The sequence below is a fragment of the Amborella trichopoda genome, chromosome 1, assembly GCF_054954075.1.
Source record: "Amborella trichopoda isolate Santa Cruz 75 chromosome 1, AtrichopodaSantaCruz75HAP2 v2.0, whole genome shotgun sequence".
NCBI classification, from domain to species: domain Eukaryota; kingdom Viridiplantae; phylum Streptophyta; class Magnoliopsida; order Amborellales; family Amborellaceae; genus Amborella; species Amborella trichopoda.
Window position 1 is genome coordinate 5375911 of NC_142336.1, and position 72089 is coordinate 5447999.

Below are 72089 nucleotides of genomic sequence, written 5' to 3' on the forward strand. Positions count from 1 at the left end.
GATCTTGGCCTTTGACCTGGCAATCCATCAATCCAGGGAATCAACCCACCGGCACCCACTTTTTTTAAAATTTTGAATTTGAATTCTAACGGCGGTTCCTTCGGTGTTGATTAGCCCTAAGCTGACTTTTCCAAACATCAAAAAGACCATAACCATTGTACTTTTGATCAGCCAAGGGGATTCAGTCTCACAAGAAGAGTTAGAAGATCCTCTTCAACAGTGACACCAATGATAAGATTTTATCATCAACATCCAATTGTACCTTATTGGGAATAACAACACTTGAGAGCTTCCAAAGTTTAATTCTAACAAACCTGTAATCTTCGCCAATCAATGTCACAATAATCCCACATTCATTAGCCAACCTCTCAAACACTAAAAGGAATACCCTAGAACCTCACCCACACACAACTTTAAAAACAAAATAAGCATGAACAGAGGGGTTTCAGAGATCAAGAGAAAGGAAGCAAACTTTAGAAACAAAATAAGCATGAACAGAGGGGCTTCAGAGATCAAGAGAAAGGAGCTTACCTCTAATACAATAAAACCTATTTCGAATAGCATAAGCAAATTGAAGAAAAAACCCCACCTTATTACTACCAAAAGGTTTTGACATTAGGAGAATACGACAAACCCCAAGTCCTACCCCCCAGTCACTCAAACCAAAAATGTCTCTTAGAAAGAGGAGAAAAGGATCCAACAATAATGAATTTGGTTTTAGCCACCAAATAAGCCTCAGCGCATGTATCAATCACTACTCTTGACAACGAACCCCAATCCTCAACACCCTCCATCTCTACATTCCCTTCTCTTCTCTCTCTAAAATCTCACCCTCTTCACTCCCCCCTTGGAGCTTTCTAGGTGCCCTTTATGACACATTTTCAGTGTAAGCTTGCAATCTTAAACAATCAAAGTTAGGTGCACTTCTAAACTTTGTCTTGAGATGCAATTTTGGTGCCGAAAATTCTTTTGAAGGTGCAAGAACTTATTTTTATCTCTAATTATAAAATTTTAAATTATAAAAATATTAAAATCATGCGGACTTATAAACATGTGAAATCTTAAAATGAACGGTTCAAATAATATATTACATGATGTACCCTTTTTAGGACTCAAAATCTCTTTTGTTGTGTACATATCGATGTCCAAATAATCTATTAGATGTTTTTCTAACATCAAAACAATTATTGTAAATGGATTTTAGAAGCTGCATCTTAATTCTACATTTTAAAGTGTCAACCTTATTATACAAAATTTTTTCCCTATTTTTAGGCATATACATAGTACAATTTAAAAAACTGTTAGTTGTTAGGTTGAAGAGGCTACATCACGAAAATTTGAGATCTCAAAAAACGCACCTAGATTAGGCCCAAGGGAGTAAGGAAACACCATGCTCATCACAAGCCCAAAATTACTGACTATACTCGAGCTCGTTAGGGGTGGCAATGGGTCGGGTCCAGGTCCACCCAAACCCAAACCTAGACCTGAAAAATATTATGGACCGGTTGCCGGACCCGGACCTGAAGTCATCATACCCAAATTTGACCTGACGCAAAATAAATAAATAAATAAATAAAATAAAATAAAAATACTAATAATATATATATTATTTTACTATTATAACTAAATATATATAATTATATTTATTTAAATATTACTTAAATAACAGGAGTAAACCTTATAATAGCTTGACAACTATCATGAATAGTAATATGGGTGGAATGAGAGCCGTTAGATCTTCATCATATGGTTCAGAATGCATATCACTATATAAATTTTAATAATTTTTTTAGAAATCAAATCATAATAAAATTTTATATGTGTGTATTAAAAAATAGGGCATACAATTAAAAAATATATAAAAAAATATTTCTTAAAATATAAAATGATCAAAATACCCTTGAAAATGGTGAGGGTAATTTGGTTATTTTAAATTATTGAAAATATTTTTTTTGTATTTTTATATAGTGTGAAATAGTGTTTTGTATATACACCCAAATTTTTATCTTAATTAAATTTATAAAAAAAATTAAAATTAAAATATTGATTTACATTTTGGACCACATGATGAAAATCTGACGGCTGATATTGCACTTATATTACTATTTATTATAGCTGTCCAGCTATTGTTAGCTTTTTTTTTTCATAATTAAATATTATTAAAATATTATTAAACTAATAAACATATTTCAGGTCCTGCTTCCACATGGATCCAGACCCAACCCGCCGGATCCAATTTTTGGACCCATACCAAGACACAGGTCGGGTCCATTTGTTGGGTCCTAGGTACATTACCACCCCTAGAGCTCTAGTTGGGGTTAACCAAACCCGAACACCAAATCGGCCTATTTACAACTCCATCCCTTATGCAAGGCAGTTATTAGCTTAAAAACGTTGCAAAAGCAACAATTCGAAATGGCATTTTTAGATGAAGAGTAGTATGTATGTCACGGAATCACTCCCACAATAGTATCTCCTTATGCATGAAAACGGTTCATTATGGTCAACATCGTCATAGTCTTTTTTCAATTATTTGGGACCGGCTACATTAATTTTGGTCCACTATTTTGCTTTATTATAGATCATACTTTTCAATGAAACTATAGATCCCCATATTTTTTTTTATTACTTCCAACCATGTATTTTAAGGCTTATCTCTTACCAATTTGTTAGCACACATGAAAATAGCTGCCCCACAAAAATTTAAAATCGATGATATCAAAATGATGATAATTTTTTATTTTAAAAAATATTTTTTCAAGTTCATACTTATCGTGTTGAGATTCTCATTTCTTAAAATTTTGAATACAAAATCCTTCTTTAAAATAGATTTGGACACAATTTCTATGAGTCCGTGTAGAAATGAGTCACCTCTTAAAAATCTATTTTTGAGATGGATTTTTGGACTTAATTTTTAAAGACATGCAATCTATAACATGGAGATCATGAATATGAAAAAATACATAAATTTTTAAAATTAAAAATAATATGTTTATTAAGAAAACATCTAGACTGTTAGCTTCAATTATTTTAGATGGACTACCTATTTGCATCCATCTTTAAGATGGATGCTTTATATCTTGGAACTGCATATTGTAGAAATGTGGGCCACCCCGCATGAAACAATTTTCCAATAAATTTTGATAAGAGGGCTCATTTAAATATGTGAGTTGGCGGACTCATAGAAACCGTGTCTATATTTAAACGATCCACATCATCCCTTTTTTGCATTTCTTTCACATGTTTAGAAAAGTTGATTGGATGAACTCATTTATTTTGTAAAATAGCACCCTTTAATGATTAATTATGAGCACGCGTACTACACTCCTGCGGGATAATACTATCCATCTACTCCCTCAAGCAGAAACCTACCTCATAGGGTTTTTTATATTTTGTTATTTTTAATTTAACGTAAAATCCTAGGAACTATTTAGGACCACTATATGATTACTTTTATACTACAAAAATTTAAGTTTTGATTTTTGGAACACTTGATCTTGCATCAAAAAATTGGATGGTCTCGATTCAATCTTGAGACATTTTCTTTCAATTGCATAAAGAGTGTCATTTGGAAATATTGGTTTTGAGGTTGATTCATGACGCCAAAATTTGAGATCCTACAATTAATACTAGATTACTTTCCAACAAGAGAGAAAATAAACAGTATATGCCCATGTAGGATCACAAAATCTTTTTGGTTTAATACATTGTTAAAGTTTTATTGGTCTGTATATAGCCAAGGTTCTAAACAATTAAAGTAAAGTAAAGTACCCTTTCAAATAGTGTTGAGAAATATGATTTTAATATTGAAAATTTTTGTATTAGTCTTAAAATATATTTTTATATTTAATTATAAACTTTCAAACGTAAAAAATAGTGTAGGTCAAACAAATATATCAAAACACGAAAAAACGTGACAAATTGTCCGTTCAAAACGCATTACAACATGCATTATATTCTAAAACTTGAAATCTATTTTTTCTCATGTCCATATATATTGATATAAAGATGAACCATTTTTTTTCATGCCCATATATATCGATATTGAGATGATAAATTTGAAGATATTTAGACATTAAAACAAAAAAAACGTTTTGCATTCCTATTATTATCCGATAAATTCCCGAATGAAAAGGCGTGAACGATAATAAACGGAAAACAATAAGTTCCTGTGGGCCCCACTTTCTCTTTGCCTGCTTTCAATTCCCCGCAATCTTCTGATGCAAAAATTTGGAATCATCAAAGCGCACGTATTCCTATTTCACCCCCCCTCACTTTCTCTCTCTACCCCTGCTTCGCTCCGTCATGTAATCTCTCTCTAACTCTCTCTCTCTTAATCTGTGTCTATCTCTCTCTAAAGTTCTCTGTATATCTCTCTCTAGATTTCCCTATTTCTGTACTTTCTCTCTCCTCTCTCTCTCTGTCTCTCTAACATGCTATGATCGTTTTGTATGTGATTGGTGCTTTTGTGAGCAGGTGGGAGAAAGCAGAATTGCATCTTGGGTTTTTCTTCGAGGATCATAATTACCCCCAAGGCTATGATTGAACCATAATTTAGAGGTGGGGTTTTTTCTTTCTCCCCCCTTTTTTTGCGGTGATTTCTTTGATTGAGATCGCATGTTGCAGTATTTGGTTTGGTGTCTTTTCATGGTTAACTTATGGATAAAACTGGTTAGTTTTTTGTATCATGCAACTGGTTGGTTTGATCTGATCCAATGGGTATGGATAATCTGATGGCTATGGATTTGAATTTGGTGTAGTGGGTTTTTAATCATGGTTGATTTATTAATTTTTATGTTTAGCCCTTTTCTAGTCTCTGGGGGATCTGCATTATTCGCCATTACTAGAGCCTGATTCAATGAAAAGAAACATGAAGAAGATCTGAACTTGTTGACAAATTTCCTCTCTCTCTCTCTCTCTCTCTAAAAGTTTGGGTTTTCAGTTTGTTTTGTTTTTTTACATTGGGGGTAATTCAGAATGCTTGATTTATTGATCAATGTTACTACTTATTTATTATTATTATTTTTTAAAGAGGGTCTTGTTTGAAACACATAGGGAGCACTTGTGACTGTTCCCCAAGATTGATTTTTTTCCATTGGAGGCTAATCTAGTATACATTAAGTAGTTTTGTGGTCTTTAAGAATGCCTTTTGCGGAATAACCGCAAACGAATTGTTACATGGAACTTCATGGGTCTATTCTGTTTGGCAAAGGGAATGGCATATGAAGTTACCATTCTTTTCTCTCTGCACGGTGTAATTTTCGTGGAAATTCATCTACAATAAGTTTGCATATCTCTATGCTAATGTTTAAAAGTTATATAAGGATTAAAATATTTGTGTAGTTGTTGTAGTGGGGTGTAGTATCTTGCCCCAGTACTGAAGTATGAGTTGGCAATTACAATCAATTTTGTGAAACATAAATAAATCAGTTTTGATGGCAACTTTGGGATGGTTGGATTCGTTGTAGGTAAACATGGTACGACTCTCAAGACTTTGAAGGACTATTGGTAGTTGTACTGCTCTAAAGCGTGGGCCCTTAAAAAAAACTTGAAGGTTTTCCCCCTTTTTTCCCCAGGCCCTCAATAGTGGAAGCTATTGACTTGACATCATAAGATGAGTCTGTAGAGTGTTGACTACTCTTGGAAATTAGCTGATATCATGGATTTTTTTATCTTTTTTCCATCTTTGAATGCTTATATCATTGAGGTTTTCAAGAGAAGGGAAAGGGAGACGATTTCATATTCTCATGTGCAAGAAGCTAAGTTTGTGGGAGGACCTCCTCTTGTTCAAGTTTTCTTCTCCCCCATTCCCCCAAGTCATGATTTGTCTTTATCCTTTTCTTATATAGGGATATATGCCCTCAATCAAATTTCCATAAAATTTGTGGTAATTCTATGATCTATAAAGTCAAGATAGCATAAATTATCTATGGCAGATACTTTTGAAAAATATCATGCTCTTTTCAGAATATAAGATTTTGGCAGTCAACTGTGTTGCCCCTAGGAGGGTAATTTTGAAGACATCCCACAAGGAAATAGATGCCTGATGCAATGCTGCTGGCAATTTGAAAATAGCATGTGAGGCGCTTAATCTTTAGTACCAAGTAAAACCAACTGCCAAGACTATGGTCAAAAAGGTCTGGAGGATTTTTAGTGATGGGGTGATCAATTGATACCATTTGTTTCCATGCATCTGAGACCCTTAAGAAACAAGTATAGGACATAATTACAAAGGAAGTCTCCTAGAGATTAATGGGTTATGAATGTAAGGTGTTCTTATTTGGGTTCACATCAGAACTGTAAATACTTTGAAGGGAGATCATATTAGGTACGGTACATGAAGTTAGGGATTTGAGAGTGAATCTATAAACAAAGGAACGCATCCAGACGGTTGAAAGCAATCAACAAGCAACTTTAGGATAATGTCTTATGGACACACCAAAACTAAAGTCCACACCCCCTCAGAGTCCAGCCTTAGGAGTATCCCCAAAATATTCCTCAAAATGCCCAACAACCATTTTTAGGAAAATCAAAACTGAAAATAAAGAGAACGCTGAAAATAATCTAGTCAAAGATCTGATCTTGAAATAGCAGAGAAGCTGCCAAACTGCTTCTTTGGCCATGTAGCAAATTTTGGTGGCCAATAGGTTTTGTGACGCATATTGCACCATGCAGTGCACCAAGCCCAACGCATCTCATGCTGTGTGATTTGGACAGCCTAACTTTGATTCGGGGCTCCAACCTTCTGATTTGGGGCAATGCCCTACACGTGTCGCACTGCACACTATGGCTAAACCTAGGATGTGGAAGTTGAACCTAAGAACCATTGTGCCAAACCAAAGAAGATATCTAGAAGTCACTTGTACCAGATAAATAAAATTTCACAAGAGATCACAAAAGGTCAACAAGAGGGTAAATTTATTCATTCATTAAAACTCCACTTCAGTGGAGATTATTACATATTAAAAAACAAAAAAGGGAGAAGAAATCCGCTAACTCCACATTGAAAAAGGGAAGAAGGAAACCATTTCAGTGGAGTATACTACATCTAAGCCTTATTCCTCCGCACAAGAACTTCTGGGCAGAACAGGACTGATAAAAAGCAATAAAACAAAACCCTATGCAAAACCTAAGGCTGGTGAGCATTCAAAATTTCTTGGCGCTTAAGTGGTCAGCATGGAGATCTTTTCGAAGTTTGAAAATTTCTTCGTCTTTATTGTGCAACTGCACATTCTTCAGTGTGTCCGTAAAGTCTAAGTTGCACACTTGTTCTCCAAGGTCCTCAACCCTGACCTAACTCATGAAGAGATCCTTAATCTTGGTAAGGCCAATAGTTTGAGCAATGGTGAAATCCATTGTGCTTCAATTAGAATCATTACACCCCCAGTCACCTGAAGAATGGTTTTAAGTGGTCAAAGTCCTCATCAGAGATGTCATTGGGATTCTCTGCCATCTCTTCAACATTAAAGTGGTGGACCTCCTGAGATTCCAGTTTAACAGTCACAAGGTCAGAAAGTTCCTGACCATGACCCTCAAATAGAGCTGAATTGCTCTTCAGAAAGCCATGGAAAGAAAAGAGGGAAGGAAAATTTTGGGAGACAAGAACCAAGTTCATCCCTCCTAGAATATAAGTTTTCTGCTGGTTAGCCTTGCACGAACATTTACTGACCATGGACCAGCTCCAGAGAAGAGGGATTCAGCTCCGGAACCGATGCAACCTTGTTTGGAGGAGAAGGAAACCAACTCTCACCTTCTCCTCCATTGTGATTTCTCCCTTGCAGTTTGGAGGTCTACCTTGAATCTGTTTGATTGGGTTTGGGTTACCCCCTCCAATATCCCTTACCTATTGAGTACTTCCCCCTCTATCCCTTGGCCCAAGTCAGGTAGGCTTCTGTGGAAAGCCACGCTCTCGGCCACCATCTGGGGTTTGTGGATCAAGAGAAATAATAAGATCTTTCGGGGAGCGAGGCCTTCAGCCAACCAGCTGGCATAGAAAACCAGGAATTTGGTTTCTTTCTGAGCATCTAATCACTCTCTTTTCAAGTTCTCGCCCTCCTCCGACTTCCATAGCAACTGGTCCAACCTTTTACTCTTATCTAGCCTCTAAACCTCGCGGGCCTCGTGGTGGAAACCACCTGAAGCGGGAACAATGAAGCTTAACTTTGATGTGTGTTCTTTGAGTAACCCAGGGCCCCTCAGGTATTGAGGGACTACTCCGTTCGATGACAGCACCCTGCTGTCCTACTCTCTTCCCGTTGGGGTTGCGCACTCCATTCTAGCAGAGGCGCTGGTTCTCCTAGAAGGTCTTCGAAAGCTTGATCCCTCCTAGAACCACAATATAGTGGTGGAAGGGGATGCCAAAAACATTATTCGTTGGGCTTCCAGCCACTCATCAGGTCTTGGCGCCTAGATAACATTTTCGATGAGGCCATGGCTTTATCAAGTAACTTTAGGATCTCGTGGCAGCATGCATTTCAGGAAGCTAATTCCGCGGCAGATAGCCTGGCCAAAGAAGGGGCTCTCCTCAATGCCCCGTCTTAGGCCTATCTTCCTTACTCTTGCACTTTTCTTTTCTCAGCAGAAGGTTTATCTTCTGTTCGCCCTTTGCGGGCTGTCTTTGTGTGACGACTTTGGTCACATCATCTTGTAACCCTATGCTTATGAATATAATATAGTGAATTTCTCTCAGAAAAAAAGAACCAAAATCAGGGATACTAGGGTGAGGATTGAGGAAGACTGGCCTTGAGGCCCTTTTTGTAGGGGATCATGGGAGGTTCCAGTTATAAAGATGATAAACAACATCCGGTGAAGTGACTTATCAAAACTAGAAGACATTTAAAGTGCACAATGCATGTCAAGTTGAGTAATGTTTATCCGCAATGCATAACACGCTGCGCATCCCGGGATTGTGTGAAACATAAAACTTTTGAAACTTGGACAGAGCTAAAGGATAAATCGCAAGCCACCAAATTAAAGTCCACCAAATTAAAGTCCTCAGAATTGTTTGAAATATTGAGAAATTTTGATATCCTGGAACCTTCCACATTGTTGAAATCGTAAAAGGATATTTGTAGAAGACATCACTTGAAAAATTTTCGAAATAAATAAACTATTTCAAAAATTCTCCAGAAGTGCTCCATAGTCGAATGAGCATAAATTGTGGACCAAAATTTTTTATTTTTCTGTCAAATTTTTTATTGCAAAATTTTCTGAAAAGAGCTTCAAGATGTTTTTTCTGAAATTTTATTTTCAAAATTCTCAAAGTAAGCCCCACAATGGGCGCAAACTGTTTACACGCAAAATCTGGGATGAAACAGACCAACCAAAGTTAGTCTGTCCTGATTTGTGCAAAAACTTGTTATCTTGAAAAGTCAATAGGGATGGCTCCCATCAAGTTTCAATCAATGGGAAATTGGCTTCGATAGAGACCATCTCAGATTTGTTTAAAACCAAAGAGAAGTTTTGGGAATTAGTAAGAATGCGCGAAAAGAGGTTTTGATAGGCCTTTGAAGTCGGAAAACAGAATAAAGAGGAAATAGAGAAATAAAGCAAAGAGAGTGAGTACAAATACTTGGGAAGCCAGGCCCTCAGGCCCAACATGCAGATTAGACAGAAGGGACGAGTCTCTGCTCCTTTCTCCTTCAAGGTTGCCGATCAGGAAATTTTCTCATACTCCGGGTAGAGATTCCTAGGAATCCTTTGCAAGGGCTTTTGCAGTGGGAGGAATGTTCATCTCCTACATTTTCCTGGGTTTTGCAGGGGGTTTGGGGGCTTCATTGGACTGAAACTGGAGGCTTGGTTAGTGTTTGGTCTGGCCAAAGGTCCCTGAAATCAATGAGAAGTGGCCTAGACGAAAATTCCCCAAATCAGGAGGTTGGGGTCTCTAATTAAATCTGGGTTGTCCGAGTTGTGCGGCATGATACTCGTTGGGCTTGGTGCCCTGCACAGCACGATATGCATCAAGGGACCTACCGGCCCCCCCAAAATTCGATGTGGCGAGGGATGCTGTTTGGCAGCTTTCTGATGTGATTTTGAGATCTTTGACCATATTATTTTCGCCTTTTTCCTTATTTTTGGTTTTGATTTTCCTTAAAATGGTTGGGAATATTTGAGGAATATTTTGGGGGATATTCCTGTTGCTGATATGGGGTATGGACTTGGTGTGTCCTATGGTTCAACATGCTAGTGTGGGCCCTAAGGTCCAGGGTTTATGAGAATTCCCTTAGCCAAAATTTCCTATGACTGTATATTAATTATTGTCGTTATTGTATAGCTGAGTTTTTTACATCATTTTGGAGGATGCCCTAAGAAACTATGCAGCTTGAATTAGTTGGAGACTTCTCTACCAAGCAACAACCCATTGCCAGGATTATGTTGTCTTTTCTTGGATCTAGGGCCCGATTGTCTTTTGGGTAGTTTAGCTAAATTTGTGTGTGGGAGGTTTAAACCTTGGATCTCTCTTTCTTTAAAACCAAGTATCTCATCGTTAGGCCTCAAGCATTGTTAGCTGATGTCTAATTTGACTGGATTGAATGATCAGTCAATCTTTAGTGTAGCCAAAAGCTCTTGCTTCCACTCTACGGGCAGAGTGCAGAGGCCAGTGTCCAAGGGGGAATGTTCTCCTGAAATAGAGGTTACATCTTGGACTGGCAATGTATTGACCACATTTGGGGTAGTTGGTTGCTTGGATGTCCCTAGGAACTCTATTTATGGAACAGCCTGCTCTTGATTAATTTATAAATTTTCATCAGGATACAAACCCCCATATAGTTTGTATTATAGGAAGAAACAAATGTTATTTGTGCTCTAAATGTTTTATTTTTATTTTAAATACTTTAATTGGCAATACTCTAAAGGGAAAGCTTTCTATGTTCCCCCTACAACATAGAAGTTCTATCCTCCCCCTACCATCCAGCTGTCCATTTTTTATCAAGAGAGCCACTCACCGTTTGATCTTAGATCCAACGTCTCAAAGTATTTTCATTTTAGTTTTTTTAATACAAATTTTCTGAATATGAAATTTGGTAAATGCCATCTTTTTATTGGGGCGCACCTATAAAAAATATTAACAATAAGTTTTCGATAAAATATAAACACCAAAATACCCTTTGAAACTTTCAGGGGTATCTTGGTCATTTTATTTTACTGAAAATATTTTTTTATATTTTTTGTTAGTGCGAGTTTAATAGAGGAATGGACATCCAAAATTTGGTGTCAAAACAGTTTCTAGAAAAAAAAATTAAAAATAAAACAGTGTAGAGACGTGACATTGTGATTGGGGCAATCTTAGCCTCCATTAAAAAATGGACGGTTGGATAAGGGGGAGGATAGAACTTCTATGTTGTAAGGGGAACATAGAAAGCTTTCCCTACTCTAAATGCTTGTTCTTGTAATTTGAGTATTGTAATTTAAAATCTTCCATTTACTGGACTGGAACCACTGAAAAGATCTGTGTGATTATTTTATTGCGGGAACTTTTGTAATTTGCATGCCAAAAAATGCCTTTTCATTTCTGGATAGCAGAGTACTTGGGTCATCTTTTGTTAAATCGGCTAAGCCTTGTATATATTTGAATTTTGCATCGTTGCACCAGATTCCACCCGAACCAGGAGGTTTTGGGTTTCGGGAAAACCGTAAATCCATTCGGATAATCACCCCTTCAATGAAATGATGGACTGTGATGATTCCAATGGTCTACGAGTGTGCTATAGTATCAAAAAATACTTCCTCTTGGGTTTGTTCTTCATGTAATCTTTTCTTTCAAGAATCTTCATGTAATCTTTGTTTCAAATTTCTGATTTTCGTTGCAGGAAAGATGCAAAGGAACCATGAGGAATCCTTTATCTTTCTGCATAGCAGGCCTTATGATTACAAGTTACAAGTCAGTGGAAATGGAGTGGAAGGGTGCCCTGGTCTGAAGGATGAAATAAATGTTAATTCCAATGGGGTTCTTGAATTTGACCATTCACTATATACTGGAACTTACTCTCCTTACAGTGAAGGTTACCACAGGCCTATGTACCAGCAAGACTTCAGTACCTGGACAGCCTTGAACTATGACTTCCAAAAGGTGCAGCAAAACCAGTGGCATGCTATACAGGAGGGACATTATTATCAGATGGGCAGGGAATACTCGTATCCTGTGGAAAGCAGGTTTCACTACCTGCCCTATAAGATGCATTCTCAATGCTTCCGTCCTGAAGTTCAGTTTCAGGAGTTCCAGTATTTCGTTGTTATAGACTTTGAGGCAACTTGTGATAGAGAGAAGAATCCTCATCCTCAAGAAATTATTGAGTTCCCATCAGTGCTGGTAAATAGTGTAACTGGGCAATTAGAAGGCTCTTTTCAAACATATGTGAAGCCTATATATCATCATCATTTGACTGATTTCTGCAAGGAACTCACTGGTATTCAGCAGATTCAGGTGAGTGCCTATTGCCCTGCTTATTCATTATTTGCCTGGAATACCCTGAAACAAACTAAGAATTTCTTTATCTTTTTATTTGCCTGAGTTTTGATAGAACTGATATGTTTGGGTTTTTCAGTCCTTCCTATCCCCTTGTATAGGACTGGTGTTAAAATGCTACTCGGGTTCTTATTTTTAGGCATCTTTGGGAATTCGATCATTCTTTTGGAGTAACTGTAGATTATGCTCCTGGAGAGATTGACATTTGGTCTTTGACCAGATGAAATTGATTTTGGATAGTGTAGTAATTTCAGTCATTTTCACCTAGATATGCAACTTTTATTTCTGCATGTGTTTCATTATGTTTTGGAATTTGTTGCTGATGAATTTTAAATATTGTTTGTCTTTTTCTTTGTATATCTTTTAAGCTGCAAAAAATGCTGATAATGGTTTTTCAAGTGCTTAACTAGAAAAGTTGTTATGAAGAATTTTAGTCACTCAATTTAATTAGTCTAAGGTTGTTTGAATTGTGATATTATTTATGAACCTTGGCCCAGTCATCACTGTATGGGAAGCTTTAGTCGCATTTGCTAGTTCTGATTTTCTGATTTGTGCTGGACAATGTGGCCATTTATAGAGAGCATTTGATGGTTACCTCGGTAAAAAATATTTTCAGCATACACTGTTCAATTTGCTTTTCAGATCATAACTTGTTAGATAAATGTGATTGTCTTTCTTTTCTCCTTTTTATCTAGTGAGATTTGATTAAAAAATGGAATTAGCTTACAAGAAATAGATGAAATAGATATTTTTACAATTTTTTATTTGTTTTACAGTTGTTGCTTTCTCTGGGATGCCTAGCTGACCTCTTGAGGGTACTGTCCAGAGTTGCTTAAGATCTATATTGAGTCACTGCATTCACCTTGCAGAATCGTTATTCATTCTTAAGGTCACAAGAATGTGATGTAGATTCTCAGTGGTTTCATGAAATTCCAGGCTTTTATGTTCACTGGTTGCGAATCTAGGGACGGCTGATGATAGCTTGGTGAAACTAGTTGGATCATATGTGTTATCATAATGTGAGACTGATCATTGTTCAAACCTTCAGATGGTTTGTACTTTACAGGAACAAAAACTGGTCTATACTAAATGTCATCTCCTGGGCCTCAGGCTCCTCACCTTGTCCCTGGTACCTCGCCCCTATTTTTGACGAGATTGCTCACCTTTGCAGGGATATCGTCGTTATGGTGGCATACCTGGCGGAAATCAAACGCCCAAGTGGACACCCTGGCTAAGCAAGGAGCCCTTTCAAGCACCCCCTGATTTTTGGATAACCCTCCTGTTACTTCCTGTGGAGCATTGTATTTTTCTTTGTTATAAGTTCTGTGGCCCATACCCCCACAGCTTTTTGGCCTTCTTGTGCATATGTACGGGGTTATCCCCATTTTTTGTATCCACCACTCTGTGTTAGCCTATTTTTTGGTATAGAACCCCCGGTCTAGTGGGTGGTCTCTATCCCCCTCCCCCCTCATTCACTCTGTAGTTCTCCTTTTATCTTAATACAACACCGTTAACAGTTTCAAAACAAGAACTGATCTATACTGATAGACTTTGACCCTTAGCCAACACTATAGCAAGAGCTACAAAACCAACTTTCATCCTCTTCCTTGGAAGCCATTGGATTTCCTCTCAAGTGTTGCCAGTAACATGGTTCCTACACCAGGTATAGCCTATCTTGCTATCTCATGCTGCCAACTGAGATGCTTTTTTAGCAGCACACTCTCCCACCGATGGGTTCACTGTTTGGGCAGAGTTACAATTGCTAGGGCTGAGGCTTGAAGCCAAGAGTTGATTCGGGACAGAATTCCAGCCAAATACAAAATCTTAACTTATTTTCTTAAAGAAAAACTCTTAGGAATGACAATTACCCGAATTTCATATGAATCTCATTCCAAATTAAAATATTTTAATTTTGAATACTTGTTGATTTATGCCTTCTATTCAATTATATGGGTTCAAACCCCACCAGGAATACTCCCTTTTATTCACCCAAAAACGAAAAAGTATATCAGGAGAAATAGAAGTTGGTGGTCGTACCTGCCTTGTTTCTGACCTAGGATGAAGGCCAAAATATGATGAGATTCACCAATATTGTAATTTATGGTTGGGATTATACTTCCTGCTATGGTACATTGATTGCAATTTTCCCATCATATGAATGCTTTTAGCAGTCAAGCTTCCTTCTGTTTCGGGGAATGTTGTTCTAAAACTGATTAGATGGGAACTCTCTTTTAGATTAGTTGTTGGAACCCTGAAGAATAGGGTCTGCACTCTCGGGATCTACGGGTCTTTGGTGATCTTTAGGTGATTCCTCTGGGACAGTTGTCTCTTTGTCAATGCCTGCTTCCTCTCCCAGAGTTCTGCAAAGATGGGGTTTATTCTATTGTCATGTTGCAGGGGTTATTTAGGTTACATACCGTATACCCTCTAGTCAAATTTATGACTTGTAATCATGTATTCATGTTTTATCTCATCTTAGCTTCCTCATGGGAAACTCTTTATTACAATGCATCTCAATATAATGCTTGTGCAATGTATGTGTGTGTGTGTGCGCTCATGTTTTCATATGCTTCTGCACATGTCTACATATCTTTGATGCTTAACTTTTTATCATTTTGTATGCTCCTTCCAAGGGGCGTGCTTTGTTATATTGTAGTTCTATGTTGGTCAATTAGAGCCATCACCTAGCCAGGTGGTTTAGCCACGAGCATGTTTAAAGACTTTTGTCCTTGACCACTATATGCAACTGATCTTATGGCATTTGAAAGTAGTCAGACTCATTGTAACTAAACAAAGTATTTGGATACTTATCTAAGTTTCCTTTTGGGCTTATGACTTGGCTTGTTGTATCTTCTGGCTATTGGTGCTATTTTGCGATGGGCCTTTGGATATACCTCATGCCTTTTGTACCTGCAAATATTGATTAATCCTCGTCCTGCTGAATTCTAATCAAGTCTGAATTCAGGTGGACAGAGGTGTTCCTTTGGGCGAAGCTTTACTTATGCATGATAAATGGCTGGAAGACAAGGGGATCAAGCATACGAACTTTGCAGTTGTGACATGGTCTAACTGGGATTGCAAGGTGATGTTAGAGTCAGAGTGCAGGTTCAAGAGGATAAGGAAACCTCCTTATTTTAATAGGTAATTATTGCAGTAAGCATTTTGTTTGTAGTAAGTGTATGATTGTAGTAACTCCGCCATTACCCGGATGAGAAAGGATGCCACATCTCTATCATGAATCTTGAACCAATGTATCTCATAGTTGGGATAAGCCTGGGATGGTGATGATGATGAATTGTATGATTCTTTGTAGACTTTCATTTTGCATAGATATGAAAGTATTGGAAGGCATGCTGTTGTTTGTGGACTCATCATGAGTCCACAAACAATCATCCAAGCCTCATCCCAATTATTTGGAGTCGGGTAAATGGATCATGTTCCTCCATTCTTCTAATCATCATCATGTTTCTGGACTATGAAAACAATAATCCATTGGGTTAATGACCTGCCAAAACACGACATGATGCCAATGGTAGGTCCCGTTCTCTCTATCACCTTCCCTCATTTGATCAAGGGGTCATGACTTCGATGGACTAGTTTTCCTACTCTCCATTGGATTGTTTTATTACTCTTTCTTAAAATATTATTGGAATATTATGTTAACATTATCAAAATATATATATATATATATATTATTGGAATATTTTCCCTTTTCAAAAAATTAAATATTACTGAAGTATTTTCAGAAATTATTGAAGGCCATCATATACACAAGACTTAAAAGCCCTCTCTTCTTTTATCTTCATTTAACAGATTGGTTTTTTGCAGGAATTTTTTGAAAAACCAATAATGTTTGACACTTCATTCTTGAAGCATTTTATGAAAATAAGGGCTTGGTAACAACTGGTCTTGGTGGCCAATCCTGAAAATTTGGGGTCTTTTTGGAAAGGGGATTATCTATCCATTGGAGAGAGTGAACTTATTCCTTGGATGATAGAGAAAGATATATGTGGGAGAGAGAGTCATGTATGCTATGGATGTGGATGTGTGTGTGTGTGTGAGAGAGAGAGAGAGAGAGAGTCATTTATTCTATGGATTATAGAGAGAAAGAATGGTGAAGAATTAATGAACCCCCACTCACACTCTCAATCATGTTGCTCTACCAGGTGGATCAACCTGAAGGTTCCCTTCCATGAGGTGTTTGGGGATGTGCGTTGCAACCTCAAGGAGGCAGTTCAGCGAGCAGGCCTGGAGTGGGAGGGGCGTGCCCACTGTGGCCTCGACGATGCCCGCAACACCGCCCGCCTCCTCTCCCACCTTATGTCTCGTGGCTTCCGCTTCTCCATCACCAACTCACTGACCTGGCGCATCGCTGACCTAGCAATGCCACCCCATGGGCCCCAGGAATCCATTGTGGGGGCTCTGCTCCAAAGCCCAGACAGGCTCATTGGACCTTACCACCTTAACAACAACCAACAGAGGCCCACTATATTAGCCAAGCAGTCAAACCTGGCCCCCTGGACCGAGCCCACTGGCCCACTCCACAAGGCGGCAGGCACCACCACTTATTGCTATTGTGGTGTTATGAGTAGCAAGATAATGGCGAAGAAGCCAGGCCCAAAACATGGGAGCTTCTTCTTTGGCTGTGGGAATTGGACCACAGTATGGGGGGCTCGTTGCTCATACTTTGTGTGGGCCTCCCCTTAATTTACTCGTTACCAGTATCTGCCAAAGCTCAGTTATGTTATAGGACTGTCACAATAATGATAAGTAATGGTGCTGAAGTCTGGGTTTTAGGGTTAGAATTTAGATGGTGTTGCGAAAGTGGTTGTCAAGGTTTTAGAGAGAGAGAGAGAGGGGGAATCATGTGGTTAGGGGAATGGTGGTGTTTATATTAGGAAATGGATATATGTGGCTAAGGCTTTTGGGCAACAGCCATGGTAAGGGCTAATGTTTTAGCTGACTCTGTGGTAACAGTGAAGGGGACACTGTTAAGCGACACTCTTTGGACATGCTTGGACATGGTTAATTATATAATCCCAATAATTTACTAAGCAGGGACCTTGCTTCTTTATCATGTGCCCCTTACTAAGCAGGGACCTTGCTTTCTTTATCATGTGCCCCTCCCCTCCCTCCCTCTCTCTCTCTCTCTCTGTCTCTCTCTCTCTCTCATTGTGTGTGTGTGCACGCGCGTGCTCTCTCTCCCTCTCTCTGTGTGCGTGCATGTTCGCCTGTATGTGTGTGAGAGGGATGACCTTTCTTTCTATTCTCTCCCTAGTCTGTTTAAGTGTGTATGTTTTAAGAGTTATCTTCCTATATCTGCAGAATGATGAAACCCATCATGTGAAACATTGAAATCAATCAATTTCTCTGTAATTGAGATACAATCTGAGGCCTCCCTATTTTTAAATTGTTTAATGTACTTGTTGTTATACTTCTTTTTCGAGGGAGAAAAATAATAATCATTTTTGATATTAAGTTGAAAGTTTTATTTCAGCACAGGATGATTGTGACCTAAATAAATTTCCATGTCAAATTTTAGAAAAGTTGATTTTCTCTCCCTGCAACTTTTGCAACTTTTAAGTTGAGTACATTTTTGGCGACCAAAATTCTCTTCCTGATGTTTTAACTCGGGAGCATCTCAATGAGGGAACCAAAAGTCCTGTACAAAGGATAACGTTTGATTAATATCGGATTTTTTCATCTCCCTCCCTTCTGAGTTTTCAAGCAGAGTGGATGAAGAGAATCACATGGCAATCGATTCTTCACATGCATTTAAAGTTGATTTCTATAAGAGCCATTCATGTGTGGCAAGGATCATGCCTGCAACGTCATCTGACCGTCCAAATCCCCCTACTTCTAATGATAGGCCTGTCTAAAACATGCTTCAGAAATCCCTCCAAAAAGGGAAAAGATTGAAATCCGCAAAAAGCATTTATCTTGTGACACATTTTTTGGAGTGTTTAATTTAAATTCAAGTGTTCATGGATCTACGTATATTAGTGAAATAAGTTGCATCTAAAAAATGCTATAGAAAGTAAGTGTTGGAAAACCCTCCAACATATCATCGAAAAATATCATCGAAAAATTATGCATCTTGTAACTAGCTATTTGGACAATTTATTTTCAAGATTTTCAAGTGCTTATAGATTTGATCAAGTTGAAATTTTAAATTTTACAATTATGAATGAAAATAACTCAATCCATCGTAAGGTTTCTCACGCTGATGCTACATCTCCTATCAAAATATAAAGGTGCACCTTACTTTTGCAATATAAAGAGGGTGCCTCATACAAACAGCACCCTAAAATGTTTCTTGTGTCGAAAAAGTTTACCACGTGCCAGAAGTATATTTTCGAGCATGATTTATTTTTTTGGATAATTTAATGAAGATGACAAGTCCTACCAATGAAAATAGAAGCCACATCGTGCAACTGAGGTATACAATATCGTGCAACTGAGATATGGGAGTATGCAATTCCCGTCCATTTCTGGTAGGGTTTTGATATGCGAGTTTTTATGGGTATTTCAGTCAACCCTACCATTTTTTAATTAGTCAATTATTTTCAAAGTTGTTAGTGGGAATATAATCCACAACGTGTAATTGAGATACATGCGGTGTGCTACCCCAACACCGTTCCCAGTGTAGGTAGGGTTTTGAAGTGCGGTTTTACCGGATACGCAAGACCCGCAGCCCCATGAAAACGACTTTTTCTCCAAAACCACAAAATTCAACACTAAGGGGGCAAACTCTGAGAGAGCCATTTTCAGCGGGACACGTGTGGAAAAATTGCTACTTCATGGCAGATGATTGGACGGTCCAGATTCATAACTTACCGGCTTTAGCACACTGATACTGCTAGAAATAGTGGGTACTTTCGAGAACCCGGAATCTTTTTTATTCCTCAGATAACAGTCTGAAAAGTCAGAGACCTTTTCATGGCGAATTCCTTCTCTCTCGATTGGCTTCCTCTTCCTCTTCTTCTTCTTACTTCTTTTATTCCTCTGGTTTTAACATCTACTAATGAAAATGGAGTAAGCTCTCTGTCTGTTTCTCTCTGCTTCCTTTGGTTTTACAGTCTCTAAGGTTTATTTTATTTCTTTTTGCGCTTGATTTGGATTAAGCTCTGAAAAAATTTTCTGGGTTGGAAGTTTTAATGTTGAAGTGGTTGTTTCTTTGTTTTGTCTTTGATTTGGTGTGCTTGTTGTATGGTTTTATGTGAGAATTTGATGGTTCTTCTTGTATGGTTTTGTGTGAGAATTTGATGGTTGTTATTTGTAAAGTCTGAGAACTAAATATAAGTACTGGACTGTTAGGATTTGGGTATGATTGATGTTTATGTTACTGAGATTTGGTGTTTATGATTTTGGTGATGGAAAAGTTACTGAATTTAGAATGAAATATTAGCACTTGACAGTGAGTTTGCAGTCGAGATTTGGTGTTGTTCTTCCGTGGAATCTTGTTTGAATCAATTTTGAATTGGAGGCGGGTTATATCAGGTGATAGCCTTATTTGTAGAAATGAGCTTATGGTGCTCTACACCTTCGTTTTAGTTGGACACAGATTAGATTCATCCTTCAACACTGTTAAAATTTGACATGCGACTTAAGGTAGTGTTAAATCTACACCTTCCATCTATTCTAAAATAGATGATGCAGTTTATTGCAACTTTTCCCTCCTTATATAAATGTTTTCCTTCCAAATTTCTTTTGATAAGTTTGGAATCGGGTTTTAATAAGAGTATCTAAATTCAAAGAGAAACAAATGAGTGCTACTTTAGATTTGGAGTATTATGGTCCAACAAGCCATTTTAGAGACGGAAATTTATTGGTGATATTACAAATTAAAAATTTGAGTTCGTTTTGATTTTGAATATGGTTTATTTACAAAAGTCACGGAAGAAAGTTATAACGCATTGTGTAATATGAATTGCATTTATTAGTTATCAAGAGAAATGGTGTAGTTTTTAGAGATCATTTGAAAATTTGAATTATTTATATGCGGCTTTGGTTATTCCTTTAAACTGCCTATTTTCCAGAGTACATAGCAGTTTAAAAAATAAGGACCTGGGTCGGGACTCCCTAGGGTCCTGAGCCGGAATTAGGTCTGGCAGACTTGGCCAAGTCTGTTACTGTTAGAGACTCGGTCAAGTCCAAAACAAATATAAAATTAAATATTGGGAACCATCCAGACTCGGCCGATTCCCATGTTTAGCTTCTGGACTTAGTGGCCTGCTGAGCCTGAGTAACTTGGGTGAGTCTGAGGTGGACTCACTGAGTTTGTAACTGCCACATACTCTGGGAAACTCTTTTCATATTATCCATTTTGGTGTTTTGTATGTAAGAAAATCAAACGTTCCTTTAATTGAGGAGTTACTTGGTATTCCAGTTTTATGCTGCAATTTTTTGTTAATGAATTTCAAGTTGCAACTATGCATTATTATCTTTGGGTCCTTTTTTTTCGGGGTGAGTGTTAAAGGTTCTTATGTTGCAAGTATTTGTGTCAACAGTTTTGCACTGCTGAATATGGGTGCTTAGATTTTGTACCATCCCCCAAGATTTTGATCAAAGGAGGCACTGTGGTCAATGCACACCACCATGAAGTTGCAGATGTGTATATTGAAGATGGAATCATTATTGCTGTGCAGCCTAATATCAACGTAAGGCTTTCAATCCTTGAAGCCTGAAGTGATTTTTTGTTCTATTCTACCTATGATGTCTGTGAATCTTTGACGTTTTTACATTTGCGTTCTATGCTTCCTATGACGTGTGTGAATCTATTATGTTTTTACATCTTACTGTTTTCTTCTTGTGATTTGTAATATTTTCCCCAAAGTTGGGCAACTCATAGATTTAATGAAGAAGAGGGCGCTGTTGACTCGAGATTTTCAGTATCTATGTGGATGAAATTGAGTGCTCTTTCTATGGTTTGTTTAGTAAAATGAATGCTGGTTTTGCAAATGCATATCTATAAATTGCCCACATTAATTAGGGCTTGGTATGGAGAGATGACAACTTCCTAAATTGAGAGTGCTTCTCTGGCCACCACTTTGATGTATAACGAGCAATATCACCTTTTGGTTTCCTTAATTTTCCATGTATGTGATGTATAGATGGGAATTAAAATTTGTTCACTGTTGTTTATTATTTTTCTGTCGTATCAAACATTTTCTGGTTCTCAGTAACATTTTCTCCGGCACTGGTTTAACATTTCAAGGATTGGTCTGTGACATGGTCTATCCCATGAAATATCTTTCAATATGGGACTTTATAGTCCCTGCCTTGGTAGAAGATGCTCGGAATATTTCATGACTTAAGAAGTGTCATCTGATTTGGTTTAAGAATAAATGATATTGATGACAATGGTTATGTATCATTTATCTTAGGTTAATCCATACAAGGGAGGGCTTGTGCCGTATAGGTCCAGAAGTATATTTGTTGTTAGTGAAAGACATGTGACTTAAAAGTGGCATCTCTCAAAGTCTTAGAACATGGCAAACTGTAGATATGTGCTAGTTTGGTCAATGCACATGCTAATTGACCAAAGGAAATCGTAATATGATCAGAGGGATGGAAATCCATCAGGATCTCCAAATTATTGGCTTTTTTGCAATTGAGTCCTGAAACTAATAGGGGTGAAATGGAGCATAGATCATAGTAGTTGTGCATGGATCTTTTTAAAAACTGGAAGTTTCGATGGTAGATTATTGGTGTAAACAGGGGAAGATGAATTAAAGACTGAATGAACCCAAAATACCTTCACCCACCTTCTGATTTAGGTATGACAATGATTCATATGATGCCGGAGAAAAGATCAGAGATTTCCTTAGTGCAATAAGACTACCATGGCATAGCAATCTTCGCCATCATTAGTATTTAATCCTGACTCCTGGAAAAGCTGAAACCTTTAAAGCAAGAGCATTCAATTCTTTTTCAATTATGTTAATTGTGAGAGAATTATGCTTTTTTCTCTCTGTGAAATTATGTTTGTGGGAATCCAGTAAATAACCCTTTCTATGTGTTAATATACGATTGTTGAATGCGTTGGTTTTTTGGGTTCATTTGTTACCCTTACATTAAATGGCCTGCTTCTGATGTTGACTTGGATTGATTCTTTTGCTGTGCTAGATTTACCCCTGGTGCTGATGCTGGTTTGCCTGATGTCTACAGGTTTCTGATGATGTACGTGTCATTGATGCCACAGGGAAGTATGTCATGCCAGGTAAATACATTGAAAAGCATAAAATGCAATAAATGTACAGGAATGGCATAATTTTTTCCGTCATAATAAAGCATGAAAACATTTTATTTCTCTCTCTCTCTCTCTCTTTTTCAATTAAAATAGGCGGCATTGATCCCCATACACACCTGGAGATGGAATTCATGGGTACAGAGGCGATTGATGACTTCTTCAGTGGTCAGGCTGCTGCATTATCAGGGGGGACTACAATGCACATTGATTTTGTATTACCGGTTAATGGGAGTTTATCTGCTGGTTTTGAAGCCTATTCACGTAAAGCTGAAAAGTCTTGTATGGATTATGGTTTCCATATGGCAATCACAAAATGGGATGATGATGTTGCTAGAGATATGGATATCATGGTTAAGGAGAGAGGTGTGTGTGCATTTACTTTCATTATTTTACCCGCAAATTTAGTTCGAGTTCAAGTCTAAAATTATACTAAAGCTGTAAGAGAGAGAGACACCTTTTAATTGTTTTATATTATATCACAAGATATTCCTTTTTTTAATTGATAGGTATCAATTCTTTCAAATTTTTCATGGCGTACAAAGGCTCTTTCATGATCAATGATGAACTGCTCCTGGAAGGCTTTAAAAAGTGTAAGTCTCTTGGTGCCTTGGCTCAGGTGCATGCAGAAAATGGTGATGGTGTTGCTGAAGGACAGAGAAGAATGATCGAACTTGGCATAATGGGTCCAGAGGGGCACGCACTTTCTAGACCACCACTGGTAATATTCAAATCATTGTTTATTGGGTTCTAAATTTAAGAATTTGAATAAATTCTTTTACAGAGTGCAACAAAAATTAAAATATGTTTCTTTATAATGAGAACTTACTTTAACTTTCTTCCACTTGGTAACTATTGGTGCATTATAAGTTAGGGGTCTCAACTAACGAAGCCATGGCGGGCTTGGGCATGGTCAAGCTTGGCTTTTATGTATGGAAGTCCGGCTTGGGATCAGCTTCAGCCTGACTCGAGTTTAAACAACCAAGCTTGGGCTTGACTTGGCTTGACTTTTTTACCTTGGCGACTTGATTAAACAAGAGTCAAAACCACAAGCCCATAAATAAGGCAATATACAATGTAATATCTAAGTCACTCAACTTAGTATCTTAAAGGTAAGTTTTCTCTTTTGGGTAGTCGTGTATATTTTTTGGATATTATATATGTAAGATATTAAACAAGATCAGGCCAAGCGTGTCTCAGCTTGAGCTTGGCCTGAGCCTGCAGGCTTGGCTTGTCGGGCTGAAAAATATTTCTCAAGCTTGGCTCATTATGAGCCAAGCAGATCTGGCTTGGCTTTTTGACAACCCATATATGAGTGCTTCATAGGAGGTCTCTCATCCTGTTACTGGTTTTCCACCCATGCACTTAAATTTGTGGTAAAAATTGTTACATTACTGCTCGTTTCTGTTTGAGTTGAACATCTTCCTTGAACTTTTACAAATTATTCTGTTCATTTTTTACTTTCATGAGATTCAATCTTCAGTTTGGCTTTTCCTGTTTTGTTGTTTCATCATTTAAATTGATATTCATTCAGCTGGAAGGGGAGGCAACTGCCAGAGCTATTCGGTTGGCAGCATTTGTAAATACACCCTTGTATGTAGTTCATGTAATGAGCATTGATGCTTTGGAAGAAATTGCCCAGGCTCGTAAATCAGGTTCCACAAGCTTCCAACTTGTGTTGTTTTCTTTCTTTTGGCTAAGTTTTAAATTTTTTACCCCATAATTATCACTATATGCACTTTTAGTTTTATGTGTTTTACAATAGCGATGATATATCTTTAGGCATTTCATATCACTGCATTAGCATGTTTGGCCATCAATGGAAAATCCTGATGCATACCTTTCATACACCTTTTGTTTAACCAAATGCTGCCACCATGTGCCCTTCATAATGAATTCCAATTGCACCCAAAAGTGAAATCTGTTATTGTAATCTGGCTTTTGATGATGCGCAACTTATATGAAGTCTGGTCCACAAATATTTAAATACTATCGCATGAACTTCAGCTAGCCACACCCAAAAAACACCGGATCAATGAGCACACAAAACTATCACATAACCATCAATGCTCTTGGAGATCTTGAGATGACAAATGTGCTGATTTGTTAGCAAACTGCTAGGATGCTCCTGACTTATAGGTACGTTAACTCGATTGCTGGACATTAGCAAACAGATATTCATTGTCGACACATACTCTAAGTCTCTTCCTACATTTGTTGTTGCATTGAGGTGTCATTGTTCAAACTGGAGCTCATACTTGCTTCATTTACTGCCATCTGCAGGACAGAGGGTCATTGGAGAGCCTGTAGTTTCTGGTCTGGTCCTTGATGAATCTAAGCTTTGGGATCCTGACTTCATTACAGCAGCCAAGTAAGAATTCATACAGCCCAACCCTTAACATTCATTTTTATTTCTCTTTTCATTTAATTTTAGCACCCTAAGGATGCAACAAGATTCATGTGATTCTGTTTTCAGGTATGTTATGAGTCCTCCAATAAGGAAATCTGGGCATGATAAAGCTCTTCAGGGTGCTCTTTCATCTGGGATTCTCCAGGTATCCTCTCTAGTAGACATTAGGATCAATTTTTTATTTATTCTTGTTTATCTATTTAAACGATTTATCTAGTCTTGGTAGTTTCTTCTCCTGCATTCTCTCTAAATGACGATACAAATCTTGAAGAAAGAAATTTGAATGTTATGGCGTCCTGACAAAGTTCGGCGTACATTTGAAGATATAAAATAAGTTCCAGTAGTAATGTTTTAATGTTTCCAGCACTCTGGTTTCTATCTTGTAAATGTCTTATTTAACTTTTATAGTACAATCTCTTACAGGGGAAATTAGGAAATAAATAATTAGAGGATGTGGCACAAAGGGTCCTTTATTTTCAGTTTCTGAATTGCAAGAAATTGATGTATTCAATTTTTGTTTAAAAAATTGAATACAATTGGATGTTGTTGTGGTTTTCTATAACCATTCTGATTTAAAGGGCACAATATATCTTTCATAAGAATTTGCAGATAGAAAGTCTGGCAACTTCTTACTAATTCTGAATTTGTATTTTATGTGAAGTTGGTAGGAACCGATCATTGTACATTCAACTCCGCACAGAAAGCCATGGGAATCCATGATTTTCGTAAAATTCCGAATGGTGTTAATGGTAACTCTCTCCTTTGCTTTTGTGAGAAAAACTGGAAGTTTCATTCTTTCATTTTCATTGACAGATTGAACAAACTGCTCCATTTGGATACCTTCTCACACTTACAAAATGTCGAATGTTGAAACAACCACAGGCATTGAAGAGCGCATGCATCTTGTCTGGGATTTAATGGTGGTAAGTTGCAGTAAACATCTGATATTGTTTGGATGAGCTTTGTAGTAATCTACAAGCTCAACAAAAATGTTGTTTCATGCAGGAAACCGGCCAGATATCAGCCAGTGATTTTGTTCGAATAACAAGTACTGCATGGTATGAAGTTGGAACAATATTATATTTCATATTTTGTGTAAGACATCCTTAGGCTCCATGATGTAGATGCATAGTTTTGTGCTTGAAGATATGGATCACTTTTGAAGGTCAGTACCAAGTCATGGGCGACTCTGAGAAACATGTTTTGGGAAGCCACACGTAATGAATATACCACTAATAAAATATGCATATTACGCATTCGCAGAATTTTCAATTTCTTCCTAGGTAGAGTACCACCTATTTCAAGTTATGTATTTATCAAATTAAAATGTGCAAACAGTGGTAATGTGTCTGTTACAATTTTGAGGCACTGGGATTATTCATATCAACATTTTCTTATTAGCAGCATATCATACATTGGCAGTAAGTCTCACAACCTGAAGAGAATGGGATTAATTTTTTTAATAAGAAGCTCATGAAGCCCTTTGCTTTTCATTTGAATGGAAGTTGTAAGTATATTTGGTAGTCTCTAATTAATATAAGGTGTTTCACTATATCAGTCACCTTTTCTGCATTCTCCAATTGTAGTAACTAATGTCCTTTTCTTGTGCATTTTGTTGATTGCAGTGCTCAAATATTTAACATATATCCAAGAAAAGGAGCGATACTGACTGGCTCTGATGCAGATATCATCATACTAAATCCAAATTCAAGCTTTCAAATTAATGCAGAGTCCCACCACTCTAGAACAGATACAAATGTTTACGAGGGCAAAAGAGGAAAGGTGTATACTTACTCATGAGACATACAATGCATATGCTATCTGTATGGATAAATTGACCTGAAATCTATGGGGATATCTTGTCCTTATCAAGAAATTCTTTAAACCAACTATTTCTTTAGAAGTTAACTAAAAAGGAATTTCAGTCTCCACATTATTTGCTGATTTATTCCCACAACTCAGTTGCATGAAATTTGAAATCATAAACTACACTTCATTTATGAATCCAATTATAACTTCTTTGTTCTCACTAACAGTGGAATTAGAAAAATTTAAGAGAATCACTGTGTTTTTTATGCAGGGCAAAATCGAAGTGACAATCTCAAGAGGAAGAATTGTGTGGGAAAATGGTGAGCTTAAGGTTGAGCCAGGCACTGGACGGTATGTGCCAATGCCTCCTTTCAGTTATCTTTTTGATGGCATTGATAAGATGGACTCGGCATATTATTCATCTCTTCATGCTCCAGTTCAACGGATGATAAAAACAGTGGAATCCTAACAGATCATCAGTTAGAATTCAAGCATTCTTCAAACCAAAATAAGAAGTAAACATAGAGCACAGTTTTTTTCTCAAAATTATGTTAACACCCTGTTATCATTGTAATTAGTATTGTTTTGGTTGTTCCTATTGTATAAATCTTGTAAGATTCTTGCAAGAAATTGGAGTATAATGCTTCTATTCTTATTGCTATCGGTGTACCAATAGTTGGTTTGGTGGTTTTAATGTTTTCTTGGCTATTATATTATAAACTTCAAATGTTAATATCAATGTTTAAAGAACGGATCAGTGGGGTGGATTGCCCACCCTCTGATCCCATCCCAAATCGGGTGGATTGGTGATTCGGATCACCCGGATTTGCAATCACAAAAAAAAAGGATTTTCATATTTGAATGCTAGGACAAATTACAGTCTCGGTTTTTTTGGCAACACCTTGGGATGTTAAATACAAGCTCTGTTGTTCGACGACTTCCTACTCATATAATATAATTGTTTTGGTCTCTTATATTTTTTTTATGTTTTGACACTGAAAAAAATTAGAAGGCGCCAATCATGAAATTCAAACCTCGAATGTGAGGGAAGGCAAACACACATGCTATACAAATGAACTATTTTACATTATTCTTTTGAGTTCTACATATATTGCATATTATATAACTTGCTAATCGATGATTCAAATAAAAAACCAGCGTGATTGTCAGCGATTCTCAATTTGGATTGGTGATTTTCAATCCCGGTCGGCAATTTGAACAGTAGTTAACATGGGTGTTAGGATTCTGGAACACTAGTTAATATGGGTGGTGGGATTCTTTAGCTGGTGTACATTTAGTTGGTTTGATGGTGTTATTGTACCATTATCACATTATAACCTTCAAGTCTTCAATTACTAACATGGGTAATGATTCTATTGCTTGTATTCTTGTCGGAGTAGTTATTATTATTATGGGATTGTCTATGGAGAGACCATTTATTTTTATTACAAGGAGGTCACATGATTCATAACCAAATTTTGGAAATTGAGATAATAGTTATTCTTTAGCTCAATTACTAACATGGGTAATGATTCTATTGGTTGTATTCTTGTCGGAGTAGTTATTATTATTATGGGATTGTCTATGGAGAGACCATTTATTTTTATTACAAGGAGGTCACAAGATTCATAACCAAATTTTGGAAATTGAGATAATAGTTATTCTTTAGCTCATAATTGTGTCAAGTCCTTTGATGGGCTTCTTGAATTTTATATCAAACCCAACTTTTCTACACCTGATTAACTAGAATAATGTCTACCCACAATTCTAATCATGATTAATGTGAATTATTTGACATGCCTTTTGATAAGCTTTTTGAAATCACAGCAAAACCAACTGTAATGAGAAAAAAATGAGAGAGTTGTTAAAACAGTTGAATAAGATATTTATCATGCATTTAAGAGAAACTATTTAATACTGTACTAGTAATGCTCATCAGCACAAACAATCATCAGTTCAAATGGTTAAATATGGTAAAAAGAGATGGCCTTTTTTAACCTTTTACCGAAAAAACCATCATGAGTTGGAATAGTTGAATATGGTTTAAGATTAACAATAGATCATTTTCCATATGGACAATGTTCATAGAATAAGGTTGCTACCTCATACTATTGAAGTATAATGCACCTCAAAAATCTTCTAGAAGATAGTTTTTCGCTGTTGAAGAGCCCTCCAATTGATTATCTCGATTCTTGACTAAGAGCCGTCCGATTGATCATCTCGATTTTCGACCTCAAGATGTATGAATATGAAGAAAAAAAAAGAAACTCAAACCCTAAAAATAGTACATCTTGCAACAAATTATATGAATCGTCTATTTTCAGGTATTTCTTCATTTGTTCAATTCGTATTATTTTTTAAATTTTAAATTTCATGACTAGGGATAAAAATAATTTGTGAAACGTTTACAACACCGGAATTTTACATGGCAAATCTTAGAGGAGCGCCTTTCTTATGTAATATACAAGCCTCACCCTTTACCTATAAAACCCATGAAAATTCAAAGGAAAAAGTTTATCTAAGGTTGCAACCTTAAACTATAGAATTACGGTGCAAATCTAAAAGATCTTGGAAAAGGCTGTTTTGATGTTCGAAAACCCTCTAATTGATCATCTCGACATCGAGATATATGGAAAGAAAAAATAGATTTTCAATTTCAAAAATATTGCATCTTTTAATACATTATTTGGACCATCTATTTCGAGATTATCATGTGAATCTATTTGAGTTCAAGTTTCAACCATTTTAGAGTAGAATTTTATAATTAGATATGAAAATAGATTTTCGGGCCATTGCAATAATTTTTTTACTCCAAAATTACATCTTATTACAAACCACACCCAAATTCAACTCTTCACATAACCCATCAAAACACACATGTGAACATGAGTTAGTTGAAAATGAAAAGAAATATTAAATAGTCTGAAAATGAAAAATTACTAAAAAATTCTTTATAATTTGCAAGTAAAAAAAAAATGTTGAATAATTCATGCAACCCTAAAGGGAGGCAGCAAGTCGGATATGGATCGAAACCATATCTAACCCGAAATCTAACTCAAAAATTAAAACAACTATTATGTAATTATATTTATATATATATTATATATTGGGACCTAAAAAATAAAAAATATTACCAAATCCAAACTTGAAATGGTATTTTGTATATATTACAGTAAATAATTATTGAACATATTTTTTATATATAAGAACAATTGGGATTAGTTTTGATAGGGGTGCGCCAGGCCCGTGCAGTAGTGCAACTCATGGGCGACACTCGAGGGACCCACTAGCAAGCTAGTGTGGTGGACCCTCCCCCACTGAAAAATTAATTTAATATCATGTGATCACATAGACCACGTATCAGATATTAAACTGATAAGAACAGATACTACACTTGATCTTAGCCAAAAGGCCGAGAAAGGTATGCTTTAATATATCGTTTACCTCTCTATTTATAGCTCTCTTCTAGCCCTCAACCTCTTTTTGAAAACGATATGGGATTAAAGGAGTTACCACATCGAACACTATTTTTAGAGAGAGAAAGGCATTTTTTTTTGTGAACTTTGTTGAATTTTAGAGTGAAAAACACGTTGACATGCAATAAACAAGAGATCGAGCCTATGGAAGTATTTGATGAACAACTCTAAGCTGCAATAGGCCACAATTGTGACCTTCTTTCCAAAAGGGTCTAGAGAGAGAAACACATTCTTTTGAACTTTAATGATTTTAGAATGAAATAATAATACCAAGTTACAATATTGAGAATACGATGGTGCCCTTCTCGTTGAAGGATTTAGAGAGGGTACTTTCTTTTTTAACTTTAGTGAATTTAGAGAGAGAATAATTGCAATGATACTAATAGAAAGTGAGACAGGAGAAAATAATCAAATAAAAAATAGGTAATAAAGAGTGGAAAAAAGGAGAGATGGAGAGGGGAGACGAATTTTCAATGTCTTTTCAATAATGGAGGGAGAGCCACTCTCCATCAAGCCTGTGGATTTTGGGAGATGAATTCAGCGACAGAGAGATTATGGGTAAAAAGATAGAGAGAGAGCGAGGAGGATTTGGGGAATCAGAGAGAGAGAGAGAGAGAGAGAGAGGATGGGAAAAAACGAAGAAAGAGGGGGGAAATTTGGGAAAGCATGAGGAGAGAGTGAAACAGGGAGAGAGAGAAAGAGGGGTGGGTTTAGGCGATTTATGGGAAGAGAGACAAAGAGAAATACAGAGAGTGAAGAGAGAGAAAGAGAAATATGCACAGGGAGAGATGGGTTTTCGAAAAAAAAATATTTTTTCTAAATTTGTTTGGGCAAAAAAGAGTAGATAAAAATGGATAAAGGTGTATTAGGCGGATAAAAAATATAATAGATAGGATTTCTTGTGGGTAGGTTTCGAAACTTTTCGTCTATAAATTAATGAAACCTAAAAATAGGGTTTACAAAAATATTTATCCCAAAGACAAAATGATCAAGTATTTAAGTGGTTTACATACGGTTGCAACCTTAAACCTTCAAAATAAGGTGCCCCTCCATGTTTTCTCATAAGATATATTTTGGTATCATAAATTCTTATGATGATTTGAGAATCTATTTTCGTCTTTAATTATAGAGTTTTAAACATCAAAAAATGATTCAAATCAAGTAAATCTATAAACATATGAAATCTTGAAAATAGAAGATCTAGATAATGAATTTGAAGATGCACTAATTTTACGACTTGAAATCTTTTTTTCTTTTCTTTTTCTTTTATATTGATACATCTTGATGTCGAGATGATCATTTTGAACTCCAAACATAGTTCATCTATGATAATCATTGAAGTAATTGGAACAAAAGGTATCATTCTTAAAAGCTCAAAATATTTATTTTTATTTCTTCAAATGCATGATTCTTGTCGGGGGGCAAAGAATACTTTTAGCAGAAGGTGTAGGCTCTACACTAACTAATCGTTTAGGTACCTGGAAATATATTATCTGAAAAATATATTACCGGCATAATACATTGCCTACAAATGGATTGTTATTGTTTGGGTAGTATCTAGATGCAACATGGGAAATACATTGTTACTGTTTGCCTATGTCTAAAAGAAATCTAGGAAATACATTATTAATATTTTGGCTAGAAAATATTGTGTTAAATTTATCCTTTTTTTTTCCGTATTTTTTTTCTTTGTTAGGATAAATAATCAATTAAAACTACTTTATTTTTTAATATATGAAAGTAATATCCACGTTGATTAATTTAATTTCTCTTCTCCCTATAATTATTCTGTTAAAAAGTTGTTGTTGTTGTTTGGCTATGTTTAAAGGAAATCTGAGAAATGCAATACCGTCATTTTGGCTTGAAAATATTGCATAAATTTTGCCTATAGTAATGTGATTTTTTTATATTTCTTAATATGTTTCCAAAAATATCAATTAAAACTCAATAAAAAACAATTATAATACTCATATTAATATAACAGCAATGTTTTGAAGACATGTGTATAGTGAAGAAAGTACCAATATATTTAAATTAGTAGATAATACATAAAAAAGAAGGGCATCACAAAACGTAAAAAAAGGGGTAAATATTTTAGAAAGAGAAAAAGAAAGAGGAGCACCTTGGTAAAGTTAAAAAGTTGTGATCTTCAAATTTACGCAAGATTTTACAGAGAGAGTCACACTTTTATACGGACCTCAAATTTATGAGATCTATTGTATGTTTTGTAACGGGTCCGTCAAGCTCAACATTACCCGTCAACTCCGTAATGCATTCTCCAACTCTTGGGACGGGTAATTGATTTCACAACTTTGAAGGAAATTTTTGATAATACGTTTCATTTCTGCCTACCATGTGCGTACCCAAAACACTACAAATGAAGAATTTCTTAGTAATCTATTTCCCTATAATTGATTTATAGGTACCCAAACGGCCCTTAAGAAGTAAAGATGCACTTCAACTTTCACTAGAAAATGCAATTCCACTGCCAAAAACTCTATTTATGATATGAATATCTATTTCCGCCTCTAATTATGAACTTTGAAACTCCAAAAATAATGTAAATCTACCCAATCTGTGAGGTGCTCTACATAATATGTTACAAACTACAACATTTATAGGACTTTAATTTTATTGTTTTAGTTCAAGATCCATGTTAAAATCAAACTAATGAATTTGAGGTTTTCTAATGTTAAACTTGATTTACTTTTTGTAAGGCCAAGGACTTAAGCAAAATTTTGCCTTGTTTCTGATTAGCAAAACATGCACATATGCTATTTGACTATTAGATAATTCTTAGCTTGGTTGATCTAAATCTCTACAAACTTGTCTAGGATCATTTTCTATTATCATTGGCTTAGGGTAATTTACCCAAAGTATTATTTTGTTAAGGTAATTTACCCAAAGTAATATTTTCGGGTAGGATAGCTTTCGTTATTTTCCATTTTTAATCGGTCATGTAGCAAATTACCAATAAAAACTCTTCCTTAAGATAAAAAAGTATATAATGGGACTATTTTATATTTGGTACAAGATGGTTACAATTACTCTTGACTATTGGATGGATCCATTTATTCCATTGACCAATTTTAAACTTCAAAAGAATTTTTCTCGAACTTTTTGACACACCAGAGCTATTAGATTTCACATTGGATGGTTATAAGTAATCGTGACCACTTTATATTAAATATTCAAAGTAAATGGTCTAATTTTATACAATTTGCTCGGATATATTTAGCAAAAAAAGATTTATATATTATCTTGGTATCTTCCTTTTTGGATAGCTAAGCGAGAAAAGGGATATCAAGACATCATATTATGACACCCTGTCACTCTAACCACCTAGCCTTGAGTCATTCCTATCTTATCTTAGTTATTTGGGTCTTAAACAACTTGTTAGTCCTTCCCAACCTTCCGATGTAAACATCAAACAGTCTGGGAGGTGCTAGCAAACTCTTTGAAACCCAATGCAGGCACTACATATTTTTTCAAAAAATTTCCTTTAGGGGTCATTTAACAAGGTCATTGAAATTTGGGGTACAATTACATAAATTTTAACCAGTAGAGGCAAACTTTTTTGTATTGTTATAAATATAATCTAGTGAAAAGGTTGAGAGACCTGCCCCATATCTTTCCTTGTTTAATAGTGAGAATAAGCACATGAATTTCCATAGATCACGTACAAGCATTTATTCTTTGTTTAAAAGAGATAATTCTTTCTGTAAAAATGAATCACAAATAGAGCTAAACAGACACAAATCAGAAACCTAATCCAGTTTGACAATCAAAGAATACACCATTAATGTGTACAGGACAAGCTCGCCAGAGCATCACTCCGGGCCACTGAACCAGTCTGTCGCGACGGCCAAAAAGCGATAGGATTCCAGCTACTAGGAAAGATTTCAAGCCTTTATACAGCAGTTGAAGTAGCTTAGGATCTTCTTCCTCTGCAAATTACAAACCCATGGATTAATTTTCATTATAAGAATTCGGGGTCTGAAAGTTTTTTGTGGAAACCACAAAACAGCAGCCCCATGAAAATTATCAATATTAAAGGTCCAAGAATAATAAAGAAAGTACTCCCAACTTAGACAAATGATAAACCTCAGTATTTTAGGAATGGTGAGATTTGTATGGGGCCTCAACCTTAAACAATTCAAAGCAAGGTGTACTTCTAAATTGTATTGAAGATACGCTTCAGTGCCAGAAAGTCTTGCGATGGTATAAAAATTTATATTTATTCTTAATTATAAAATTTAAAGTTTTAAAAATCATTCAAAACGAAAAGATCTATAAACATTTAAAAATCATGAAAATTGACCGTCCAGATAATATTTAAATAAGATGCGTCATTTCCACTTGAAATTCTTTTTCTTTTTTTTAAATATTGAATATCCACACATCTTGTGGTCGAGATGGTCTAGATGATCAAATAGAAGGTTTTTTAGCATTAAAACAACTTTTTGCAACAAGTTTTTTAGATGTACCTTACTTCTATAGTATAAGGCTTGTGCCTTGTATATAATTTTTCCCTTTGGGAGACTTCTACTTAGACATACTCACTCTAAATGAGGCTGGTGGTTGGATGTTTATATCTTGGGAACGTATATCTTAAAATATGCGGTCCACCCCGCATGAAACAATTTTCTTTGTTTAAACCAATGTTTAATGATACCCAATGATAGTTAAAAATAATAATAATAATAATAATAAAAGCTCATAATAATAGCCCATGTGCCTCACATAAACTAAATGGAAACACATTTATTTTAAAAAATCCAAAACTTCTATTCACCCAATAAAAAAACCAATTTAATTAGCACACAATTATTTCCCCTTACCAACGGCCACGTGCCCAACATGGTGCTCTCTCTCTCACACAAGTCCCTTGCCATTCAAAATTTGTCAATTTTTTGTTGAGCTTTGAGGTTAAAGAGTACAATAAATCCCAGCCATCCGTTGTTTGCATTTGACAATGGGGAAATTTTTAAGTTGTAGAAAACTTAAATGATAGTGCAAATATTGCCTTGCAATACTATCACCTTGTAATATGACTAAATACAATGAAATACCTATATGTGTGACAGGAATATAAGCCTTCAAGATGTTAATTTCAAGTTTGAATTTTCAAACACGAAATGATTTTAGATGCCCTCAAATGCTTTTATAGTGATATTAGGTTTTGTTTTTTAATAAATATTTAAGTTTCGAAAATGTCAAACATGAACGTTATATCTTTTATGTGTGCCTATAAAAGTATGCACTCATTTATCCATGATCCTTGCTCCTGTAGGATCATTTTGCATATATAAAACACCTTTCATATGTATAAATCTCGAAGCAACAACAATGAGTGAAAAATATATAAATTTATCAAATTGAAACAAAAAGTAATAAAAAAAATGATAATGTTGTCAGCTTTTTTTAAGGAAAATAAAAAAGGTAAAACATATGTGATGCATTGCAGTTTACAAACAGTAAATGCACATAGCATCAAGTGTTCCAATGACCGTTCCTCCCCAAAATGTATGCCAACGGAGGAACGGTCATCATATCCATCCATTCATTGTTGACAAGGGACGGTTGATACGACTCGATCATTTCATATGATCCCTTATTCAAATTACTATCCTACCCTTCGATTACTCTGAATATTGTATTTCTTTTTCATAATGTACAAAATGACTACTATGCCCTTAACGGGTGGCAACGCAGAAATTACCATTATGCCCCTTATGCATTGCTAAGGAAAAAAATGACTACTGTGCCCCTAACACATTGCAGAGGTGAAACTACTAAGTTGCTATAGAGAATGACGATTTTGCCCCCAACTCATTTTTAAAGAGAGCTGGCTATTGTTCCCTAAATCATTGCTAAGGAAGAAAAAATGATTGTTATGTCCCTTACCATTGGCGAGCCGTCGTGGCGGTGATGCGTCATGAGCTCCTCCTCGTTGCCTATGCTGGCCCGGTTGACGTCGGTCTTAATCTGCTTCCGATTCTCTCTCGCTCTCGTGAATACCATCGAGTAATCGACTGCACCACCTGCCTTGTGCTCCCACCCCCCAAATTGTGGAACTGACATCCACCCATCTTTCTGAAGAAAAAAAACAGAGGTATAAAAATTAGAGAGAGAGAGAGGGGTGAAAGAAAGAGGGTACGAGAGATCTGGGGCTAGTTATAGTATCCAGACATGAGCACCTCTAACAATGGGGATTGCTAAGTCATTTGTCCCATTGGCATTAGTTAAAGGCATAATGGTCATTTTTCCCATGGCCATTAGTTAAGGGCATAATAGTCTTTTTTAATTATATATAAATAATTCCTACCTTGGATTAGGGGCCTAATAGTAATCTTCTACATCACGTCCATAAATGAAAAATCCTACATATTTTGTGTGCAATAGCTTTAAAATATATTTTTATATTTAATTATAAAATTTAAAGTTTCAAAAATAATATAGATCAAACACATCTATGAAAACATGAAAATTTTGAAAATTGACAGTCCAAAAATATAGTACAATATGCATTATTTTTAAAACTTGAAATCCATTTTTCTCTCATGTCCATGCATCTTGATGTCGAGATGATCAATTTGAGAGTATTTGGGCATCAAAACAACCTCTTATAGTGAAATTTTTGCGGTGGGCTCTAATTTGATGGTTTAGAGCCTTAGCTCTATATAAATTTCTTCCGACCCAAAAACTAAATTTTCTTGTTTTATTGGGGATTTTCAAAACCAGCTGCAACATCAACCTAAAGCTTTCCTAATGACTATTGTACCCTTGAGCACATAGATATATTTCAGCTACATGCCTCCATTGAGAGGCCAGGGGACTGAAAAGTAAAAGACATAAGCAACACAAGAGAAGACTTCAACTTATATCACAAATGAAAAAGTCCTATGAAATCACAAGCCTGCCTCCATCACCATTAAAAAGGAAGATGACTATTATACCCTTGCTTTCTCTATAAGCTCAAGAAACAAAATTCAAAAACAAAATATCTAGCCTCCCATTTGTGAATGCCCATTAATGTCTTGATGAATTTTCAGCATAAGACACCTTAAAACTTTATCTCATCCTTTAGCAACAGACATGTCGTGTCTATAAGATCAATTTCAGAGTTACAGCTTCTCAACGACGTCCAATGCTGCTCGGGTCTTTATAACTTAGATCCATGCAAACCCAAATTACTTTCTCATGACAATTCAAGGGAAACAAACGATCAAAATACAAACCCAAATTAATAGTGCATATCAAGATGTAATTTTGCCAACCCAATTATCTCTCAATCACATTGAAGAAATCCCCCCAAAGACAAAACCAATTCTCTATCACTCACAAAATAGAAATCCCCCACAAATCTCTTCTTTATTTTTTGAATGCTAAATCCTCCATTAATCTCTACAATATACAACATTTTCTCTCACAAGCCTTGCATCAATTCACATCGAATAATTTAGACCACACAAATTTCATAACAATCTAAAATAAGAAGAAAATACAAAAAATAAATGTTGAATATTGTCAACAAAAAATATTAAATTAAATAAATACCTCTTTTCGATTGTCCATTGCAGAAGAGAGAGAGAAAGAAGAGAGAGAGAGAGTGGAGGGAGAGGAGGGTGGCAGCCTTCAACGGCTTGGTCATTATATAGAAAAGTTTGGACGGTGGAGACAAAAGCTCGGACACGTGGCTTCCATCTAAAGGTGAAGAATTAGACAGGCTGCCATTCTGACCGTTTACCCATTTTTTTAAGCCAGCATGACGTGGAAGGGAATCAGTGCCGGTTTAAAAGATGAATGTGGTCGCCAGTTTGACAGATAACGGAAAGCTCGCTTTCCGTTTGGGAGAGAGAAAGGGTTAACTTTCTTTTGATGGCTAATATAGTGATCCCGCAGGGTCATAATATACATTTGCTCCATCTGGCAGAGGAGCATTTTGGAGTTTACCGTCGAATCACAAGACTTGTAAAAAACTTTAAGTTACTTAGATTGAACTATCTAAGAAATGGACACTAGACTAGTTAATCTTAGACATGTCTGAATATTTTTTTGAAAAATTTATCTGATCATACAGTTTCTATGAGATATCAATTCTGAACTATCAAAGTAAGGTGCTCCTCCCACTTTATAAGAAGATGTAGTTTAATGTTAGAAAATCTCTACAATGGCTTGAAAATCAATTTTCAGTTTTTCATACGGTCGTTATAAAACTTAAAATATTGAATTGATCTGAAGCTTGACAATCTTGGGAATGGATGTTTATGATGTACTCTTTTTAAAAATTGAAATCTATTGATATTCTTACATTTTGAGGTTGAGATAAGTAATTGGACGGTTTCTAACATCTAAACAATATTTTTCTGGTGGGATTGAGGTCGACACCTTATATAGACTTCTTCTTTATCAAAATACATCTAACATATCAACTAGTTAATACTTTAACCGTTTTCAATTGGCCCAAGCATGTGTATTTTGACAAGCTTTTAAAAATGAAATAATATAATATAAATAAAATATTAAATAATTCATATCTTAATTGTGTTTTGATCTATTTCCCCTTTTATTATTTGAGGTTGATTGAGAAGACTAGGTCCCTGAATTTAAGACCCCATAAATGCTCTAAATCGGATCTTAGTAGACAAATATAAACTCCCGCGGGAGCATATAACAAATTGGGCTTTCTTTATTCATTCCAAGAAGGAGAGTAGAAGGTGGACTTTGAAATATAGGTTTATGAGGGTCCAAAGAAGGAAGATAAAACGTATACGAAAGTGCATCTCAAAACTGGGACCCGGACCTGGACCCGGACCCTATTCAAAAATTAAAATATTTATGTATTTAATTATATTAAAATATATTTAATATATTGAAATCCAAAATATATCATCGGATCCAGGTTTGGATCTAGACCCGAATAGTATTCAGGTATAAAATTTTGACCCAAATCTAACCTATTGAATCCAATTTTTAAACCCATATTCAGGCCTAGATCGGGTCTACCCCTTAGGTCTCGTGTTCATTGCCTCCCTTAAACCTATGATGAATTAGAAAAGTATCAAATAAAATTAAGACAAATTTAGAGAGAAAAAATAATGGAAAGTTCAGGCATGAATAAAAAAGCTAATGCTGAGGTTGACAGTTTTATTGGAAGAGGTATCAAAAGTCAAAAATAGCTTTTCAAGCCTTTAAAGTCCACAAAAAAAATTCATTTTTGTATAAATTCACTCGATTATGCACATCACTTTGACCAATGTAATACGGATAAGGAAATTGTTTGGTGCGTTCAAGCCCGCACCTGTTACTATGCGAGACCGTCCATCAAAATTAGGTTCCGTAAATAATAGTACTTCAAAGAAAAACTAAAATCAATAGTTCAAATATTTCCTCTAAAAAATATCATTTTTAGTTTTGAAATTTATTTACTTATACATATTAATAATCTCCTTATTAAAAATTATATATTCTTAAAAATTAGAATCAAATTCTATTTAAAAATAATTTATTAAGATGCCTGCATTTATAGATGTGGACTCATAGATGTGTAACAATCCCAAAAAAAGACAAAAATTTTCAAAAAAGCCCCAGCTTCTAGAAGAACATATGTCCAAGAACTTGTCAAATACGAGAATTGAAATTTCCTAAAAACTTGGTTTGAATCTCTCTCTCCCCACCTCCAAGAACTTGTCAAATACAAGAATTGCAAATTCTCAAGAGAATCTTATTTTAATATCCCTCTCTCTTTCACTCACTATATATATATATATATATATGAAAAACTCTTCCCAACGTCTATAGGTAAAATTACCGGTGATTTCGTCTACCCTAATCACTATCTAAACTTCATCGCACGGTCACAGTTGTCCGGTAGTGTTTCAATTTTCATTTGCTTTCTACAAATCCAAATTACTTGAAATTTGGAGCGTGTGTACATCTTAGTGAGGCACACCTAATAAAAATATAAAAATAATAATTTGTACAATATAAATTGATCAAAATACCCTTGAAACTCTATGGGAGGTATTTTGATCAATTTATATTTTGTGGATTATTTTTTCATATTTTTATTAGGTGCGCCTCACTAAAATGTACACATGCTCCAAATTTCAGATCATTTCGATTATTAGAAAAAATTTAAAACACTACCGGACAACTGTGATAGTATGATGAAGTTTGAATGGTGATGAAGATAGACGAAATCACTGTTCAATTTCACCTATATGCATTTCGTAGTATCTTCTCCTCTCTCTCTTTATATATATATATATAAATGACCTAATTTCACGGCTCAAAGAATTTGGAGTTCATTGACATTGACTCTCTTGATCACTATAGGAAAAGGTCAAAATAAGCTTTTCCTCTTAGACTCAATACTTTCACAATATTTGAGGATTCCAACATATGCCTATGGTATGGTATGGTACTCCGTACATAACGCATATTTTCCATGCTTTTGTTATAGTTTCAAATGCAAATACAGTGTTAAAGATGTTAATTTCAATATTGGCCTTTTAGACAAGATAAGTCTAAATAAAATTAAAAAAAAAGCACAAGTGACATTGAGTATTATGAAAAAAAAGGTAAAAAGTAATATCTAAATTTCTAAAGTTCCAAACAAAATATCATGTTTTTACTATACCGTAGCACAAAAATCATAGATACTTATATTCATGTTACACTAGTTTATACATATAACGCGCATAGGTTTACGATGTGTATATCGTGATAATGAAATTTGAAATCAATATTGCAATTTTTCTCGTCACAAGATTTAAATACCTTCTCCAACCTCGCAATGATAATGTTAAGCAAATTTTAAGTGGGTGACCTTATTTTCATATCATATTATAGAGTTTGAAAGTCCACCACCTTTTTCTTCAAGGTTCAATCTTTTTTTATTTTTCTTTTGGTAATTCAGTAAGAAAGACAGATCCGTACCTATTTCTTTAAGTAGATTAGGAGTTAGATTTTTGAAAATATTAGTGGGGCAGTGCTAGTTGTAGGAATAGAAACTACCAAGTGGTGACTAGGCATAAGGATGCCCCCACCACGACCCCAACCCCTTTCCTAAAAGGTTAAATTCAGTGTGGATTTGAGCATGTCCCATTTGATGAGGATGGAGTCTAAAACTTCATCATAAAGCTCAGTGATGCTACCGCCCGTGCAACTTTCCAAATAGAAATTTCTCTACAATAATTGGCCATGTGGACTCCTAGACAAAACTCGTGTAAAAACTCTTCCAATAGTAAAATACCATACATCACTCATTTGCATCAAAAAATTTATCTCCACTCTTAAAAAAAAAGAAAAAAATATATATATATAAAATGAGACCATTTACCTTTGATACAAGGCGGTAACATTAATCTTGACAATTAGATGTAACATTGGGTGGCTGCAATTATTCTATTGACCAAGCTCAAAATTCAAAAGAAATTTGGAAAAATTACCAAAAAAAAAAAACCATGACCACACTTTCTATGCAAGTTACCGCCAACTTAACATTTTTTCTCACTTTTTTCTCCAAAACAAACTTTCCATGCAAATACCCCAAGGGCAAAAATTCATTTTTTAGATGGAAATGTCTTTCCCGTACACAAAAATCGTTTTGCTAGAGTTGATGTTTGGACCGCAGTAGCACATTACCGAAACGCACTTTACACAGTGCCGGCCAAACCGCATTTTACACATTGCCGAAACCCTACTGCCGGATCGCACTTTACTTAATGCCGAAACCTTATTGCCGGATCGCACTTTATTTAGTGCCGGAACCCTACTGCCAAACCACACTTACACAATGCCAGACCGCTATTTTGGTGGGATAGAGAAAAAAAAGACACGAGTAAGATAAAAAGTAAATGAAGATAATTTAGATATTTTTTTATTTTTTATTTGGATGGAGTATTTTCTAAAAAGAGTACTTCAGATAATAAAGTGAAAAGAAAAAAATTAAGATCGGTGAGCCGCATAGAGAGTGACATCTTGGGATTTTTTGTAATTTTTCCAAAAAAAAATTTCGAACTCAATCTACATCCAAACTATCAAATTTTCACAAGTGGTTGTAAAAAATTGTGACCACCTTGTGTAAAAAATTGTGACCACCTTGTATAAAAAGATAATGGTATCCATATATACAATCCCTAAAAAAAAAAAAATTGGCTACACATCATTAAGAAAGAGTCCTTTACTCGACAATGCATTGACAATGCATCCATTCAAATGCAACCTTTCCCAACAACCCATCTAAAAGCTAACCCAACAATCTTTACCAGAATCATGACTCTTGAGAGAGAGCGAGAGATTTCAATTCTTAAAAACAGATTGTTTTAAACTGTCTTTTTGTATCACCGGTCAATGTTTATTTTGAATCTTCCCAGTACTTCAAAATGTTCACCATTTTTAGACTTGCAAAATCACAAAACCGAAGCAAAAATGCATCCAAAGGGTCTCAGAATACATTTCAAATTCCAATCCACCTTCAAACTGGATTCTAGGAAAGGAACCACATTTGGAAAGACCCTCATTAGTTCCTTTTCAGGAATTCAATGACTGCCAACAAAAAGTAGTCCAATTTTCTGTTGCTAAACCTATGCACAACTTCACAGGTGCACATTACTACTTTTAAAAGGCCAAATCTCTTAACTTCCAACCTATATTCAGTGAATATAATTAAAAGTCTACAACTTTCATAATCTACAAGGATTTATAACCACTATTCCTTTTGCCCCTTCTGATTCCCATTTTCACAACTGAGAAGATTTAGTACAGCCCAATAACATTTAACATTTGCTCTCCATATACGCACACATACAGGGAGTCCATATCAGGCCAAAACACGGCGTTGCAGAAAGGCACATTTTCACCCTCAGTGAGGGATCACTACTTGCACCAAAGCTTTCCCGCCTTGAGTGGAAACTACGACCGAGAAAGCTGCGATAAGCCCTTTGCTATCAACAACAAATACACACGCTTGTGCCCCCCTCTCGCTCTCATCGGCAAATACAAACGGGAATTCAAAGGTGGGAAGTAGAAAACCTTTCCCTATTGCCTTTGGACACCAATGGGCAGGCCCATGCCCATGCTCTCTCTCTCTCTCTCTCTCTCTCTCTCTCATGAAACCAGCAAGCACCAATGGGGATTTTGGGGGTCAATCTCGAGGACGAGCAAGCCACAAGGAGCTGAGGGCCCTCAGACGAGAAAAATAATCATTAATAGCCAGGAGGGCACGTGCAGATTGACGAGTTGTGAGGATGCGATGCAATTGTTGGAGAGTTTGTTGCCGGAGATTGTCAGCCTTCAAACCCAACAATAAAGATAAAAGATCAGTTGAGAAAGTAATGAAATGTCAACAACACAAATGCATACCTTCAAAATGCAGCAATATACAGCAAAAATTAAATGGTAAAACAAACATGAATCAGGAACTCAGAAGATGCAACATAAGGAATCTCAAAAATCAAATGGTAACAAACATGAATCAAGAACTCAGAAGATGCAACATAAGGAACCTCTCTCTCTCTCAGATCTTACAACGGGCTGGGGCAAACCTGCCCAGGCCCGACCCTGTAAAGGCCAGCCCAGGGCCAGGCCGAGCTACATATAATTTAAAGAATATAAAAGTGAAGTTAGAGAAAAGGAAGGCCGGCCCGTCCAGGCCCTAATTTTTTAGGGCCAGCCGGCTGCACCGCACCGCCCCGCTCCAAACCACCCATTGCCACCTTATTCTCAGATATTTTGTTGGCCATAAAATCTACTTTCCTCAAACAGGTTAAAACAAAAGAACAGCAGAAAAAGGAAGTCAAGATGCACAAATACCTGGCGCAGGAAATTCTCAAGAGTCCCAAGTTTCCCCATGGCCACAGCCATTTGACCCATGTAATTGGCCACATTCCCTGATGGCCCAGATGGTCCTAGAGAACCCGTGGCCAGGGTCTCAGCCAACGCCTGTTGCAGGGCTTCCATGCCCTGTGAGAGCGCCTCTTCTGCTTGTTGAGACGATTGTTGCAGGTTGCATATACCCATCAACTGCTGCTCTGTTAGTGGCTCCAAATGTGGCACAAGTATCTGTACTCCATAAAAAAAAAATCATAAAAAATAGAAAACATAAACATATCAGGTCATCCTCTCAAATCGTCTTTTTATCAATTAGACATCAGAGAGTTTATTTGGGGGTGGGGTGTTTTTTCTTCCTTTTTTTTGTCTTTTTTTTGGGTGCACGGTTTGGGGTGGGGCGGTGTGTGGAGGGTTTAAGAGGAGAGATCCCCAAAGGTAAAAGAAGCACATTAAAAAAGTTCAATACTAAATGAGCACAGCTATAAAAGAGTCAAAAATTAAAAATGTTCACTACTAAATCAGCACAGCTATAAAAGAGTCAAAAACCCTTTTCTCATTAAGTAATTTGATTTTGCTAAGAGCAACATGGAAATAGGTGTGGTTTGCATAAGGTCGCAACCTTAAACAATCAAAGCAAGGCACCTCCCAATTTTATCATAAGACATAATTAGTTCCAACATCAAAACAGCCATTTCCGATGGATTTTTGAAGTGTACCTTAATTCTACATTTTAAGGTTGCAACCTTGTGTGAACATTTTCAAATACAAAAGACGGATCATTCAAGAGTCGAGACTTAATTTCCAGAAATCCACTTTAAGTTTACCCATTTCACTTATTTCTTTCTACCTCTCTTCCTAACCTTTTCTTGAAATTATATAAAATTGAATAATTATGCATTAAACAAAAAATGAGGGTTTCCAACATGGTTGTCCCCTTAAAACTTTTTTCAATTTCATCAAATTGCATATTTATGTATGAATAAGACACCTTACTCAGAACTCAAAAGGAAAAGAAAGGAAGCTACACTAAAAAAATCTAGACCCCAACATACCTTGAGGAGTTCGGAAGAACGAAACCCACCAAGCCACAAGAAGCAGCGCTCTGCAGGTGTCTTCCACATTCCAGAAAGCATGTGAAAAACATCAGCCTTTGCAGCAGTGCCTTTGAGCCTAAATATATCATCATAGTGAGCCATTACAGCATCTACTGAAATACGGAGCTCATTATCTCCAGCATGAGAATTAACAGCTGCCCTCAATTCATTAATTTGTCGATTATGCTCTTCAAGCCACCTAGAGTACTCCATGTCAAAAGCCAGGGCCCCTAAACATACCAAAATCCAAATCCCACATGTTATCTATGGTATTCATGCGTTCATGGGAAGTGTTACAATAGTCAATGGATTGTGGGCAGCCGTAGTCCATTCGAATCATAACCATCCAATGCAATAATGGATGAATGCATACATATAAAATGAACTATATGATGGACCACTATGAATAGACAGAATTATTATCACCAAATACTCGGAGTTTCCATCAAAACATGAAAAAATAGTGAACTTCTTCCCGCATATTGACTATGCTGCCATTATTTGTGTTTTCAAATTTATACATGATTGTGAACTTGACCAGAAATTTTCACTAGATGAGCACTGATCAGCTCTTTCACTAATAAAAATGATCCTCTTTGTCCTACCCATTTTAACTAGATTGGAAACTTTTTGAGTTGTTATACCAAGCTACCTTTACATCTCTTTATAAGTAGTCATAGCTGAGATTTTATTTATCCACCACCCAACATGATCTTATCTACAATAAATTTCAGATAAGGCAAAGAAGTAGCATTACCATTTCCATTCATAGAATGACTTTGATCTCCACTAGAAATGAATATCCCCTACAAAACAAAATAATAAAGGAATAAATCCAGACTATCCAGTACATCAAATTCTAATAAAAAGTAAACTAAGAAAACAAAGCTTTTGTCCTAAAATGAAAGAATAGAGCACATAAATTAGAAAATGATTAAATGAATCATCATACTTGCTGGCGTGCACGCTGAAGCTCCTGCTCAAGCTGTTGCAATTTCAGCCGGCTAGTTTCTAGTTGTTGAACATATGCCTGCTCAGAAAACAAAGATTATTAGTTATTCGGATACTTGACAATCACAAAGGCCTCTCAACTACTTCAATTATACCAAAACTACATCTATAAACAACTACATATATATCTATATATAGGGTGTGGTTCCTATAAGGTTACAACCTTAAACAATCCAATTAAAGCGTACCTCCACATTTTAGCATAACATGTAATTTGGTGTAAAAAATTCTTAGGATTATCTAAAAATCTATTTTTATCTCTAATTATAAAATTTTCAACTCCAAAAATGGTTAAAATAAATAGATATATAAACATATGAAAATCTTGAAAATGGACGGTCTAGATAATGTGTTACAAGATGCAGTATTTATGGAACTCAAAACTTTTTATCTTCATATTCAAACATCTCAATGTTGAGATAATCAATTAGAGAGTTTTTCAACAAAAAAACGTTTTCCGATGGATTTTTGAGGTGCATCTGTAATTCTACACTTTAAAGTTGACTTAAACTATTTTGAAGTCCACCGACAACAATTGGGACTTAAATCATGTTGAAGTCCACCGACAAGGAGGCTATATAAAGAGGCCCTTGGTGCAAGGTTGATCATCGGTTGTTTGGAGTGAGTCTAGAGTATAAGGGTCATTTGTAAGTGTGCTCTGAGTGTTCTGTGAAAGTGTGAGTGTCCTGTGAGTGTTTTGCAAGTGTGCTCCGAGGTTGAGTTCTGGTGGTGTGCCAAGATTCCATCTTACCTGTTCAAGTTGTATTCTGTAAGTCTGTTTCATGTTATGAAATTGTTATATGTGAATTTGTGCAGCTTGGTTTGTTCATTGTCATTGTTATATGTGACTTTGTAAGATGTGAATTTGTGCTGCTTGGTCTGTTCTCGTATTAAAATTTGTTATATGTGAATTTGTGCTGCTTGGTCTGTTCCCGTATTGGGATCACAGCCTTTGTTGTATTAACCATTACGATAATAGAAAAGCCTACGGATAAAACAGTCCAGAGTAACCAAAGTCGCAGTGACCCCGTAACCCAAAGACTAGAAGAGTCAGGGTATCGAAGGGGACTATTTCCTGTTGATTGTTACAAGACGTTATCCGAAAGCAAACCTATTATCTTAATGGCTAATATTCTAACGCCCTGTCAAGGAAAAACAAGTACAGATAATATACTGAGAGTTAATAATAGTGAAGGAGTAATAATAAATAATGTAGAAAAACATATTCAAAACTCGAAATTCCAAAGGTTCCAGATTATGATATATATAAAATAAAGGATCTTTTGATTTTAAAAGTGATTATTCTATTAAAACAGTGGAAAAAACAATTTCTGTTATGGAAACACATGATAATTTCATTTGCTATCCAAACCCATGTTGGAAGAACATAAAAGAAAAAAGTTTAACTGTTTACATATTGGCCTTATTCATGTAGCCATAATACCTCTTACTAGGATAGGATTAAATAATTATGTTCTATTATGTCTTAGGGATAGTAGACATAAAAGATTCACAGATTCCTTATTAGGAATTGCAGAATCCAGTTGATGTGAAGGACCAATATACTTTAGCTGCTATCCAAATTTTTTTGTAGCCCTCTCCAATCAAAATATATTAAAAATACTAACCCTAAACCTCCAAACGGAAGGGTTCGACATGGAACATGGATCACAGAATCTGGCTATAGTTTATAGAATCTGCTATAAAGTAATGACTACTTTATGTCCTGATGTTAAAATAATAGACAATAGGCGACGGACAGTATTTTTTCAGACAAACAATGAAAATCAAACCTAGCGATACCTAAAATGGTATCTTGGGATCAAATAAAATTACCAGAATGGTGGTACCTACACTCTGCGGTTCAACCTAACCCCTAGAGAATAAAGCTGTAGAACAAATAATAGAATATTTGGACGGAGAAGTTGAAATTCAATTTTCAACTTCTAGGAAAACAAGAATAAACATAGCTAGAAACCCTCATAGGATACCAGCCAGAAATTCATATTCTTCTATTCCTCGGACAGAATATGAGAAGGATCATGAAAGAATAATCTTAGAAGGATTGAGAAAACCCACTGAACAGGCAAGGCAGCCTTATTATAGGGTTGATACCCCAGGCTCATCCCATAGAACAAATCAAGAAACTATGGAACCTACCTTCTCAGATGTAGAATTCCAAATGAATGCCATACAGGAAGATAAAGAATTTATAATAGATAAGGAAGGGTCTTAAAAGAGACTTTTACTTTGATCAGAATAAAGAATTAAGAGATTGGTTTATGAACGAATTTAATGAAAAACTAAGGATAAAATTCCATGAAAAATATTATGATTTTATGTTAAAAAATAAATTTAATGTTCGACTCTTTAAATGGTTTGAGTGGTTATGCAAAAGGTATAAAATTACACTTCCGGACAGTTCTATAAAAGAAAAGGAAATAAATATGGCTGAAAATGTTTTTCAAACTTTTACAACTAAAGAAGGGAAAGTTATTCAATCTATACATCCACCACTAGAGGTTGCTGTGGATGTAAACGGAGTAAAAGCATCTCCTAATAAAATTGAACCCAAAAGGTTAGACTCACCTGTTAATATTGAAAGTATAAACCATCTTATTGAACAAAATAATTACACTAATATCTACAATCCCTAGGTAGACAAACAACAAGGATTGAAATCCTCCTTAATAAGGAGAATACTACAAGGGAAAAGGGAAAAGAGCCTTCAAACCTCCCTTGAGTATGAATACGCTTTTAAACTGCATCCTAACAAGAAACAAAACAATGAATTTATAGATGAGCTGGTCAGTAGGTTAGCTAAGATGGACCTTTCAAAGGACCCAACAACTTCTGGAAAAGGTTAAGGCCAAGTTAATACTTCTCCAGAAGAATGGCCATAGTTATTCGGAAAAAGAATTAAACCTGTTAGAACAAATTTTTAGTAATATTGAAGTACAGGATTTCAGGATAAATAGGATTTCTTATGGGAGAAAGACAATCCCAATGGCCCCTACAAAGATGTATTATACCAGACCAACCCCAGTCGACCTTCAGATTTAAGAAGATTAGATAGATAAGGTAGCCCAATATGACAGTAGATCTATTGTGGAATGAAATATAGATGGAATGTCTGAATACCAGGTAATCAACCTGATGAAGCATATGATAATGAAGACTCTGACATTGCCAAAGCATAGTCTGTGGTTTTACAGGCCAATTAAGAAATTGGTGGCCTTCTATTTAGAAGATAACGATAAAAACCAAATTATAGTTGCCAAAAACATATATTGTGTATTAAACTAGCCCAGACGTTAAACAGGAAGCCCCAATAAAAGAAGAGGATGCGGTTAATACCCTAATCTATACTATCACCCTACATTTGTAGGGAGTACCGCATTAAAGATGGACAGATCCAAGGAATTACTTACAAATTTAAGGTGTCCAACCCTGTCACATTTAAAGTGGCACAAGAATGTATTTTCGTCAAAGCTCTTAACTAGAGAAGACTCTAAGGCAGATTATTAGAAAGAAAAATTTATAGAAGGACTCCCTCACCTATTTTTTGAAAAGGTAAAAACCAGACTTAAAAACAAACATAATGGAGCAATACCCTACTATGCGTACACTTATGGTGAGTTAGTAGCAGCAATTTGTGCAAAAGGCTTAGCCTTGTGTACAAATTTAAGATTGAAGAGACAATTAGAAAAAGAAAATGACTGGGAAAAAAGAGCTAGGAGATTTCTGCGAAAAATTTGGATATAATACTTTATCTTCTTCCCGGCCTAAAAAGAAATTACATGCGAAAGAGAAGAGTTATAAGAAAAGAAAATCTTTTAGCAAGAAAACACAAAATCCTTTTAATGAGAATAAAAGGTATAAATATTATAAAAGAAATAAAAAGAAAACCCCAGTATGTTTTAACTGTGGAAAAGTATGGCATTAAAAGAATAAATGCCACAATAAGAAACAAATTAATGCTCTAGATATAGAGGATGATTTAAAGAAGCATTTATGTCAAATCTTCCTAAAAAATACAGACAATTCCTCTGAAGAATTCCCCTGAAGAACCCTCGGATGATGAGAAAAATGAATTTGTTTATAGGAACCATTGAAAATGAACATTTAGTAATGACCAGTTCTGATTCTGACTCTGATTCTGATTCAGAAGAAGAGAAGATTAATAACAATCATTGCAAATGTGACCATTATAAATCAATCCTAACTATGCATGGGTTAGGTGTAAGTGTTATTACTAGAGAGGAAAATCTTATCTTATAACTGATTGACAAATTTGAAGATCAGCACACAAGAAAAGAAGCATTGTACCAATATATCACTATGGCAAAAGAAAACCCTCAAACCAGGGAAATCAAAAATTTCAATAAGCCTTCTCAAAAGACAGTTTTAAAACCATAATGCATAGAATACAAGATAAAAACCTCAGTCAGAGGCAACCTACCGTCCAAGAACTTAGACAAGAGATTAATAAAGTAAGATCTGAACTAGCAGCTCTAAAAACCAGAGTTAATAAACTTGAGTTAACAAACACTCGTTCCCAAAGGGGGGAAGAAAATGAAGATGCAAAATCATTCATAGAACTAATGGATGATTACTTACAAAGCCAGGGACATGGGACTGTTACTAAGGAATCAGAACAATGTCAGGGAGTTCTCAAGGAAGAAGACCCCTCAGAAGAACAAAAAGACGTAAATGTTCTTTCTAAGACACAAACGCAAGAAATGAAGTATGTAAATCTTGTAGATAAAATAGTAACCCACAGATGATATACTCTTGTCACTATTGTGGTAAACAAAAGAATTCAGTTTCCAAACAATGGCCCTTATTGATTTAGGAGCTCATTTAAATTGTATTAATGAGGGATTAGTCCCAACAAAATATTTTAGCAAGACTACTCAGGTTTTAAACACAGCTGATGGTAATAAAATGGTTATAAATTACAAGTTATCAGATGCAGCTGCGTGTAATAATGGTGCTTGTTTTATCTTACCATTTATAATGGAAAAAAATATTAGTCAAACTGTTATATTAGGAACCCCTTTCCTCAATATGCTTTACCCTATAACAAAATTGGATGAAACAGGCATCCAATCAGAGATTGAAGGCCACATGGTCAAGTTCGGCATCATAGAAAAACCGCAAATTCAAGAGACAAATCGTGTTAAAAACAAGATTCAAAATAAAAAAAGATTCCTTTTCTTTCTGAAGGAAGAAATGCATTATAAAATTATAGAAGAAAAAATAAGAACCCCCAAAATAAGAAAAGAAATACAAGACTTCCAAAGTCTTTTGGAAAAAGAGATTTGTGCTAAAATCCCGAATGCATTTTGGGGAAGGAAAAAACATATGGTAGAATTACCATACGAGCCTAGCTTTAACGAAAACCAAATCCCAACAAAGGCTCTGATACCAATACAAGAACAAACCAAGCAGTACAAATTCAGAACTTACAAATTCACATATAACAATGACAATGAACAGACCAAGCAGCACAGATTCACATATAAGAAATTTCATAACATGACACAGACTTACATGAATACAACTTGAACAGGAAAGATGGAAGCTTGACACACCACCATAACTCACCCTCAGAGCACACTTGCAAAACATATATATATATGGGAAAAGATCCTGTCAGCCCAAGGGCGTACTGCTACAGTAAACACCAATGGCCTCCTGAATGTCCGGTAGTGTTTGAATTTTAATTTTTTTTCTACAAATCGGATTGATCTGAAATTTGAAGCATGTGTACATAAAAAATAGGTGAATCTTTGAAAAATATAAAAACACATTTTACATGAAAAATTGACCAAAATACCCCTGTAAAGTTTTGGGGGTATCTTGGTCAATTTTTGTTTTGCGAATTATTTGTTTTATATTTTTATTAGGTGCGCCTTGATGAGAAGAATATACACCAAAAATTTCAAGTGATTTGGATTTATAGAAAAAAAATTAAAATTCAAACACAAAAAGATGTCGTAACCGTCAGATCAGCCTAGATTCAATCTAGGCCATTCGCGTTTACTGTAGCGGTCAGCTAGTGAGTGTATAGAATCCACTCCCTATATATATATATATATATATATATATATATCAAAAGAACTTTAAGAGAACCAATAGAATAGAAAATACAAGTAAATGACCAAAAGCATAGTTCTAAATGTGCAACGTTGGAACCAATCAGATGAAAGAGCAAACTCTAAGAAAGCCTCAAGCATCAAATGAGAAAATAAAAACTAGTGTAAGCAGAAAACACAAGTCACTTGCATAAAGAGAAACCAACAAGGAGAAGGAATGGTTAACTAATCATATCCCTAGTTACAATAGCTAAACCTTTTAAAATCTGACATTCAAAGATAAACGTCACAAACAAAACCAAACATAGGGATCTAGAAATCTAGAAAATGTATTATAATCACAAAATTCAGATAAAGCACCGAACAATTTTGACAAAATTCAACCGAACACATCAAGATAAGATGTTTTTCTAAAACAGAAGTAATAACAGGGTCTCAATAAGATTCTAAACCGAAAGGACATATAACTGAGAACCATCAAGAGAGTGTGCTCTCACACATTCAAATTTGAAGGTTCTTCTGTTGGAAGAGCATTACTTGACAAGGAAATCGAGGGATGTCAACCCATCTTACCCAAGAGAAAAAAACAAAGACTGCTTCAGTCGCCCCATAAATACTCTTTTCTAAGTTACAAATTAGAACAAGGAGAAATAACATCAAGCATCACATCACAATCAGTGCCTTATTTATCTCCCCAAAATTAGTTCTTTAGATTATGCTGACACATAAACAAAAGAGAAATGGCACCAGACAATAACCATACCTAACTAGAGCCCATCCTAATAAGCTAAAATTTGGATTGCATAAACCAGCAAAAACCACACAGAAGCTACAAGGTTAACAAAGAAACCCAATTTTACGCACATAGGTTTCTCTTAAAGTTTCAGAAGTTAAAGTCCAAACCACATCTCCCTCCCTCCCTCCCTCTGTCTGTGTGTGTGTGTGTGACACAACCCCCTAAGTTGTTTCCTCCAAAACATTGCAGCATGCCATGCCAGTTCTTTGAGCATGTGTGCATAATGACAGCCCCCTAAGTTTGTTTCTTACACCACCCTATAGCGTGTCTCATGCCAGCAATGCGTAGCTCCACCAAATTAGTACCATCCTCTTGTTGTTGTGTTGTCATGCCATTCGTGATCAAATAATGAATAAACACATTATTGAACTAGTGGCATTCTTTTCCTAGTTCTGCCACTATTTTACTTTCCAAAGGCCTTAAAGAATTCACAAATCCATAAGGACCGTGATAGCCATTTGATGAGAACCACAAGTTTTTCTTGGAGTTTACTCCTTATTTGCCTGCAACCCATGGTTAGGAAACGTGGTTTGACTTCCACCAAAATGCGCCACTCTTGTGGTCGGGAAAAAGAAAGGCAAGTTCTGTTTTACTCACTCACGCGACAACAGCCTTCTACAGATGCATGCACATGCAAAAAGGGTGTAACAAGGTAAAAACCAAGCTGCCAACCCACAAATGGGACTTCATCCAAAACAACACCCTAAACTACGGTGAACCATGATTTGGGATGGCATCAAAATGGGCCCTTTATTGCCACTCGTTGTACCATAACCTTAAGACTCTTCCAAACCTTCAATAACATCACAACCACCATACAGTGTTTAATTAGCAATCTTTGTAGCATAACCTTTGATACTTCTTCCAACCATCCAATAACATCATAACCACATAGTGTTATCTAAACTTTGAGGAACAGGCACTACAACTTCTATTTGGTGCATCCTTGTCACACATTATTTGACGCCTCAAGCTCTATGCAACACAAATTCTAGTAAATATCTGACCCTTCCATACTCCATCTCAAACTAAAATGCACTCATATGTATCAAGAGCTTGGAAGACCAACAATATTCACATCTTTTCCAACATGACTTGTACAGGGCAACGACAAACGATGTTTTTGCCACAGAATCAACAGGAAATAACCTTCATGGAATAGTGTACTTAACTGGATAGTTAAAGAATGAGAAGTTATTAATGTTTCAAGAAGTATCGGGAAACTCGCAAGTCCAACTCAGACTCGCATGAGTTACTAGGGATTGGCAGGCTGCTAGTTCCCAATCAAACACATGGGAACCAGTTGACTATGGCTGGCATCCCATATTTTATGTTATTTTACTTTATTTTAATTCATTTTTTTTCAGCCTTGACTGTCTGTCATACCTGACTTGGACTTCAGATCATAGAGAGTCCTAACTTAAGTCCTTGGGTTTCAAGATCAATAAACAAACCATGTACCATAGATATAATAGAAATGTTGAAACAAGCCATTTAGACAATGCAGTGATATACGAAGCTCAATTCCACCCGTGTAACTTATCATTTCATTTATCTTTGTAGAGATCTCACATCTTAAAGCTACAAATCTAGTTGATAGGCTTTTGAGCATTTAATATGTCCCATAAGAGTCAAAAATCGATCGTGTGCATCTCCAGCTGATGCAATAAAGGATTTGTATGTAAAAAACAATAGATATATGATGCGCCATTTTCATCACATAGCGTCTCAAAGTTGAGGCAAATATTTCACCTTCCAACCATCTAATCCTTAGAAATGAACTATCAATTTGAATTTCCATTTCATCTTTGGATCTAAAAAGCTTCTCTACATTTCCATTTTTCTATTGAATAAAAGGGAGAGATGAGGTCAGCTACCCAGTCATCAACAAGAGTACTAGAGTGAGTGTGCTTACCCACCTCAAATACCTAGTTTCCAACTAATACCCATAGGTTATTTTGTTTACTTCCCTTGATATTTTCATCCGGGTGCACATCACAAAAGGGCCCAAAAACCGCACAAACTATTAGCATGCAGTTGGGTCAAGTGAGATTCAAAGTCATCGTACGTTATTCATACAGAATATGTAGAACAACATAGAGATCATCTCCACTTTTCCTACCGAAGAACACATTTTCGTGTATTCTTCCTCAAAAAAGATTTTGCCTAATCATTCTTGATTTTCTACATTCATTAAGGAACCGCAGTTATCTAGGCTGAATGTTGTGACATGCTGCTAGTGTTATGCAGGTGTCGGCATTCACAAGCCTCGTAAATGTCTAGTTCGTTGGTAGAAAAAACCGATACGGCTAAGACACGTCCATACATTTCTTTTTTATTAATAAAATACTACATATAATATAATTTTTCATTCCATCACTTGCCAAGTTGTTGGAGTGGTAGAACCACGGGAGGAGTGCAAGACGGGTAGGGTTCAAACCCTCCCAATGCCAATCATTTTAATCTGGAATTATAATAAATTATCAAGTGTCTCCACGTGTCGACTCGTGTCTGTGTCGACATGTGTCGTGGTAGCACTCTATGCTGCATGACAATAGCAAAAACTTACCAAATCACAACTCCGGACGTACTCAAAATGTGGTAAAAGTCATATCTATAATTTCCTAGCCACATATAATCCAGTTAGAAAATTATGGAATATTAGCTTGCTCAATTTATAGCTCATCTCGATGCCACGCCAAACCATGGTTCAACCATGGTTGGGGCTTCATTTTAGGTGATGCCCCCTACATCACCTTTTTTGGCCTTTTTACACTTGCAAGAAACTATGAAAAGCCACCACTTTGTGAGTGCGTTAGAAACAAAAAGTTATTTCTTTACCCAACCACAAAAGTGGTGCATTTCATTTAAAGTCAAACCACGTGGTTTTTAAACCACAAGTTGTAGGCAAATAAGAGGTTAACCATAAAGGCCTTCTTGGGTTGCACAAGTCATCAATAGAACAAACGTGTGGGCCATTCTCTCACGCATTCGGTGCGAACCCAACTAACATAGAAAATTGGCCCCACATGTACCCAAAATGATGCTTACTGGGAGGGGGTACAATTCTAAGGCCATAATTGCCCCATCCACAATAAAGCAGCTTGGTGCAGCGATTTATACACAATTCCAACTGGCCTTTAAAGTTCTCAATGGAGATATTTTCCCATCTGACAACTCATAGCACTTGGTGTCAGTTCCTAACGCTCAAGAATGCAACCATTTTCCTATATAAACTTTTCGAACCCCCCCCCTCTCCCCAAACAAAAGTTAGGTAGTATTGCCTTGATATGAAAAAAATCCGTTTATCGTACCAGAATCTAACACCAATTATATTTGTTCATTGTCTCAAGGATCCAGACGTACCATAAAAGAAACTAAATGCAAATTCCTTACCATCGCTTGCTCCCATTCCACTGGTGCCTAACAAATATATGCAAAGTGGCTTCAATTGCCACAATTAATGCACCTTCTTGTCCTTACAACTTACATTCTTTCTAACTTTTCTTTTAACTCCCAATATACACATCTTTATAATTGGTAAGATTTTCTTTTTCTTAAATCACACTGACTTGTACACGCTCTTCTATTTTTATTGATTCTCAAGAATTATAAAATTGGTTTATGTACTGACCAAAACGTCAATCAGATCATTATGAAATAATAGCAACTATTAAAGATCTCTAGACTTGACATACATTACCAATAATTGTAGGAATTTGGTGTCTCAAAATGGGTTCTCCAAACAATTAAGTACATTACAACCACGTTATAATAGTTTATCAATACATATGCTTATTTCTGTTTAGATACAGGTGTATTCTTCAATATTCTAGAATTTACATACCTACTCTATAGTTCTTTCTTGAAAAAGAGTCCAAAGGATCATATCCATACATATTTTGAAGATCTCCCCAAGCATGATGTCAACAATCTATGAGTGGATTTAATATTGCATCCTTGCAAGAAACTAATCATCCACCATTGTTGTATTAAGCCACCTTAATGGATACTCCAACTATAAAACTCAACAGCATCTTTTGTCCTATACCATAATATGCAGAGGAGAAATGACCTTCTCTATTATATACTTTTAATTTCAGCCATCCATTTAGTTAAGCTTCGTCGGATTTTTAAGAGGCCATAATCAGGAATTAATTACCTAATTCAACCAAACAAATATAGACCCAAAAAGAAGTAACTCCAACCACAGTCACTACAGTAATCACTAAGTAGTTGCATAATACATTTGAAACGAAGAACTTTCCTCAAGAACAATCTAGACCCTACGTAAGTCGATTCGACCTTCAAATCTAAAGAAACAATGTCAACCCCCTAATGCAGAATTGAAAGGTAACCAATGTAGGGTTTGGTGCAATGCAATTACAAGACCTTGGAATATGTTTGGAGACAAGAAGCACACATCCTCGCATCACTGCTTAATATTTATAATATAAAGGAAGTTGTTAAGTCAGGAGCCCGGGGCAAACTCCAAGCCCAAAAGATTTCTTTTGCTCGCACTCAAATTTAGAGAATTTTTGCCATTAGTATGGAACGTGTGAGACCATTAGAGTACATGGATAATGAGTTACAATACCACTAGGTGCTTCTGGTAACATAGCTCTAAGCTTAATAAAATGACTAACACATTGTCTTGAAATTCAACTAGTCAAAAGAGTTAAATACTCCAACTTGGACACTCCAATAATCAACTCATGAAGATTCAAATTTGTTTGATACTCTGCATTCTGATTCCTAGGAACATATCTCAGCTGTTGAGGCAAGATTACAAGCATTACCATGTACTTACAGATAAAATCTGAAACATCAAGGAGAATTCTCAGATACTTGAAAGTCATTTTTTCATGTCAAAGCCACTATATGCCCAGTGTTCCCACAGTGCAAATTCAAACTCAAAATGGTATGGGACAATTTTGAAAGCTTCTTCTACAGGCCATATTTGCACAGGAATTGTAGAAGCCAAACATATTTCACAGTCATCCTGAACTTCCTCCACCGAAAACGATTAGGAAAAAACATTTCTCAAAAGCTTTTGTTTCTTAGCTGGAGGCATTCAAAAGATTCAAAAAATAACAGGTACAGGAGGATTTTGAAAACAAAAAAAAACTCAAATACACTTTCTAACCTGCAAGAAAAAAGCTAAAATAGACTACCAGAAACTTGAGCTCCAAAAATAAATGCAAATGAACCTGCTCACAGTCCCTATGAATGCCTTTTAGAAAATATAAAGATACAGTTATTCAACAATTACTTTCAGTCAACTGGTGTACAAACCAGTTGCTTTCTACATGGATGTTTCATCTAGCTTCTATATAATGTTTGATAGCTTATTCCATAGATGAAGTCTTTCTTATAGGCTGCCAAACTAGAAACAGGTTTCAGATCTACTTGAGTATCAAGTATGGACATCTTATTTGCAATATGGTATGACGTGCGGCATTCAAAGTGGAGAACCGAAAATGTAATATTGGGATAGATATGACTCCACTTACTTTCTTTCTCAGGCGACTTTTTCTTGCAGCTTCACGATTTTGAGCAAGTCTACGAAGTGTCTGTCAAGGAAGGAACTTAATTAGCACCACAACCACAACCCAGACTGACTACTAAAGGAAAACAAAAAATGATAAGAACCTCTCCCATATACCAAAGGTAATTAAGATTCACAGTTTGTTAATATAACCCTTAATATAACCTTTTGATCCCCCATCTTGTCCTTGGATCTATCACTGGAATCAGATGGGACTATAGCAGCATTATGACCTGCTTCATACTGCACAGGTTGGGACGACATTTAGTACTGAGTAAACCATGGCACCAAGTATTTCATATTCTAACAAAAACCCCCAGTTGATCATTTGCAGATGTACTGAGCACCCACTTCAGTCATTCACCGATACAATCAGGAGCATCTAAGACAATAATTGTGCACCAAATCACATGTATGCGTGGGTGTGTGAATATGCACTCCACGTACTGTGTACATACAAGAATAAACACAAGCACTCTATATGTGTTTGCAAGAGAGGGTGGGTATGACATCTCATGGCACAGTGAAGTCAAATTATCCTCAAGAATTCTCAGGACAGTGAAGTCAGATAATCCTCAAGAATTCTCAGGACACTTGAGCTCAATATCTACAGTGCAGAACAGAAACTCGCATTCCATATGAAACTCACTTTTCCAAATTCTTTAAGAAAAGAGTAAAGTAATCAAAACAAGAACGAAACTAGAAGGGTGGGAAGGGGGAAAGCACCAAATAAATAATGAAATGAGAACATTTTAAACAACAATTGGCAAATACAAAGCAACACAATTATTCAAGTTCCCAAAGAAATCCAATCAACCCAAATCTTAAGCTCCTATCATAGACGATCACATAATACAAAAAATACACAATCATCACCAGTAAATACTTGGGCATATAAGCTGCTCAGCTGCCAAGAAGAAAGCAAATCCATAATAGATAATATTAAATGGGGTCACTGTACCCCCAATAACTGACCACAAAAAGGTAACAAGGAGCCAATCCTTGACCACCCCCCACAACATTTGTAATGAGAACAGAGAACTTCCCAAGAAAAAAGGAAACAGCCAATATTTAAGAAAAAGCACAGAGAAAATTGGTCCCAAGCATGAAGTACTTGCATCCTAAGGTTCAGGTCTCTTTAAAAATAGGGAATTCAACATAGAGTCATGGAAGAGTGAGAAAGACCATGCAAAAAGGTGGCACATAGTATAAAGAGGCTATGGGGTTCAAATTGATCTATAAAGAGGCTATGGGGTTCAAATTGATCTCCTTCAATGAGCAAGATCCAGATCAAAACCAGGCGAGTGGCCTCACAAGCCATCACCTCCGCTTGGAGCAAAGCCCCCCATTAATCGAATTGAGCTTCACCAAATAGCAACAACTGTAACTCCAAGTGAGATAGTAAGCATTCAACTCAATCCTTCGTCAAGAGAGAGATTTAGAGGTATAGAGAGGATACACAATGTATTTACCGATTTTTTCATATCAATTTCCTCCGATAATTAATAAGTTGTGTCGCAATCCAGTTTTTTGGGGGTTGGGGGGGGGGGGGAGGGGCCGGGGGGGGGGGGGACTCCAATTTTCACCAAAAATTGAATCCCTCATTATGTATCGCACAGAAAAAGAACATTGTGGGAACAAAATAAGCAGAGATGTAAAGAAGTTTTAAATGAAAGTATGAAACAAAACACTAACCTATTGGGATCTTAAAAGGATGAATCTTGAGTAATTGAATCACATGAGAACAATGCAGTCATCGAAAAGAATCCAAGGATTCAATAATCATGGAAGAATCACTACAAAGAAACATTTCATTAGACATATTTGTTCTAAAGAAGTACAAGAATAGAATAGCATCACCCTTTGATTCTTATCATCTGTGTCCACATCTGTAGATGTATCAGTACGAGGACTACCATCTGCCATTGTGGACTCCGCCCAGTTGTCAAGATGACCACTTGATAGAGAAACCAGATTGGGTTGCTGCCCCTTTTGTGAAGATAAGCGTTGCGAACCAGCTCTATCAAGTGAAGGAGCCACACCCGGTGAAACAAGTGGCTGCATTCCCAGATAAATCAGCAAGAAAACACACAGAATCTAGTAAGGAATTCCACTTTCCAAACACAACAATATGAATTCACAAGCATAGAAACGCCATATACCTTGCTCAAACTTCCAAATTGTAAAGACTTAGAGGGGACAGTCTGGCTGATTGGCTTTGGATTAATAGAATCTTCATCAAAAAGAAACAGATGAATGAAATAAATTTCAGCATAAATGTTATAGATCAACAACTAGTTTCCACAAATACCAAGAGCAATTACATTGGCCGGTATAGAGATGTAAACCACTCAAAACATTAGGCCTGTGCTATTGCTATTTTTACTATTGTTTTCATCAAACCAAATGAAGAAAGAAAATGTAAATAAACTTTAAATCAAGAAATGCAAATAGATCTACATATATGATTATCAAAAACAAACCAAGATGAAGGTCAAACCCTTACTTCTACTCAGTGGGGCCGCATCCTCCAAGTGAAAAGCAACAGGATGATCAAATGAGCCGTTGTCTGGGACACGAGAGTGGCTGTGGCTCTCGTCCGTGCCACTTTAGTAGACAAATAAAAATCAGTAAACCGAACAAGTTCATGTTAACAATCAACCACGCCAAACAGTAAAATACACACTAAAGACTGGAATCAATAGAAGCATTTATCACTCATTACCAGCATTAATTTCTTCAAAGAAAAATAAAACCCACAATCCTACTTCAGCTAACCAAGTGAAATAAAAATTAGACGTATCAATCAATTAAAAGTGAGAGACCCAACAAGTTCACAGCATACAGAACCCAAAATCCTAATTTCCTGTCAGCAACCAAAAAATGAAATTAAGAAAACCAAAATCATGATGAAACCTGAACTACCAAAAAATGCAATTAAACAAAACTACCAAATTTGCAGAAGAAAGACTTCTTCGATTCTCACTACTGACAAAAATTTATCAAAAGAAACAACGCCAGAGTTAATAAAGTGTTTATAATTCAAATCCTAAAAAAAAAAAACCATTGGTCAAGTACAAAACAACTTTTTTTGGGTAGCCACTGGTTGGAATCAAACTTGGGATTTCAAGTTGCAACTATCAACAACTAAGTGACTGAGAAATAAAAGCCTAAGCCAAAAATTCCAAAAATGTCAGTTATTCAAATGCTTTAAAAAAACTGATTCTTTGGCCAAGTGAAGATAACCACTTGGTTTGTGAGTGAGACAAGCAACATTTCAGAGGAGGAAATTACAATAATACAAGCATTCGTAGCATAAATAGTGGTGAACAGGGTCAAACCGCGCTGGTTAAAACTTAAAACACCATTAAGTAATAAGGTCAGAACAGACAGATAATAGATTGAAAGAAATCAAAATCTAAATTCCACCGGAAACAACACAAAAGCCAAAAAAAAAACAGATATGCAACCCAACAAGCCAAACCCATACCAACAAAGAAGTATAAACAGAGGCAATACAACTCACTTAAAGCAAAACACTCTAACAAACACAGTAACACCCTTAGCTCAAATTGCACAGAGAAATAAATATTCATAAGCTACTAAAAAACTAGTAAAAGCACAGAAAAGGAACAGAAGAGCTTACAGTGAATAGGCCACAGAATACGAAGGTATAAAGCTCTGCATCTTCTACAACAACAGCTAATCCCCATCCACCACCACCATTGAAATCTCCAAAAACAACCTAGTAAGCCCCAAAAAAATCCCTGAAACCCTGAAGACCTTAAAAGCTCTCTCTATGAGCCAAAACACATTAAACCCTAGAAAAATGCAGCTTTCTTGAGGGTTGACTTGGAGCTCAGAGAGGAGAGATGAATAATTGCGGTATAAGTGCCAATAATGGGATATTTAAGGAAATTTTAATGCTGGAATTAACCGCAAAAAACACTGATAAAACCCTGGAAACCACTAACAGAGGGATCAGCACCAAACAATAAAACCCTAAATTTTGATAGCCAGTAGCCCCCTCTCTTTGACTGAGACCTTCTCTCTCTTGTTAATAAGAGAGAGAAAGACTGTGTTATTTATATTTATGGATGACGTATTGTGGCTTCCAATCCACATTGTCCTTTTCTAATAAATCACAAAATTATTGTTTTCATTCTGTGTTTTTTCTTCACCCTTTTTGTCAGATAAATTAGATTAAGGGTGAGGGAATTGCCCCTTGGAAACTTGTAATGCCTTTTATGCCCTAGTGTAAAGGGCATGCATTTTGGTTCTTAAGAAAAGCAAAATATTTTGATTAGCCTTCAACTCTATCAAAATAAGTAAAATAAGTAAGATCAATAGAAAACCTTCAAATCAATAATCTTAGTCTTGGGCATTATGGTTGTAAAAATAAATAAAATTTTAAACAAAAAAAAAAATTTATAGATCTTGTAGATATGTATTATTTTTTTAGTTTTAAATTTCATAATCGATATTAAAAATAATTTTAAAACTACCGTAAAGACTTTTTATGCCCAAAGTGCTTTATGGATGAGGATTTGTAAAAGTATGGCTGGTTGGGCCACCCATGTGTTTTAATAATCTCTATATAGGTAAATCATTGTTTACAAAACACGAACCGGCTGCCGAAAAGTATTTGATTGGCTTACCTATTCTAGGTAGGATGCCTAAAATAGTTAAAAAACGAAATAAATTTTAACTAAAAAGTGCCTTGGGACCTAGGTAACGACTCGAGACACACTTAAGTTGTCACGTGAATTGGCCGGCACCGCAATGAACTGCTCAAATTTGGATAACTTGGGCAACTCATCGAAGGTATTCAAAACCAATGAGCCTTCAAATCCAAGACAACTATTGGATAACTTGGGCAACTCATCAAATCTATTCGAAACCAATGAGCCGTCAAATTCGAGGCAACTAATGCAATTCTAAATCAGCTTGGCAATTTTCAACCAAAAATCAGTAGCTAATGTTTCCAACCATTTCTCTATTTACCCATTTCATGGGTGGATTATTGGAAAACATTTAGTGGCATTGCTATAAACTTGGTGGTCATTTTTATCCCCAATAGGGGAATATATTCTATGATAGTGTTGTACTTGTGCACCGTAGTGAGCATCTAGCCTCCAACATTCTACAAAGTTTGGCCCAAAAAAATATGCTTCCCGGGGTGTACACTCCCTTGTGTAAAACCTTTGTAGGAGTATCTTTAGGACTTTTTAAAATGTTACTAATATTGTTAATTTAAAATAGACCCCTTAAGTTTAAATATATAAAATACTTGCAAGTAAGTCTTACATGAGGGAGTAATTGTATAATATGATCCCATGAGAGCAAGGTGCATATCGTGTTTGAATGTATGGGAGTCGCAGCGGGCAAACAATATACTAAATATAGGGATTGTATAGTACGAGACAGTCTAGCTTTTGGTACAAAGAAATCACAATCAATCAAAATTATTACACATGACTTTGGGATGTGTAAGTTAAAAAAAACATTTTTTTTGGCTTTGAATTTAATTACAAGTAGATTTATACCCATTTGATTTTAAATTTGATGGATAATAATAATAGTGACCTCTTTATACAAAAAATAAAAAGGAAAGTGTATAATAAGACCATTTATCTTAAGTACAAAGTGGTCACAATAAATCTTGACCATTGGATGTGAAATTGGGTTGCTGCATTTATTTCATTTACTAAGCTCAAAGTTAAAAAAAAAAAAATTTCGAACTTTGCGACACTCCCAAACTATCAGATTTCATAACAGATGGCTATAAGTAATTGTAACCTCCCTATTTCAAAGATAAATGGTCTCATTGTATACAGTCCCAAAATAAATAGTCTCTTTATATACTTTTCGTTAGGGATATTATAGATGATGGGGATCATTTCCTTCTCATCCAATCCCGACCATCTAGCATGGGTTTGAACAATGATGCTTGCATGTGGACGTGCTACATATCATTTGCTAGCAAGCATGGCATATTTTATTGGGGAAATAAAACATGCTTCCTAAAAGCATGCAATGGTTGTCTTAGGGATTATCATCCCCTCACAAGGATCTCTACCATTCATTATAACTTGGATGGTGGACGTTCATTCAGAGAGGGGGAGCATATGCTACAATATGCTCACTATCCAGTCTTTGGTTTTGTTTTAGAATCAAGCTCACCTTAATCCAAGAAGGATGAGAAGGGAATGACCATGATTGGTAAGGGTAATTTGGGTTTGTAAGTTTTAAAAGGCATTTCACCTTAACTGTAATGAAGCATTAGCAATAAACTAGTAACGTTCGCCGCTATTTGCGGAAAATAAAAGAAATTACCCATATATTTTTAGTCAAAGACTACTTCGTCCATCTAGCAAAGCAAGACCACGCATTAAAACAATTTTCAAAGCAAGAACATGGTAGGATTTTTCTCACCCAATCACCCTTAAATTACATTTTTATTAGGACTAGTTGAATGCATGTGCACGTGTGTTTAAAAGCATTGGATTTTTCAAATAAATGTATAAACATTGAATAAATAAATAAATAAAGCAATTACTTCATAAAATAACTAGGTAATTAAGTTCAAATAATATAATGACATCACCAATCTTTTGTACATTTTCTTTAGCATAACCTTGAAAGAAACATACATCCTCTTTTCGTAATTGTCAAGCTTCACAAAATGAACTTGCACAAACATAATGCTCCTATGATCTTTTTATTAGGAGAAATGATAAAAAATAACTATGAACCTAACAAATAAATTAAAGATTAAAAATATAAGCATAAAGTACAATATTGTACAAAATAAGTATATTAAAAATAATAATAAATGCAGTGAAAGAGGCAAAAGATTGTAGAATGGGGGATGGGGGGATATGGAAGATGAAAGAGTGAAAGGGAATATGAAAAAATGCATGTGGAATAATGAAGTAATGTGTGTATAGCTTTGTCATATGGGACTATAATGATTAAGTTACCGATCCTAACAAACGGGTCTGTACAATCGATCGACTCATAAAAACCCTATCTTAATAAATATGGAAAATTGTTTCATGTCTACAATATGCTATCTTAAAAATAGATGCAAACAGGTCGTCTATCTAAAAACAATTGAAACTATCGGTCCAAATGTTTTTTTCATAAAATCATTATTTTTATTTTTTTTAAATATATTTATTTATTTATATTCATGATCTCTATGTTAGAGATTACGTGTCCTTAAAAATTGAGTCTGAAAATCCATCTCAAAAATAATTTTTTAAAAGTGAACTGATTTCTACATGGACTCGTAGAAACCGTGTCCAACAAATTGTCAAGTCCCCATATCCAAGACCATTGGACTTACATGCATGCGAACCTCCTATATTTGAATGAAACAGTAAAACGTCATTACCTGAATTGGTGGGGGCGCTATTGAACATTTACTCCCTATTTTGAAAATTAATTTAATTTTTTACCAGTCCTTTGCTTTATTCATTATAATCATGGGCATCAGAAAAAGGGGCATTTCGGGAAATGGGAAACGTGTTCTTTTTTTTAATTTTATGTGATTTTCCGGATGTCCAATCTCTGGCGCCGCCTGCCATCAAAGATTTACCCAAGATCTACGCCTCCGGTAAAATAACAGTTAAAAAATGGGAAGTTTTTCTGGTCCCGCGAGAGCATGATATCATTTGCCCTCTCGGGCCTACGTGTCATGGGTCGAGTCGGGTCCGGGTCCCACCGGATCCGAAATAATGATATGGGACCCAGACCCGGACCCAATAGAACCTGGACGCTATCGGACCAACTCAAAAATTAAAATATCTATTGTCTTGAGAGAGCATGTTATCATTTCCCTCTCAGGTCTAGGTGTGGCAATGGGTCAGGTCTAGTCCAGCCGGACCTAAAAAAATGATATGGACCTCGGACCTAGACCCAAACCCTATTGGATCGACCCAAAAAATTGAAATATCTATGTATTTATATGTATTTCATATATTGGGATCGAAAAAATATTATCAGATCTAAACCTTAATGGTGTTCTAATTTTTTGCCCCATACCCAAATGGAGGTCCAGTCCTTGGCCTATTATGTTTGGACTCAAGTTGATGGTATATATTTTTAGGAAAAAGTTTATACAATGCCCACCTTGAAAATAATTGAAAATTACCATATCAACACTAAAAACCTTCTAATTGCTCACTTGGACCTCAATATACGAAAATAAAATTTTCAAGTATTAAAAATAGTGCATCATGTAATTAATTATGGAAAAGTATAAAATGAGACAATTTACTTTTGATACAAGATAGTCACAATAATTTTGACTATTAGATGTGAAATTAGGTGGCTACAATTATTTCATTGACCAAGCTCAAACTTCAAATAAAGTTTTTCAAACTTTGTGACACATCCAAGCTATCAAACTTCACATTAAATGGTTGTAAGGAATTATGACACCTTGATGGTCTCATTATATACAATCCCATATATTATTTTAACTATCTATTTTAAATAAGTTATAATATTTAGATATTTGTTTTATTTGTACTATTTTTTGAGTTTAAAATCTAATAATTAAGGGGGAAATAATTTTTAAGGCCATGGTGGGATTTTAGGCATTTAAATTATATATATTCCGATATGATTTGGAGGCACGTTATATTTTTAATTGTTTAAAGTTGACACATTATACATGTTGAACCTATATTTTTAAGACTCCAAGATGGTGTTTCAAAACTTATAAGATGGGGTGGATCGTTCAGATCTATGTCAATTTATTACATCGACGTCATGGATTAGTCTAGATTATCACAAATCAGTGATCCAATAATATTTAAAAATTTAAAAATAAAATAGAAATTAAAATAGTAAAAATTTAGGGGGGGAATGGGCAAAAACTTGTACTATCCCAAAACCGGTTCAGCTTTGACTGATTCCTCATCCAAATAAGCAATTCAGATCGAGAATCATCAGGTTATTAAACACAACTCCAGTGAGGGGGTATCACCTCTTGAGCCTAGCCAGCATCTTTAAACAATAAAATTTCAAATTAAGCACTTAATGCTAGGAACAAATAACATCTCAAGATCACATGGAGACTTACTAATATCTGAAGAGTAAGATTCACATGAAGCACTCAAAATCCAACATCGATGTTTAGATAACATAAAAAGGAAAAAGTATACAATAAGATCGTTTATATTTTGTACATGGAGGTCCCCTTGACCAAGCTTAAAGTTCAAAATAAAAAGTTACAAACTTTGTAATAGACCCAAGCTATCATATTTCACATCGTATAATTGTATACAACGTTCAAAAAGTATTATCGGGTGGTCAAACATTTCATTCACCAATAGCTCGCAATCGACCCAACGAACCCCTAACTTGGATTGGTTTGACCCATTATGTTTATGCCGCACTGATTTGGCAAAAAAAAAAAACACAAAAGATCAAGATGAGTTTATTTTATGAGAAAATTGATGAATTTCATATGTATTTTCACCAATTTACCTAAATCTGTGAGAATATCGAGAGTCTGGTTCTTGTATGAGTACCACACAATCATTTAACATTCTAAAATGCAGTAGATAAAAAAAAAAAGAACAAAATAAAAATAAAAATAGAAACAATAAAATATAAATCCCACCTAACAAAAAATACAATAACAACACAATCTTAATCCTAGCTAACAAAAGAAAAATTTCATAAAATATTTATAAAGTCCATGTTTTCTCAAAATTATTCAAGAAACCCTAAAATGAGACAAACAACTATATTAAATATAAATATAATAAAATATAATATACGCCACCTAAGAGATACTACAAAAAATAAATAAACATATTTATTAATTGGGTGCGGTTTATATAGAGCCTAGGCTCTAAACAATAAAATTAGAGCCTACCTTCAAATAGTATTGAAAAATGTGGTTTCAATATTTGAAATTTTTTGATAGTCTTAAAATATGTATTTATATTTATTTATAAAGTTTAAAGCTTCAAACATAGTATAGATCGACAGATCTATGAAAACTTGAAAATCTTGAAAATTGACGGTCAAAAAATGCGTTACCAAATGCATTATTTCCAAAATTTGCAATCTATTTTTTTTTCATGTCCATGCTTATTGATATTCAGATGATCAATTTGAAGATATTTATAGATCAAAACAACCTCTTCTAATGAAATTTTTGTGGTAAGCTCGAATTTGATTGTTTAGAGCCTCGGCTCTTTGTAAACTTTTTCCCTTATTATAATAAACCAGATTTTCTCAAACATTTTAGGACGCCATTTGTTGAGGCAAAAATATTAAATAAAGACAAAAATTGTTGAAAAACTATTTAAAACCTTGTCCAACACAAACTAGAACGTTAAAATAATAACAATAATAGTTAACTTTCCAATTTACCAAAATTTATATTTTTAATTTTACGGGAAGTAAAATGAACGCAAATATTATTGAGGAATATATTGTACCTAAAAAAAATAAAACAAAATACAATAAAATAAATATAAAAAAATACATTAATATATTTGAAAATTTTGTTTTCCTTTAAATATTTGAGGTATACCCTAAATCAAAACATAAAATTGGAAGAATACAACTATAATTAAAAAGTTTTTCTATACCTTGCCTAAGACAACCAAGAACAAATTGTTAAAAAAACTAATTCTTAATAAACAAGAAAGGTAAAAGTATAGGAAAATACTTAAGATCAAATATTAAAAATAAGAAAAATTACATCATATAACAGCATTTTTATATCAATTTAAAGTCATAAAGTTTAATCAAAATAACCATTTGGAAAGAGAAATTGCAGGAAAAAGATGAAAATTAACAAAAATCATTTTTTGATATTTTTGGTTTTTATTTAAAAAAATCCGCTTGCACTTTCCTAGATTAAACTTTAGTAACATTTTGGGACCATTTTTAATGAATTTGATAAAAATAAGAGAGAGAAATCAAATATCTTATATCGGTTTAAAAAAATGGCCTAAATTTGAGCTCTTAATTTATTTTATTTAGAATTTTTATGTAATAAATTGATGTAGGAGCTCCGTTGAGAGGTCGAATACGAACACCTACATATATATTTCAAAGCTTTTGGTTGGGAATTGGGAGAGAATGGTGGATTGGGGGTTTTGGTTCTAAAAATATATATATTTTTACAAAAAATAATATCTCCTAAAGCCAAAATTGAACAAATATTATTTTGATAAGGCTATAGAGGTCGATTCATGCTACAATCGAATCGAGCAAAAAGATTTCTAAAATGGGGCAAAAATACGTTATTTGCAATTTTTGTCAAAATAAGGGATACTGAGTGATTTGCCTGATTATGGGCAAGAGTCCGCTCGGTACCCCTCCAGTTCCAGTTCTAAATAGAACAAGCGGTTGTTTGGACACTGATTGTAGATAACGATGATATTCTTATATCAAAGGTAAATGGCATCATAGTATGCAATCTTGAAAAAAAAAATGACTATTATGCCTAAGAGAGTTCGTTTAATAATAGGGGTGGCCATAGGTTGGGTAGGGTATGGGTCTGGCCGGACCCATTATCGAATCCTAAAAATGATATGGTATTTGGACTCAAATAAAAAAAATATAGTGTGGCAATGGGACCCAGACCCGAATAACGTTTAGGTCTAAAATTTGGACTTAAACCCAATCTATTGGGTCTAATTTTTGAACCCATACCGAGATCGAGATCATATCTACCCTTTGGGTCTCGGTCCATTGCTACCCCTAAAAATAAGTAAGCTCCTTTTGAGACCTGCTTACAAAATGCACCTTTTCTTATTTGCTTGTCTCAATAAATTACGAAAATGCCCTGGAGTAAAAGAGCGGGAGTCGTAAATGCCTTCGTCTTTTGAGTTAAGGGCCATGCTACCCTTGATTCTCTTTGAAAAGGAAATGTTTGGCGACGGTTGAATATAGTAGGTGGAATAATTAATATGTTGATTAAATATTTGGAGAAATGCGTTTTTTCCACATTCAATTAATTCCTGGGTTATTCAATGAAGGTCAAAATATAAGCATATGCATCTTGTGTATGGTGTTGCGGTTCAACATGGTGGTAATATGGTCGGGTTGACCATGACTGGTTGCCCTGAATTGGTTACAGGTCCAAATGATTGGACACAACTTAGGTTGGGTCTAAGTCTGGATAGACGTCGACCCGATCCCATCTCATATATTTATATTTATATATATATATATGTGTGTAAAATGAGATTATTTACCTTTGATACATGGCCGTTACAATTATTTACAACAATCTATATGAAATTTCATAGCTCGGGTTCTTCATAAAGTTCTAAAAAATTTATTACCACCCAATTTCAAATCGAACATTCAAGATTAATTGTAACCACTTTATGCTTAAGGTAAATGGTCTCATTATATATATATATATATATATATATATATAATATACTATTTACTTTTGATACAAAAAAAATTACTATCATTCTTAACCATTGAATGTGATATTTAACATATTGAAGCTCGTCACAATATTCGAGATATCTTATTTTGAGCATTGTGTTTGGTAAATGGATATCCCTAACCACCGAATTTTATAGTTAAAATAAATTTTTTATTTTTCCATTTATTTACCAGGATGGGCCAGGTCTAGGTCCAGAAACCTAGGACCCAACTCGGATCCTAGCTGGGTCAAGGTCTATGTTACACCCCGACCCGACCCTAGCCGGTTGCCACCCTAGTTTGCAAACGGTTCCCAACTACACAACTTGGGTATGGTATACGGATGGAAGTGGAATATAATCGCTTAAGAAAGATTAGCATGAAAGGTGAGAGTACTATTAATGTCCAGTATCCATTATTAGAGCCACAATAAATAATTGTTTTAAAAATATTTATTATTTCAAAAGTTGATATGTCAATACAGAATCGTCCGAGTTAACTCAAACTCCCAAAGTCAGTAGCTCTAGATGGCCCTAAAACAAGAAATATCAGGAGCTGTCCAGACAGGTCAATGTAGTAAAACACCTAGTTCACTATTAGCACTCTTTAAGCGATCTTTTGCTTTCGTTGTTCATAATTTTTTCGATTTCTAGAGCCAGCAAAAGTTATTCTCTTTTATTTGAAACCAATGCCATAGACTTGTATCCTAAGGGCCAAAGGTAGATAACTATGCAAGCCCCACATTTATATCCCTTAATTCTTTGAGTCATAGTTATGAGGTTCGACATAATGGGGGCATTGACAGGTTCACTCCAAAGTAAAAATTGGATTTGGTAAAAAAAAATTATTAACCAATATTTGATTGGTTTT

General features: G+C 35.4%; 3 protein-coding genes and 1 non-coding gene across 9 annotated transcripts; 2 read left to right on the top strand and 2 right to left on the bottom strand.

Annotated features, from left to right (window-relative positions):
* The first annotated feature begins 4479 nt into the window (after positions 1 to 4479).
* On the top strand, positions 4480 to 17582 carry LOC18426125 (uncharacterized). The gene is made up of 4 exons (XM_006832791.4): positions 4480 to 4560; positions 11811 to 12424; positions 15432 to 15607; positions 16633 to 17582. Exons 2-4 carry the CDS (start codon positions 11816 to 11818, stop codon positions 17171 to 17173), a joined length of 1326 nt encoding a protein of 441 aa, XP_006832854.2. The 5' UTR covers positions 4480 to 4560; positions 11811 to 11815; the 3' UTR covers positions 17174 to 17582.
* A 1499-nt stretch (positions 17583 to 19081) lies between these two features.
* PYD2 (pyrimidine 2) lies at positions 19082 to 27593 on the top strand. 3 transcript variants are annotated; one of them, XM_011622089.3, is made up of 13 exons: positions 19082 to 19501; positions 20977 to 21126; positions 22637 to 22688; positions 22812 to 23081; positions 23225 to 23436; positions 24250 to 24370; positions 24999 to 25086; positions 25192 to 25270; positions 25787 to 25874; positions 26008 to 26048; positions 26131 to 26183; positions 26751 to 26907; positions 27206 to 27593. In XM_011622089.3, exons 1-13 carry the CDS (start codon positions 19406 to 19408, stop codon positions 27401 to 27403), a joined length of 1605 nt encoding a protein of 534 aa, XP_011620391.2. In that variant the 5' UTR covers positions 19082 to 19405; the 3' UTR covers positions 27404 to 27593. The 3 variants fall into 3 exon arrangements, 2 of the variants coding, with proteins under 2 accessions (XP_011620391.2, XP_020518041.2); XM_020662382.2 differs by lacking the exons at positions 19082 to 19501; positions 20977 to 21126; positions 22637 to 22688 and having other exon boundaries at positions 22959 to 23081; positions 23335 to 23436; XR_016049670.1 differs by lacking the exons at positions 25787 to 25874; positions 26008 to 26048; positions 26131 to 26183; positions 26751 to 26907; positions 27206 to 27593 and having other exon boundaries at positions 19236 to 19501; positions 24250 to 24854.
* A 2569-nt stretch (positions 27594 to 30162) lies between these two features.
* On the bottom strand, positions 30163 to 30359 carry LOC148783496 (U2 spliceosomal RNA). The gene has a single exon (XR_016047257.1). It is a non-coding gene; the product is annotated as a U2 spliceosomal RNA (small nuclear RNA).
* A 12676-nt stretch (positions 30360 to 43035) lies between these two features.
* Positions 43036 to 62858, bottom strand: LOC18426127 (transcription factor TGA2.3). Of its 4 annotated transcripts, none has more exons than XM_006832793.4 (11): positions 62446 to 62858; positions 61306 to 61406; positions 60962 to 61032; positions 60660 to 60857; positions 58965 to 59042; positions 58765 to 58824; positions 46296 to 46373; positions 46101 to 46149; positions 45302 to 45573; positions 44232 to 44480; positions 43036 to 43710 (listed from the first exon to the last, which is right to left on the bottom strand). In XM_006832793.4, exons 1-11 carry the CDS (start codon positions 62484 to 62486, stop codon positions 43564 to 43566), a joined length of 1344 nt encoding a protein of 447 aa, XP_006832856.1. In that variant the 5' UTR covers positions 62487 to 62858; the 3' UTR covers positions 43036 to 43563. The 4 variants fall into 4 exon arrangements, with proteins under 4 accessions (XP_006832856.1, XP_088714817.1, XP_088714808.1 ...); XM_088858691.1 differs by having other exon boundaries at positions 60495 to 60857; XM_088858682.1 differs by lacking the exon at positions 58965 to 59042.
* Positions 62859 to 72089: the final 9231 nt, after the last annotated feature.

What these genes read in the sequence shown, in the direction of transcription:
- LOC18426125 (XM_006832791.4), top strand. Translation starts at nt 11,816, where the DNA reads ATGCAAAGGAACCATGAGGAATCCTTTATCTTTCTGCATAGCAGGCCT. An exon ending in CTGGTATTCAGCAGATTCAG is followed by an intron (nt 12,425 to 15,431) that starts GTGAGTGCCTAT and finishes GTCTGAATTCAG; the next exon opens with GTGGACAGAGGTGTTCCTTT. An exon ending in AAACCTCCTTATTTTAATAG is followed by an intron (nt 15,608 to 16,632) that starts GTAATTATTGCA and finishes TTGCTCTACCAG; the next exon opens with GTGGATCAACCTGAAGGTTC.
- PYD2 (XM_011622089.3), top strand. Translation starts at nt 19,406, where the DNA reads ATGGCGAATTCCTTCTCTCTCGATTGGCTTCCTCTTCCTCTTCTTCTT. An exon ending in TTTCATCTGGGATTCTCCAG is followed by an intron (nt 25,271 to 25,786) that starts GTATCCTCTCTA and finishes TTTTATGTGAAG; the next exon opens with TTGGTAGGAACCGATCATTG. An exon ending in ACGAGGGCAAAAGAGGAAAG is followed by an intron (nt 26,908 to 27,205) that starts GTGTATACTTAC and finishes TTTTTTATGCAG; the next exon opens with GGCAAAATCGAAGTGACAAT.
- LOC18426127 (XM_006832793.4), bottom strand. Translation starts at nt 62,486, where the DNA reads ATGCAGAGCTTTATACCTTCGTATTCTGTGGCCTATTCACT. An exon ending in AATTTGGAAGTTTGAGCAAG is followed by an intron (nt 60,858 to 60,961) that starts GTATATGGCGTT and finishes CTGGGAATGCAG; the next exon opens with CCACTTGTTTCACCGGGTGT. An exon ending in TTCAGCGTGCACGCCAGCAA is followed by an intron (nt 46,150 to 46,295) that starts GTATGATGATTC and finishes TTTGTTTTGTAG; the next exon opens with GGGATATTCATTTCTAGTGG.